The sequence below is a fragment of the Hemitrygon akajei genome, unplaced genomic scaffold, assembly GCF_048418815.1.
Source record: "Hemitrygon akajei unplaced genomic scaffold, sHemAka1.3 Scf000067, whole genome shotgun sequence".
Classification (NCBI taxonomy): domain Eukaryota; kingdom Metazoa; phylum Chordata; class Chondrichthyes; order Myliobatiformes; family Dasyatidae; genus Hemitrygon; species Hemitrygon akajei.
The window spans coordinates 1-72,089 of NW_027331953.1; the positions used below are offsets into that span (position 1 = coordinate 1).

Sequence of the window (72,089 nt, forward strand, 5' to 3'; positions counted from 1 at the left end):
GTGAACTCGCTGGTGCACCAGCAGGTCGGACAACCGAGTGAATCCCTTCCCACAGTCTGAGCAGGTGAACGGCCTCTCCCCGGTGTGGACTGACCGGTGCACCCTCAGTTGAAGTGACCGATTGAAGGCCCTCCCACAGTCTGAGCAGGTGAACGGCCTCTCCCCGGTGTGAACAGACCCGGTGCTTCCGTAGACTGGATGAGTGGGTGAAACCCTTCCCGCAGACTGAACAGGTGAACGGCCTCTCCCCGGTGTGCACGCTCTTGTGTATCACAAAATCAGTCTACCGAGTAAGCTGCTTCACACACACACACACACACACACACACACACACACACACACACACACACACACACACACACACACACACACACACACACACACACCAGCTGAAGAGTCTCTCTCCTTGTACACTCATCAGCGTGCCTGCAGCCGGTCTGAATGAGTGACTCTCTGCCCACACACGGAGCGAGTGAACAGACTCTCTGTGCTGTAAGTCTTCTGACGTTCCTTCAGTTCCAATCCCACACACGGAGCAGGTGAACGGCGAACTGACTGGCGTGGCCGAGGGTCGGCTGAGAGAGAAAATCCTTCCCACAGACGAGAGGAGGAGAATCTGTCAATTCGTAAGTCAGTTGTCAAGACGCAGTGAAATCCTCGTACAATCAGTTGTGGTCATGTTTAACCAATCTATTAGAGTTTTTCGAGGAAGTTACCAGGAAAGCAAATGAAGGGAAGACAGTGGATGTTGTATACATGGACTTCAGTAAGGCCTTTGACAAGGTCCCGCATGGGAGGATAGTCGGGAAGATTCAGTTGCTAGGTATACATGGAGAGGTAGTAAATTGGATTAGACATTGGCTCAATGGGAGAAGCCAGACAGTGGTAATGGAGGATTGCTACTCTGAGTGGAGGCCTGTGACTAGTGGTATGCCACAGGGATCAGTGCTGGGTCCATTGTTATTTGCCATCTATATCAATGATCTGCATGATAATGTGGCAAATTGGATCAGCAAATTTGCTGATGAGACAAAGATAGCAGGTGTAGTGGACAGTGAGGAAGGTTTTCAAAGCTTGCAGAGGGATTTGGACCAGTTGGAGAAATGGGCTGAAAAATGGCAGATGGAGTTTAATGCGGACAAGTGTCGGAAGGTCAAACCAAGGTAGAACATACAGAGTAAATGGTAGGACACTGAGGAGTGCAGTAGAACAGAGGGATCTGGGAGTACAGGTACATAATTCCCTAAAAGTGGCGCCACAGGTAGATAGGGTCGTAAAGAGAGCTTTTGGTACATTGGCCTTTATAAATGAAAGTATTGAGTATAAGAGTTGGAATGTAATGGTGAGGTTGGATAAGACATTGGTGAGACCGAATTTGGAGTATTGTGTGCAGTTTTGGTCACCTAATTACAGGAAGGATATTAATAAGGTTGAAAGAGTGCAGAGAAGGTTTACAAGGATGTTGCCGGGACTTGAGAAACTGAGTTACAGAGAAAGGTTGAATAAGTTAGGACTTCATTCCCTGGAGCGTAGGAGAATGAGGGGTGATTTGATAGAAGTGTATAAAATTACGATGGGTATAGATAGAGTGAATTCAAGCAGGGTTTTCCCACTGAGGTGAGGGGAGGAAAAAACCAGAGGACGTGGGTTAAGGGTGAAGGGAGAAAAGTTTAAAGGGAACATTGGGGGGGGGGGCTTCTTCACACAGAGAACGGTGAGAGTGTGAAATGAGCTGCCAGATGAAGTGGTGAATGCAGGCTCACTTTTGACATTTAAGAAAAACTTGGACAGGTACATGGATGAGAGGGGTTTGGAGGGATATGGGCCGGGTGCAGGTCAGTGGGACTAGGCAGAAAAATGGTTCGGCACAGCCAAGAAGGGCTGAAAGGCCTGTTTCTGTGCTGTAATGTTCTACGGTTCTACGGAGTCCTTGAAGTACTGTGGGCTGTTTGTCTGGTGTTTGAACTCAAAGACTCTAGCAACAGCTTTGAGTTCAAACACCAGACAAGCAGCCCACGATACCCACAGGCAAATGGAGAAGCCTCCTACTGAAGGCAAAAGAGCCCTGCAAAGCACCGCTTAGCTTCTCACTCCGCACCTCTTGCGAACGGCTGCAGCCCACCAGAGCCGTCGATGTGACGGAGACAGACGACAAGCCGGCCCGTTCTTCCTTCCCTTCTCCAACCTCACTTACCGGACTTCGACAAAGTGAGAGATTGTGAGGCAATGCAGCGTGAGGAAAACCTTCGTCGCCGCTCAGGAGCGGAGAAGGTGTTCGGGTCGCAGACCAATTCACCAACGGAACAGTAGTCGGGCAGGCGTGCACCACGATCGTTTGCGATTAGGGCATCGCAAGGTGAAATAGGAACCTAATTTTTCCTTTTTTTTCCCTAAGAATGGGAGTTGGACAATCCACACCAGGGGTGCATGAAAAAGAGGTACTTTTTTAAAATCAGGGTGGCTATTGGGACTTCAAAGGCAGAGTTTCACGGCAGTCTCTTTGATTTCAGGAGCAACCAGTCAGCGAGCAGCAATGCGTAAAAAGAGCTACCTTTCGGTCAGCTCTGTGTCTCCAAGATTTAAAAGGCTTAGCAGGGTCTATAGCACAGGGTAATAGGACCAACGGAAGATCCACTCCTGTACAAACTGTGCAAATGCAACTATAAAGGAACAGCAATAAATAACGAGAACGTCACATAACGGGATACAAAGTCCTCAAAGTGAGGTCATTGGTTACGGGAACATCTCAACGGATGGGTAAATGAGTGTAGCCCCTCCTGCTCAAGAGCCTGGTGGCTGTGCGGTAGTAACTTTCCTTGAAACTGGTGGGGCCAGTCCTGAGGCTCTTGAACCCCTCTCCGTTGGCAGTAGTGAGAAGAGAGCACGTCCTGGGTGGTGAGGATCCCTGAAGACGGGTGCTGCTTTCCTGTGACAGTGTTTCATGCAGACGTGCCCGACGGTTGGAAGGACTTTACTGGGCCGAATACACTACAGTTTGTACGATTTTCTGTTCAAATGAATTGGTGTTTCCACGCCACACCATGATGCAGCCAGTCAATATACTCTCCACTACACATCGAAGGAAGTTGGTCGAAGTTTCAAGTGTCACGCTGTATCTCCACAAACTCCAAAGCAGAGGAACTGCCGTGACTTCTTCACAACTGCCCCACACAGCAATACCCGGGAATTTAAAGCTGCTAAACCTCTCCGCATCTCGGCCTGTGATGAGGCCTGGGCAGTCAACATGAGAAAGCCTGCAGATTCTGGAAATCAAGGCAGCAAAAAGCTGGAGGAACTCAGCAGGTCGGGCAGCATCGATAGAAATTAAGAAACAGTGGACCTTTCGGGCCAAGACCCTTCCTTCATCAAGAGGTGTGACTCGACTGAATTTTCGACCTCCCTCCTGTGTGCTGACTTCGATTCGGCCCACAAAAGTGGCGTCATCAGCAAAATTGAATACGCTGCTGGAGCTATGCTTAGCCACACAGCCACAGGTCCAATGCAAGAGGAGTTAGACCAGAAGTGATTCTCTCAAGAAGTAAAGCAGATGGAAGAATTTTGCTTTTCTTTCGTGCAGCACCAATTGCCATTTTCATTGACTGGAGGGTACACTCCTTATCGGAGATTAATTCGGAATTATATTTTCATTCAGAGTTCCTAATCCTTGGGTTTAGATAGCTGGAAGATCCGTCTGCTCCCATTCCCTCACGCTGCCCTTTGGAACATGCCCTGTGAACTGGCGGGGAAAGCGCTGGGGGAGCGTCACTCATGGCTGTTCCCTTACCCAGAAATCCCCACGTGCGAGAGACTCGTCTATCCGCCACGGTCCCGGCGGTACGCATGCGCCTCAGAGAGGGCGCCGCCACCTTCGCGGAAAGCTCCCCCTGGGGCCCGGGTGCGGACCGTGGGGTCGAGAGAGAGGAAAAGGGACCGGGACTGGCCCGGGATGCGGATCCTGGGTGTGTCCGGAGCTCACAGTAATTATCCCGGAGACGCGGTTCGGACGCCGCTGCCGATAACGATCTCGCCCGGAGCCGCGCTCCTACCTGCTGCCGAGTCTCCGGGAGCCTTTTGACCACTGAGCGCATGCGCGACCTCCCGGAACGCGGTGCGCCCCTTGCGCATGCGCGTTTGATCGCTTGGTGATCAAACCAAAATGCGGGAGGAATTCAGCCGTTCGGGCGGAGCCCACAGAAAAAAGATAAACAGTTGCAGTTTCAGGCTGATACCCTTCTTCAGCACTGAGAAGAAAGGGGGAAGATGCCAGAATTAAAAAAAAATATGTACAGTAGATACGGGAAGGGGGAAAAGAGGCTAGCTGGAGGGTGTTAGGTGAAGCCAGGTGGCTGGGGAAAAAGGTCCAGGGCTGGAGAAGAAAGGATCCGATAGGAAAGGAGAGTCTTGTCTTGTCCATACTGCACCAACCGCCGCCACTGGGCTGTAAACGTGCGGGAGCGGTGTGCGGTTAAGTGCCTTGCTCAAGGACACACACGCTGCCTCAGCTGAGTGAGGCTCGAACTAACGACCTTCAGATCCCCAGCCCAAAGCCTTAACCGCTTGGCCACGTGCCAGCACAACCCCAGGAGAGAGATTAAAGAGGAGGGGTCCCAGGGTGAAGCAACAGGCAGGTGAGAAGTAAAGATGAGAAGAGAGGAAGTGTTGGGGGGGTGTTTGCTGGAAGGAGAAGCCAATATTTATGCCATCAGGTTGGAGGGTACCCAGACGGAATATAAAGTGTTGCTCCTCACTTCGGACGGTGGCCTCACCTGGCCACTAGTGGAGGCCTCGGATCAACACACTGGACGGGAATGGGAATCGGATTTTAAAATGACTGGGCACCAGGAACTCCTGCTTGAGGAGGATGGTGTGGAGGTGCATCCGCTGATGAAGCCACCCTCAGGGTGCAGGAGCAACATCTTGTATTCGTCTGGGTTCCTTCCAACCTGACGAACTGAACCGTTGTACACCGCTTTGTCTATTTGAGTGAGAGCTCTCTCTCTTGTGGGACTGAATCATGGTCTTCTTCGAACTCCTGAAGAACTATTTTTCAGTGACATTTGCTTTTATGTTGGCATTGGTGGCATTTCAGTTATTTTGCTCTTTGACGTGGGATGGAGACCTGCCGCATCTGCAGCTGGCCATTTTACCCATTATTTGTTTCCGTGTCTGTTTTGTGTGAGCCGAGCTCTGCTGTCACCTCTTTCTGACTGCGTCCTGTTTGAACCCTTTCTTGTACAGCTTCAGCTTCTTCGTGCCTGGCCTCTGCCTGTTATTGACAAGCATTATCACTCTGCCTGACCATAGTAATCGCTTCCTCTAGTGTGAGATTTCCCTGCAACTGTAGTTCCGCTGACAATTTGGCGTCGAGCAGGCAGACAGCAATCTTGTCTCCAATTAGCTCACCTCTCAGATGTCTGACGGGGCATATAATGCTGTGATGAAGTCATTTACACTTTCATCTGTCCCCTGTTTCCTGGAGTTGGACTTTCCCTCTCATATATCACATTTCGCTTTCCTGTGAAATATTCTTTTAGTTTCTCATTCACTGGTTTGCCCTTCCTGTTCTGAGCACCCGGCAGTCCTAATCCACCCACGACGCGTCATCTGCCTTGTCACCCACGTAGTGTTTCAGTGTGTTAAACTTGTTGATCTTCTTCAACCAGGGGTGGGATTGCTTGCAATCCTAAATCACTCAGTGCCTGAGCCATCTCTCAAAGTTTAGAGAAATCAAATGACTTGGAGGATTTTATTTGTTAGGTGAGTAGATGTAGGCACCACAGGTATTTGCTCCATTTTTCCTGTTTATTATTTTATTCATTTGGATAACAATAGACAATAGGTGCAGGAGTAGGCCATTCGGCCCTTAGCACCGCCATTCACCGTGATCATGGCTGATCATACACAATCAGTAACCCCGTCCCTACCCTCTCCCCATATCCCTTGACCCCGCTATCTACAAGAGCTCTACCTAACTCTCTCTTGAATGCATCCAGAGAATTGGCCTCCACTGCCTTCCGGGGCAGAGCATTCCGCAAATCCACCACTCTCTGGGTGAAAAAGTTTCTCCGCATCACTGTTCTAAACGGCCTACCCCTTATTCTTAAACTGGGGCCTCTAGTTCTGGACTCGCCCATCAGCGGGAACATGCTTCCTGCCTCCAGCGTGTCCAATCCCTTAATAATCTTATATGTCTCAATCAGATCCCCTCTCATCCTTCTAAATTCCAGTGTATACAAGCCCAGTCGCTCCAATCTTTCAACATACGACAGTCCCGCCATCCCGGGAATTAACCTCGTGAACCTACGCTGCACCCCCTCAATAGCAATAACAGAAGTCTTCTTTTCTCTCCCTGAGAGTTTGACTGACTTCTCGGCTCTGTCTGTGTCTCTCTGCACCTCCCCAGGCTAGTGGCTCACAGATTGTTACAATATGTCTACCTGTGGGTGGAGCTTAAACACGTTGCCTAGCAACCCTGGCCCCTTTTTCAGCTCACGCCTCATGGTGCACACAATTAGCGAACTGGCAGAGGCAGTTCGGGAAGACAAGTCTCTGGCTATTTCTCGTAGATAGATGTGAACAAGAGCAGTCTTACTGTAAATTCTGCCTTGTTGAGGATCTCACTGGGCTTGTAGCTTTGGTTCATCGACGATCGACCACTTCTGACACCGCGTTGTGTTCGTCATTCGGGGTCAGTGCAGAGCACACCAGTACAGCAGCATGCGGGATACTAAACTGAACTTCCTTGACAACCCTGACCGCGGTATGCGAACTCCTCCCACGTGGCAGAAGAACACTGTTAACCACCACTACATTTCTCCATCTTTGGGGGGGGGGGGGGGGAAACTAGTTATGCACTACTTGCTTATAGAGACTGAAATTATTTAATCTGAAATGCCGTCTTTCACCCATTGATGTCTCTTGTTTATCTTTTTACAGGTTACAAATGACAAATAATTTGTGAACGGGAATCCCAAACATAACAGCACATCAGTTTTGCTGTCCCTGTCTGGATATCTAAGGATTGACCATATATTTCCTTTGTGAAACCAGTATATCAGTTGTTGATGTTGGGAGATGAAGGAGGTTCTCATCTCAGCTGGAAATGTGTTTTGTGTCTGAAATGAAGTTTTCTGTTGTGACTCAGTGAAATCCACTGGAGCACCGGGGGTGCTGAGAACACACCAGCATTTGTTCACTGGGGATCAGTTCTTCAACTGCACTGATTGTAGGAGGGATTCACTACTTGATGCAGTCCCATTAAAGGTGCTCCCTCCCACACCCAGTGACCAGGCAGCAAAACTGGGTTTGATGAACAGCTGCAATAATTGCAGAACTCAGCACAAATAAAAATCTGACTATGAATTACAAGATTCTTCTTCTCTCATATATGGGAAGGGATTTCTCTTTCTCAGCCGACCCGCAGGCACACCAGTGAGTTCGCAGTGTGGAGAGGCCATTCACCTGCCCTGTATGTGGGAGGGGATTTTCCATCTCAGCTGACCAGCAGAGTCACCAATGATTTCAGAAGTGGGGAGAGGCCATTCACCTGCTCTGTGTACGGGACAGGATCTACTCAGTCGTCCGGCCGGAAGAGGCGTCAGGAAAGTCACAGCCGTGAGAGGCTGTTCACTCGCTCCGTGTGTGGGAAGACACTCACTCACTCAGCCCAGCCGTGGACACAACAATGAAACAGTCAGTTCACACGAGCAGAGGACCATTCTCCTGCTCTGACCGTGGCAAGGGATTCACTCACTCATCTGACCTACTGGCATACCAGTCTGTTCACACTGGGGAGAGACCATTCTCCTGCTCTGACCGTGGCAAGGGATTCACTCACTCATCTGACCTACTGGCATACCAGTCTGTTCACACTGGGGAGAGACCAATCTCCTGCTCGGACTGTGGGAAGGGACTTACTCGATCATCCAACTTGCAGACACACCAGCAAGTTCACACTGGGGAGAGACCATTCTCCTGCTCCGAATGTGGGAAGAGATTCACTCAGTCATCCCACTTTGTGACGCACTGCCGAGTTCACACATGGGGAAACGGTTTAAGTGAGCACTGTGCTTGATATTCAGCCATCACTGTTGCTGAATCCAGAGTTCATTTCAAAAGTGATTTTTTTTTTTGTGCCGAAGTCTACAATTATTGCAGCTGTTCATCAAACCCAGTTTTGCTGCCTGGTCACTGGGTGTGGGAGGGAGCACCTTTAATGGGACTGCAGGTTAATGTTCTGGATTTGTGAAAAATAAACCGGTTATATTTTTTAAACTTCATCTCTGGTACTTAGTGAATTTCTAACACACCCAGTGTACAGTAGGGAGTCAACTCAGCCCAGCTGGCCCCTGCCAGTGTTTCTGTTTCACGACAGTCCTTTTCAATCCATCCCTACTGTTCCCCTCTCACTCTCCCTGTGGGTGATGGGTTCCAAACAGTCACCACTCTGTGGGTGAAGAGTTTTTCCTTGAACCTCCTGCGTGACTTTCCGCAGACTGAAGAAGATGGCTGACTGCAGTTACGTCCGACAAATCGTTGAGCCGAGGAAGAATGACGTTGGTAGCTAACCTGATTATTGTTGTTAGAATGCACTGCTGCCCCCTAAATTCTGAAAGCAGAATGAGGAACCATGTTCAGCGGGGCAGAGTTGCGACCAGAGACAGGTTAGCCTAGGGCACAGCGTGGGGCTCCGGACAGTGGTAGGGGTAAGAAGATAAGATGAGGAGCAGGGAAACAGTTGAGGTATGCAGTGTCAGGGTAGCAGCAGCTGGATGCTGATTGACAGAGTAAAATTAGGTTAATTTTGATTGTTGATACAATGCCTGTTGACGTTGAGAATATTGCTTGCTGAGTTAAACTGGCTACTGAGATTCCATAAAATGTATTGACCGGCTTGCTAGAGGGGAAGCAATGCTTTCAATGGCACTGTTGATTGGGCAGAGTACTGAGCACGCGCAGAAATGATGTAATGATCGAGAAACATGGCTCTGTAAGAAACGTGCTTTTGTTGCTGTTGAATAAAAGGTTTTATTCTTCCAGAATATTGTTTGTAATTAGTAACCCACGGTACATATAAAGAACACAACAACAATGCCTGTTGACGTTGAGAATATTGCTTGCTGAGTTAAACTGGCTACTGAGATTTCATAAAATGTATTGATCAGCTTGGTAGAGGGGAAGCAATGCCTTCAATGGCACTGTTCTTACCCAGAAGTCTCTGAGCTTAGGAATGCAGTATCTCTGCAAATCAAGTGTGAGAATCCAAAGTTGCGCCGAAGGCGTGGGTGTTCTGCGGACGCAAGTTTCTGGGAACGGTGCGCTGGGCCTCCCAGGCACAGCTGTCTAAACCTGAGGATCCGTAACTCTGGTGAAAAGGTTTTCCGCAAGTTTATCTCGCTTGAAAACATATGCTGCATCTTCCGCACTCAAGCAGTTGAAGTGGGACACTGAGATCAGGTCCGGTGGCCAAAAGCAGCTGATGTCCAGACCTTGGGAACCAATGGGAACAGTGGAGACTGAGGCCTGAGAGAAAACGCTGGGTCCAAACTTCCAGTGAATTAGGCTGTAAGTCAGGAGGGGTGATTGATACGTTCGTGGCTTAAGGTAGAAAGAGATGAGTTATTAACTTCAAACTTTCTGCACAATCACTCAAAGAGTTGACCTGCACGTGCACGTAACGAGAGCTGTATAAATCATCCCCTTCCACCTCAGGCTACGAACTTATCAATCACCCATCTGTGGACACTTTCTGGAGGTCCACGACCGCTGGACTAAGTGTGCGAATGTAGGAGGGGACTATGTTGAAAAATAAATGCGCTAGGTTTTCTAAAACTGACTCCTTCTACCTTAGGCCACGGACGTATCAATCACCCCTCGTAGAGCGGTTCGGGGTAAACAAGCTCGTCGCTTTTGGTTCTTTGAGAGACATATTTTTTGAATATCATCTGGTGCTGGATCCCTCAGGCCAGTGAGGCCATTGTTTCTTAAGAGTCACAGAACAGTACAGCACAGAAATAGGCCCTTCAGCCCTTCTAGTCCGTGCCAAACATTTCATCTGCCTGGTCCTATCGATCATTGGCTTCATCCCCCTGCCTGCCTAAACACCCCTTAAATCCTGAAACGGAGCTCGCTTGCCCCACCTGCACTGGCAGCTCACTCCACACTCTCTCGCCACCCTCCGAGTGAAGAAAGCCGCCCCTCATGCTCCTCTCGAACTTTTCGCCCCTCAACCCTTAAGCTCTGGGCTCTTGCTCTCCCTCCCAACCGCAGAGTGGAAAAAAGCCTACTTGCGTCTACGCAATTTATACCCCTGATGATTTTGTATGCCTCTATCAAACATCCCCCCCCCGAGTCTCCTATTTTCCAATGGCTACAGTTCTAATCTTCCCTTGTCATTCAGGTCCTCCAGCCCAAGCAACATCCTCGTGAATTAAACCTCCTTGTAGGTAGGATGTCAGGGTGGGGAACAGCTTACTCCCCAGGCCATAAAACTGATGAACCGCCGGCCACCACCTGGGTCTCACTACGTATGAAGTGCTAGGAGCATCATGCCATTTTACCTTTTAACTTGCGTCGCAAGTGCACCTTATCAGTGAGCCAGTAGGCTGGTCCTGGACTTATTTTACTTGGCATATCTTACTTATTATTTATGGTTTTATATTGCTATATTCTTGGTTGGTGCGGCTGTAACGAAACCCAGTTTCCCTCGGGATCAATAAAGTATGTGTCTGTCTGTCTATATTTGTGAATTTATTGGTAGTAATAGTACTTGTGCGTCAGTCCCGTAAGGTTGTCATATCCAGGGGCGGGTATTTCATTTCCTTCCTGCAGGTAAGGTGGCCAAAACTGCACAACTGTGCTCCAAACGAGGTCTCGCCAATGTGTTACGCAACAAAGTACTCGAGAGTTTAACATCGGTAGCTGAGCGAAGGGCACTGAGTAGGCTACGGTCAATTATGGATAACTCTGAACATCCTCTACATAGCACCATCCAGAGACAGAGAAGCAGTTTCAGCGACAGGTTACTATCGATGCAATGCTCCTCAGACAGGATGAAGAGGTCAATACTCCCCAATGCCATTAGGCTTTACAATTCAACCGCCAGGACTTAAGAACTTTTTAAAAGCTATTATTAATGCTTTTTGAGATAGTGATTTAGATGCATATCATATTTTTTACTGAGTTAAGTATTGTATGTAATTAGTTTTGCTACAACAAGTGTATGGGACATTGGAAAAAAAAGTTGAATTTCCCCATGGGGATGAATAAAGTATCTATCTATCTATCTATCAAAGATAACATCCCATCCCCTCCGCTAAAATTCGTGAAAGCTTTCTTTACAACCCTGCCTCTCTGCGACGCCACTCTCAATGAGCTAAGGACCAGTCAAGCCAGATCGCTTTGTTCCACCACACTCCTTAGTGCCCTACCCTGTCACTGTGTAGGACTCGCCCTGGTTGTCTCTACCAAAGTAGAGCACCTCACACTGGTCCGCATTAAATTCCGTCCCGACACTTTTCTAGCCGGTCCAGATCCCACTGCAAGCATCGGTAGTCTTCCTTCCTGTCCAGCGTGTACCCCCGAATCCTGGTTTCATCCACACACGTTTTTGAAGACCCAGTGAACCACATCATCCAGATCACTGATACAGGCAACAACGGACCCAGCACCGATCCCCCCCGCAGCACACCGATAGTCACAGGCCACCAGTCGGAGAGGCAACACTATACTACCACTCGCTGGCTTCTCCCACAAGGCCATTGTCTAATCTAATTTACTATCTCACCTTGAATGCCAGGCGACTGAAACTTCTCGGCCAGCCACCCATGTGGGATCTTTGCCAGATGTCCTGCTAAAGTCCATGGAGACAGCATCCACTCTGCCTTGCCTTCATCCACTGCCCTGGTAACTTTCTCAAAAAGCTCTGTAAAATTGGTTGGCACGCATGGATCCACGCCGCTGCCCCTCTTCAGTCCACGTCAATCCAAATGCTCATATATCCAGTCTCTCAGAATACCTTCCCACGACTTTCTCAAACAAGTGGGACATCGGCTGTCCTCCGTCCCCTGGTGTCCCACCTGTCGCTAAGGATGTCAGAGCCCCTGCAGTTTCTCCTCCTCCCTCCCACAGGTTCCAAAGGGAACACCTTCTCAGGCCCTGGGCACTTACCCGCCCTAATTTACCAGAGAACAAACATCTCCAACTCTGTAACTTGTATAGGGTCCGTGAAATCCATGCTGCTTTGCCTTGCTTCTCCGGGACTCCGTGCCGGTCTCCGCCAGCGCAGATAGGAATGGGGTGACAGTAGGGATGAATGGAGGGGCTGAGGACATGGTACAGGGGGAGCAGATGCGATTTTCAACTTCTTGGATGGTTGGGACCTTTCCTGGGGAAGGGGCGACCTGCACAAGAGGAACGGGGGAAAGCCAAGATCCCGGCCGTGAGGTCTGCCCATACTGCTCCGGAGAGATTAGACTAGTTTTGCAGGGGGCAGGGGGCAGGATTAGCTGGTCACTAAGGAAAGAATCGGACCAGAAGGTAGATGTCGGGGAAAGCATCGAAAGTCAAAATAATAGGCATGTTGGCTGGATAGTTTGAATTGTGTATATTTTAACGCTGGGACTGTTATCAATAAGGGTGATGAACTTAAGAGCATGGCTCATTATATAGAATATAGAACGTATAGCACATTACAGGCCCTTCGGCCCAAATACTGTACCGACCATGTAACCTACTCTAGAAACTGCCTCTAGAATTTCCCTACTGCATCGCCCTCTATTTTTCTAAGCTCCACGTACCTCTGAAAAGACCCTATGGTATCTGCCCCCACCACAACCATCGGCAGTGAATTCCACACACCCACCACTTTGTGTGTGAAACACGTACCCCTGACATTTCCAAGCACCTTAAAACTATGCCACCTTGTGCTAGCCATTTCAGTCCTGTGAAAAGGCCTCTGGCTTTCCACATGATCGATGCCCCTCACCATTTACCCTAGCTTTACCCCTCGTACTTTTCTAGACCTCTATCATGGAACATAAAACGTAGAAATTGACAGCACATTACAGGTCGACGGTGCGTTCCTCGCACCCACCACTCTGTGTGGAAAAACTCACCCCTGACATCCCCTCTGTACCGACTTCTTTAAAATGATGCCCCCTCGCGTTAGCCAGTTCAGCCCCGGCAAAAAAGCCTCTGGCTATCCACACGATCGATGCCTCTCATCATCTTATACTCCTCTATCAGGTCTCCTCTCATCCTCTGTCGCTCCAAGGAGAAAAGGCCAAGTTCACTCAACCTATTCTCATAAGACACTCTCCCCAATCCAGGCAACATCCTTGTAAATTCCTCTGCACCCTTTCTATAGTATCCACATCCTTCCTGTAGTGAGATCACCAGAAATGAAACCAAATGGGGCCTGACCAAGGTCTTTCATAGCTGTAACATTGCCTCACGGCTCTTGAACTCGATCCCACGGTTGATGAAGGCCATCACACCAGACGCCTTCTTAACAACGCTGTCAACCTGCACAGCAGCTTTGAGCGTCTTGTGGACTCGGACCTCAAGATCCCTCTGATCCTCCACACTGCCGAGTCTTACCATTAATATTGTATTCTGTCATCAAATTTGACCTGCCGAAATGAACCACTTTGCACGTATCTGGGTTGAACTCCATCGATGTTTTGCTGTGACCTCTGACAGCCCTCCGCACTACCCACGACTCCCCCAACCTGAGTGTCGTCAGCAAACTTACTAAACCCACCCTTCTACTTCTTCATCCAGATCATTTATAAGAATCAGAAAGAGGATGGGTCCCACAACAGATCCCCAAGGCACACCACTGGTCACTAACCTCCATGCAAAAATATCTATAACCACCCTTTGCCTTCTGTGGGCAAGCCAATTCCGGATCCACAAAGCAAGGTCCCCTTGGATCCCATGCCTCCTTACTTTCTGAAGGAGCCTTGCATGGGGAACCTTATCAAATGCCTTACTGAAATCCATATACACTACACCCACTGCTCTACCTTCATCACTGTGTTTTGTTACATCTTCAAAGAATTCAATCAGGCTCATAAGGCATGACCTGCCCTTGACAAAGCCATGCTGACTATCCCTAATCAAAATAGTGCTCTCCAAATGCTCATAAATCCTGCCTCTCAGGATCTTCTCCAACATCTTGCCCACCACTGAAGTCAGACGCACTGGTCTGTAATTTCCTGAGTTATCTCCACTCCCTTTCTGCAACAAGGGAACAACATATTCAGCCCTCTGATCCTCTAGTACTTCTACCGTCCTCATTGATGATGCAAAGATCATCGCAGGAGGCTCAGCAATCTCCCCCTCACTTCCCACAGTAGCGTGGGGGTATATCTCATTCGGTTCCGGTGACTTACCTAACTTAACGCTTTTCAAAAGCTTCAGCACACCCTCTTTCTTAATACCTATATGCTCAAGCGTTTTAGTCCACAATTGCCAAGGTCTTTTTCCCAGCTGAGTACATGAAACTACGATATTGTGGCCATTACTGAAACTTGGTGGAGAGAGGGGCAGGAACGGGCGATTAATGTACCAGGCTTTCGATGTTTTAGGAAAGATAGAGGAGGAGGTAAAAATGGCGGTGGGGAGGGGGGGGGGGGTGTGTCACAGAACTAATCAGGGACAATATCACAGTCGCACTCAGGTGAAACACAATGGAGAGGTCAGTTTTTGAGTCCATTTGGGCAGAACTCAAGGAATAGGAAAGGGTGCAATCACACTAGACACACCCCCCATAGCCACCGGGATATTGAAAAACAGACATGCAATCAGATTGAGTAATGTGTTAAAATAATAGGGTTGCTGACCTGGGAGATTTCAACTTCCCCAACATAAACTGGGACCTCCTTAGTGCAATGGGTTTAGGTAGAGCAGAACTTGCAAAGTGAGGTTTCGTAAAACAGTATATGGACAGTCCAACGAGAGGAGGGTCCATGCTGGACCTGGTGTTGGGTAATGAATCTGGACAGGCGACTGACCTTTCAGTGAGCTAAGGAGTGACCACAACTCCTTAACGTTCAGGACAACTCTAGGTGAGGTTAGGTACAGTCCTTGCAGGGGAGTTTTAAACTGGAGCAGGGCAACATAGAAACATAGGAAACCTACAGCACAATACAGGCCCTTCAGCCCACAAAGCTGTGCCGAATATGTCCTTACCTTAGAAATTACCTAGGGCTACCCACAGCCCTCTATGTTTCTAAACTCCATGTACCTGTCCAGGGGTCTCTTTAAAGACCCTATCGTACCCAACATACTAGTTAGTTAGTTAGGAACAACGTATTAGTTAGGAACTAAGAACAGTTAATTGGAAACACCTTTTCCTGGCATGTCCACGACAGATTGTATTGACAAAGTATTTTAAATTAACACAATAGTGCTATATAATACAAAATAAATACCTATTTTCTATATACGGAACAGATATAATTTACTCACGGTACTGAAACGGTTTTGTGCTGGAGAACCCGCCCCAGGGAAACGAATATTCACACAACTTCCACCTAAGAAAAGGTGTCAAACTTTCTTCAATGCCGTGTGTAGTAGTTATCTGCACCTCCTTCTGCGAGGCCATTGAACTGCGCGAGGATTTCCCGACGTCAGTATCTGTCCTTCCAAACCGATTCTGTGAATGTTCCTCACAGATGTTTGTTGTGCGTTTCCATTCTCCTTCTTCGATCAAGCGCTCACTCAAAAAATAATTTAACAAGATACCCTCTATTGGCCAATCCAATAAGCCCAACCCTAATCAACTATTTTTAAAAAAAAATTGAAACTGCAAGAATGAAAAACTCATAGTTTTCATTTTCCATTAAATGGTCATTCCAGGGAACATGTGTTGCATTTCCATAAATTCTGCAAGAAAATAAAATACCAGACAGCCTAACAAAACAAAGCGATGTCTCAAACCAGGGCACCACACAAGGAGACAATACCCCATTAGGGGCAAGATCCTTAACCGTGCTGCTGAGCGGAGAGATCTTGGGATCCGAGTCCATATCTCCTTGAAAGTGGCTCCACAGGTTGATGAAGTAGTTAAGAAGGCTTAGGGAGTGCTTGTTTTTAATAAGTTGACTCATTGATTTCAGATGTCAAGAGGTTATGTTGCAACTTTATAAATCTCTGGTTAGGCAGCATCTGGAGTACTGTGCACAGTTCTGGTCACCCCACTTTAGGAGGGATGCTGAGGCTTTGGAGAGGGTGCAGAAGAGGTACTTTTGAAGAGGGACGCTGACTTTGAAGAGGGATGCTGACTGGTTCAGAGGGCATGCGCTATCACGGGACGCTGGACAAATTTGGGTCGTTTTCTCTGGAGCGGCGGAGGCTGAGGGGAGATCTGATGGAGGTTTACAAGTTTATGAGAGCCATAGATAGAGTGGACAAGGGAGTATCTGCTTTCCAGGGTTGAAACGTCTAATACCAGAGGGCATCCATTGAAGGCGAGAGAGGGCAGGTTCAACGGGGATGTGAGGGGTAAAGTTTTTTGACTCAAAGCCCCGGATGCCTGCCACGCGCTGCCTGGTATGGCCGTCGGCAGCCGTCAATCCCAGGGGGGTTTGCGTCTGCAGTGACTGTGGAGTCCAATGTGGGAGCGACAGACCTCACCACACTGCGTACAGCAGAATGCCGAGGCAGCTGTCCTTGTAGCGTAGTTGGGGGTCTTCCTGTTGACCTCCTTCCAGACCCCAGCTCCCCAGAGAGAAGGTCCTTTGGTAGGCGCCCATCTGCCATGCGCAAGACGTGGCCTAGTTAGCGCATAGGCCTCTGTTTGAGGAAGGTGAACATGCAGTGGTGTCTGTTTTCTCCAGCGCCGTGTTGTCAGTGACCTTGCCTTCCCAGGTGATACCCAGGTGAGGCAGCACATCTGGAAAGCGTTGAGTCGCTTCTCTTGTTTCGTGCACAGGGGTTCAAGTCTCGCTGGCGCGCAGCAAAGTGCTCAACACCTGGACTTTGGTGTTCACGGTGAGTCCGTTGTTGGCCCAGACTCTCTTAGCCAACCCTGAGAAGTCCGCGGCTGCTTTTCCGATACCCTCGTCGATCTTGCTTTCGAGTGACTGGTTATCCCAGATCGTGGAGCCCAGGTATGCAAATTCGTGGATGACTTCCAGCTCACAGTCAACAGTGTTAATGGATGGCTTGTCGTCGAGGTCTTTGGCCCCATCACCCGTGTCTTCTTCAGGCCGAACTCCCTGCAGGCGTCCGCAGAGTGGGCCGTGAGATCCTGCAGTGAGTGAGTTGCGACAACTGCATCATCGGCAAACAGGAAGTCTCGGAGGAGCCTTACAACTATATAACAATTACAGCACGGAAACAGGGCATCTCGGCCCTTCTAGTCCGTGCCGAACGCTTACTCTCACCTTGTCCCACCGACCTGCACTCGGCCCATAACCCTCCATTCCTTTCCTGTCCATATACCTATCCAATTTTACTTTAAATGACAATACCGAACCTGCCTCTACCACTTCTACTGGAAGCTCGTTCCACACAGCTACTAATCTCTGAATAAAGAAGTTCCCCCTCATGTTACCCCTAAACTTTTGCCCCCTAAATCTCAACTCATGTCCTCTTGTTTGAATATCCCCTACTCTCAATGGAAAAAAGCCTATCCACGTCAACTCTATCTATATCCCTCATAATTTTAAATACCTCTATCAAGTCCCCCCTCAACCTTCTACGCTCCAAAGAATAAAGACCTAACTTGTTCAACTTGTTCAACCTAACTTAGGTGCTGAAACCCAGGTAACATTCTAGTAAATCTACTCTGTACTCTCTCTATTTTGTTGACAACTTTCCTATAATTCGGTGACCAGAACTGTACACAATACTCTAAATTTGGTCTCACCAATACCCTGTACAATTTTAACATTACATCCCAACTCCTATACTCAATACTCTGATTTATAAAGGCCAGCATACCAAAAGCTTTCTTCACCACCTTATCCACATGAGATTCCACCTTCAAAGAACTATGCACCATTATGCTAGATCACTCTGCTCTACTGCATTCCTCAATGCCCTACCATTTACCATGTATGTCCTATTTTGATTAGTCCTACCAAAATGTAGCCCTCACACTTATCAGCATTAAACTCCATTTGCCATCTTTCAGCCCACTCTTCTAACTGGCCTAAATCTCTCTGCAAGCTTTGAAAACCTACTTTATTATTCACAACACCACCTATCTTAGTATCACCTGCATACTTACTAATCTAATTTACCACCCCATCATCCAGATCATTAATGTATATGACAAACAACACTGGACCCAGTACAGATCCCTGAGGCACACCAGTAGTCACCGGCCTCCAACCTGACGAACAGTTATCCACCACTACTCTCCGGCATCTCCCATCCAGCCACTGTTGAATTCATTTTACTAAGTTCCCAACTATGATCTTCTTTCAGCCACAACTTAGTGATGCTTGCAATGTCATATCAGCCAATTTCTAACTCCACTGTAAGATCATCTACCTTATTTTGTATACTATGTGAATACAAATATTGCACTTTTAGTCCCATTTTCACCAACCTTTCAACTTTGTCTCCATGTTGCCTAAAATTAAATTCTTAAACCTCCATAAACTTTTTCATCTTATTCTTTATTCTGCAGTTTGGCTTACTCTCCAGAATAAAGAATAAGTTTAGAAAAGTATAAGAATCTAATTTCAGGCTGCTTCCCCAATACTGATGCCAATGTCCTAATAATTCAAACCTACTTCTCCCTCACTAATCTCTGAGCCACATCTTTAGCTGTCTGGTCTTATTAACCCTATACCAATTTGCATGTGGTTGAGCAACTGATCTAGTCTGAAAGACAATCTTCCAACATCATCCTCAATCAACCCAACCAGCTAGTTTGCCCTGGATCCCAAGTGATCCAACTTTTCATCCCAGTTCACCATGCAGTACCCTGTCAGAGACTTTGCTGAAATCCTTATGTTGCATTCCATGTCACTTCTTTGCTCATTTTCCTATCCGCCCAATTCCTTCTATAAACTCCCTTCTTCGTCAACATTACCTCTTCACCCATCTTCGTATCATTCACAAACTTGGCACAAAGCCATCAATTCTGTCATACAAATCGTTACCGTAGGTGAGCGGTACAAGTCCACGACGTGAAATATCAGACAGTGCACAATGTACGATTAGATGATTACACTTTATAACTCTTCTTGGTGGTGTGGTTGGTAGAAACAAATTAAACAAAGGCGCCACTCAGTCAATTGATCAGTTTTGTGCACAAAGTTAATTCATTGGAGCTCACGCATTCCTGATCCATCCACAAACGACCTCCGAACCGTTCGAATTCCGGTATCCGCCGTCCGGGAACCCGCCAGCCGCTCCCGGACTCGCCACTTCCTCTTCACTCGCCTCGCCGACAAGGCCGCGAACTCTCTCTCGGTCCCCACCATACGAGATAGCATAACAGGTCATTCTTTGGGTAGTTCCCTGTTAGCTGTAATTACAACTGTTACGTACCCCGTAACTGGGTTGTCAAACCGGCAGAAATGGAATGTATGTTGGAGTCTGTAATTACTAGTAACTAATAAAGTTTATTAGCGACTAAGTAATACAGCACAAAAATAAAATGCAAATACGTATATATTACGGGTTAGAATTATATGGACAGAAGTGTGGTAAAAGGAATCAAAAACCAAGCTCTTCCAAAGTCTAGGGGCAAATGAATAGTCTTAGGAGATGATGGAAGTTCAGCTTGGGTCGAAGTAGTTGCTGGTGTAACGTTGGAGAGAAAGAGAGAGAGAGAGAGAAAGAGAGAGAGAGAGAGAGAGAGAGAGAGAGAGAGAGAGAGAGAGAGAGAAAGAGTGAGAGAGAGAGAGAGAGAGAGAAAGAGCGAGATGTGAGCAGCTGCAGCAGGCAAACCTTCCGATGTCATCTCGTTCCGTTGTACCGATGCGGTCATTCGGTTATGACCCCTCCGTTCTCGGCCAGACCGTTCTTCCGCGGTGGACTCGTCACTCCGGCGTGAGTGGACACACACACAAGTCCCCACCGGCCCTGCTGTAACAGTGTGAGCTTTGTGACCGATCTCCCGATTCGGTCCTGCAAGCCCCCCCCCCCCACCCCCCCACCTTCCTGTGGGTGCACCACACTCTTGCGGTGTCCCGAGGCGTGTCTCCCGGTGTCTCCGCAGACCCGTCTTTTATCTCCCCTGACGGGGTATCAGCCATCCATCAACTGATGGTGCCCATCAAACTGGCCACTCCCTGCTGTCTCAGTAGGCACCTGGCACCACTTCGCTGTGTCAGCAGGGACTCACACAAGCAGGCAAAGTCCTTGGAGCAAAAGTAAACAATCAGTGAAGACACCAAAATACTGAGTTATGTCTCTCTCTCTCTCCCTCCCCCTCTGTTCTTCATCTCCCTCTCGTTAGCAGCACCAGTTCACAGGGGGGTCAGTGTCCAAAATCCAGCCTCATTCTACTGACATTTTAAAGTGACTGTCCACAGAAAACAAGGACCCTAGGGGTACATAACACAACCCAAACATCACAGCTACAGAGGACCGTTACCTCATCAGTCAATATTACAGAGAAGCCATTTTGTTAGCCTTAACGGTTAACGTTACTGAGAACCCTGCATTAATTTACAGGTTGAAGCGGTGGTGGAGAAGGCAAATGTATGCGTGCATTCAATGTGAGGGGACTATCCAACACCTCATAACAACCAATCCACACCATCTATAATTCTAAACAAGCATTGAATCATACTACTGTTGGAAATCCCCTGATTCCTATCATTTTTTGGCTCCCTTTCTACGAAAGAGGCTTAGCCACTGGAAGCTTCGGTGAATCTTCGATTCCAGGTCGGAAGGCTGTCATTGGGTAGCATTTGACGTCTCTTGCTAGCCTCTCGACTCTGGAATTCAGAAGAAAAGTCTCGATACAGTCGATGTGGAGAGGATGTTTCCTACGGTGGGAGAGTCTCAGACCAGAGGGCACCGCCTCGAAATAGAAGGGTGTCATTTCAAGACGGAGATGAAGAGGAATGTCCTCAGGCAGGGAGCGGGGACTCTGTCTAATTCACTGCCACAGGCGGCTGTGGAGGCCGAGTCACTGGGTGTATTTAAGACAGAGGTGAGTGGATTCTTATCAGTCAGGGCATGAGGGGATATGGGGAAGTGGGTGAAGGCAAGTCAGTGGATGTTGTCTCTCACATGGTGGATTGGATAGTGGACTACTTGACAGATAGACCTCAGTATGTGCGGTTGGGAGACTGTAGGTCTGACACGGTGGTCAGCAGCACAGGAGCGCCGCAGGGAACCGTACTCTCTCCGGTCCTGTTCACCCTGTACACATCAGACTTCCAATATAACTCGGAGTCCTGCCATGTGCAGAAGTTCGCTGATGACACGGCCATAGTGGGGTGTGTCAGGAATGGACAGGAGGAGGAGTATAGGAAACTGATACAGGACTTTGTGATATGGTGCAACTCAAACTACCTGCGTCTCAGTATCACCAAGACCAAGGAGATGGTGGTGGACTTTAGGAGATCTAGGCCTCATATGGAGCCAGTGATCATTAATGGAGAATGTGTGGAGCAGGTTAAGACCTACAAGTATCTGGGAGTACAGTTAGACGAGAAGCTAGACTGGACTGCCAACACAGATGCCTTGTGCAGGAAGGCACAGAGTCGACTGTACTTCCTTAGAAGGTTGGCGTCATTCAATGTCTGTAGTGAGATGCTGAAGATGTTCTATAGGTCAGTTGTGGAGAGCGCCCTCTTCTTTGTGGTGGCGTGTTGGGGAGGAAGCATTAAGAAGAGGGACGCCTCACGTCTTAATAAGCTGGTAAGGAAGGCGGGCTCTGTCGTGGGCAAAGTAGTGGAGAGTTTAACATCGGTAGCTGAGCGAAGGGTGCTTAGTAGGCTACGGTCAATTATGGAAAACTCTGAACATCCTCTACATAGCACCATCCAGAGACAGAGAAGCAGTTTCAGCGACAGGTTACTATCGATGCAATGCTCCTCAGACAGGATGAAGAGGTCAATACTCCCCAATGCCATTAGGCTTTACAATTCAACCGCCAGGACTTAAGAACTTTTTAAAAGCTATTATTAATGCTTTTTGAGATAGTGATTTAGATGCATATCATATTTTTTACTGAGTTAAGTATTGTATGTAATTAGTTTTGCTACAACAAGTGTATGGGACATTGGAAAAAAAAGTTGAATTTCCCCATGGGGATGAATAAAGTATCTATCTATCTATCTATCTATCTACATGGACTTTCATAAGGCATTTGACAAGGTCCCACATGGCAGGCTGGTCAAGACTGTTGAGACGCTCCGCATTCAGGAGGAAGTAGTAAATAGAAGACGCTTTGGCTTTGAGAGAGAAGCCAGAGAGTGATTGTGGATGGCTGCCTCTCTGACTGGAACCCTCTCACCAGTGGTGTGCCGCAGGGATTGGTGCTGGGTCCTTTGTTGTTTGTTTTTTTTCCCTTCTATATATAAGATCTGGATGACAATGTGGTTAACCAGATCAGCGTATTTGCAGACAAGAGAAAATCTGCAGACGCTGGAAATACAAGCAACACACACAAAATGCTGGAGGAACTCAGCAGGCCAGGCAGCGTCTATGGGAAAACATACAATCGACGTTTCGGTCCGAGACCCTTCGGTAGGAATGGTGGGGTGGGGGGGGGGGGGGGGAGGAGATGAGGAGTAGATTTTAAGTGTGGGGGGAGAGCAGCGAGAGACACAAGGTGATGGGTGAAACCTGGGGAGGGAAGGATAAAGTGAAGAGCCGGGAAGTCGATCGGTGGAAGAGATACAGAGCCGGAGAAGGAGGAGTCCGACAGGAGAGAACTGGAAGTCACGGAAGAAAGAAAAGGGCGGGGAGCACCAGGGGGAGGCTATGGGCAGGCAAGGAGATAAGGCGAGAGAGTGAAAAGGGCATTAGGGAATGGTGAAGGGGGTGTCATTACCGGAAGTTCGAGAAATCGACGTTCATTCGATCAGATCGGAGGCCACCCAGACGGAATACAAGGCCTTGTTCCTCCAACCTGAGGGTGGCCTCATCACGACAGTAGAGGAGCCCATGGATTGACATGTCGGAATGGGAACACGGGAGTCGAACTGGATCGCCACTGGGAGATCCCGCTGGTTCTAACGGACGGAAATCTGCGGATGTCACCGAGGTTGGGGGCTACAGCGGGCGGTGAAGAAGACTATCGTGGCTTGCAGAGGGACCTGGATCAGCCGGAAAAAATTCGGCTGAAAGTGGCAATGGAACTTAATGCAGACAAGCGCGAGGTCTTGCCTTCTCGGTTGGACCAGACAGGGTGGGTCTTACACAGTGAATACGGGTCTATCGTTCATTGACAGTGGCGTCACGGGTAGATCGGGTCATAAAGAAAGCTTTTGCCATTCATACGTCAATGTATGGAATGCAGCGGGCGGGACGTCCTGTTGAAGTTGTATGAGACATCGGTGAAGCCTAATTTGGTGCATCGCGCGCAGTTGTGGTCACCGACCTGCAGAAGAATATGTAAACAAGGTTAAACGATTACAGAGAAAAAAAAAAGTTACAAGGAAGTTGCTGGCTCGGGAGAACCTGAGTTGTTAGGAAAGATGAAATAGTTTAGGGCTGTATTCTTTGGGATCTGGAAGATTAAAAGGCGTTTTGATGAAGGTAGAGCAGTGCACGTAGCGTATATTGATCTCAGTAAGGCATTTGAGGTTCCCCATGCGGGGCTCATTCAGAAAGCACGGAGGCGTGGGATCCAAGGAGACCTCGTTGTGTGGATCCGGAACTGGCTTGCCCACAGAAGGCAAAGGTCAGCTGTAGATGGTTCGCATTCTGCATGGTGGTCGGTGACCACTGGTGTCCCGCAGGGCTCCGTTCTGGCACCCGTCCCCCTCCTGATTTTCCTAAGTGATCTGGACGAAGAAGTAGAAGGGTGGGTTTAGTAAGATTGCTGACGACACTCAGGTTGGGGGTGTCGTGGCTAGTGCGGAGGGCTGTCAGAGGTCACAGCAAAACATCGACGAGCTGCAGAGCCGGGCTGAGAAGCGGCAGGTGGAGTTCGACCCGGATTAAGCGCGAAGTGGTTCATTTTGCCAGATCAAATCTGAAGACACATCATAGTGCCTCTTGGCAGTGTGAAGGATCAGAGAGATCTTGGGGGTCCATGTCCACGGGACGCTCAAATCACTTTCCACATTGACAGTGTTAAGGAGGCGTATGGTGTGTCGTCAACCGTGGGGATGAGTTCAAGAGCCATGGGGCAATGTTACAGCTATAGGAGACGTTGGTCAGACTCCATTTGGGTTCATTTCTGGTGATCTCACTGCAGGATGGATGTGGATAACATAGAGAGAGTGCAGAGTAATTCACTGGGATGTTGAAGAGCGTGCCTTCTGAGAATAGGGTTGAGTGAACTCGGCCTTTGCTCCTCGGAGCGACGGAGGATGAGAGGTGACCCGATAGAGGTGTACAAGATGATGAGAGGCAACAACCATGTGGATAGCCAGAGGCTTTTTTTTTGGCCGAGACTGAAATGGCAAACACGAGGGGGCATAGTTTTAAGGTGCTTGGAAGTCGGTACAGAGGGGATGTCAGGGGTGAGTTTCTCACACAGAGTGGTGGGCGCGAGGAATGCACCGCTGGCCATGTGCTGTCGATTTCTATGTTTTATGTTAGAGGTATAGAAAATCATGAGGGGCAAAGGTAGGGTAAATACAAACAGGCCTTTTTCACTGATGTTTGGTCGTGCTATATCCGTGGAAGGTGAGAAGTTTAAGATGAACGTGACGGGAAACATCTTCACTCTGAGTGTTGTTAAGAGTGTGGAATCTGCTGCTAATGCAAGTGGTGCATGCGAGTTTGATTTCAACGTTTAAAGAGATACTTGGACAGATAAACCGATTTCAGGGGTATGGAGGGCTATACAGTGCAGGTCGATGTGAGTAGGCAGTGCAAGTGGTTTCGTCATGGACTCCTCCATTTCCCGCACCGGCCCTCACCCCATCCTTCCGTCACCACAACAGGGACCGTGTTCCCCTTGTCCTCAACTACCACCCCACCAGCCTCCGGATCCAGCATATTATCCTCCACAACTTCCACCACTTTCAACAGGACCCCACAACTAAGCACACCTTTCCCTCTCTACCCCTCTCTGCTTTTTGCAGGGATCGTTCCCTCCGCGACTGCCTGGTCCACACGTCCCTCCCCATAGATCTCACACCTGGTACTTATCCCTGCAAGCGTAAGTGCTACACCTGTCCCGATACCTCCTCTCTTACCACCATTCAGGGCCCCAGACAGTCCTTCCACGTGAGGCAACACTTCACTTGTGAGTCTGTTGGGGTCATCTATTGCATCTGGTGCTCCCGGTGCGGCCTCCTCTACATCGGCGAGACCCGACGCAGATTGGGGGACCACTTCGTCGAGCACCTCCGCTCCGTCCGCCACAACAGACAGGATTTCCCAGTTGCCACCCACTTCAACTCTATGCTTCACATTCCCATTCGGATATGTCCATACATGGCCTCCTCTACTGCCATGATGAGGCCAAACTCAGGTTGGAGGAGCAACACCTCATATACCGTCTGGGTAGCCTCCAGTCCCTTGGTATGAACATCGAATTCTCCAACTTCCGGTAATTCCCTCCCTCTCCCTTCCACCATCCCACTTTCACTCTGCCTCCTCTTCCAGCTGCCTATCACCTCTCTCACGATTCTGCCTTCTACTACCCATAGTGCTTTCCCATTTCATTCCTTCTTCACCTCTCCGGCCTATCCCCTCCCCCACCCCTTGATCTTTCCTCTGATCGGTTTTTCACCTGGCACCTTCCACCCTCCCCCCCCACCTTCTTTATAGGGCCCCGCCCCTCCTTCTTCAGTCCTGACGAAGGGTCTCGGCCCGAAACGTTGACTGCTCCTTTCAACGGATGCTGCCCGACCTGCTGAGTTCATCCAGCTTGTTTGTACGTCTTGATTTGACCACAGCATCTGCAGTGTACTTTGTGTTTACTATTCGTCATGGACTAGATCAGCCGCAGGTCCCGTTTGTCTGCTGTCAGCCTCTATGGAGCTGGGAGCTCTGATGAAATGGCGGAGCAGACTCGATGGGCCAATAGCCTGATTCTGCTCCTCTGTCTTATGAGACATTTTGCTCATCCGAAATCTTAATGAGATAAATTTTAGTCTCTGTGCTGAGTTCTTACACTGTTACAGCGAGGTTCAACCCAAGTTGGGGGGGGTGGGGTGGGGAGAAGTGATCTTTTAACTGGACACTGTTCAGACATCTTTACTGACCATCCAATTCCTTGACAGACTTCTTGCCTGTGTAAAATGGGACATTTTGCCCGTCCTCAGACTGTAACTAGGCTCAGTTTGATTCCTTCCACTAGTATTATGTTCCCTCTCAAGTTAATTTAATGTGCTGTGAAGTTTTCAGGCTGTACAATATTTCCTTCTCCGGCCAAGAGAGGGAACATTGGTATTACTTCAAGTTCTGATACTCTCCCACAGCGCTCCAAAGAACACGTGATATCACACGGGTAATCCTGGAGACTCTCCAAAGGCTGAGCCTCCACCCCCAGCTGATCGACACAGTGAACTGACTCATCGATAGCAATGCCAAGGAATACGAAGGGGAGGGCAGTAGTCTTTTTCATTCGAACGTGGCATGTTTATGATGTGAAATCTGCAGGTCACCGGGTACCCAGGAAATCATTATGTACCCTGACAGAATGGTACAAGACATGTTCTCACGGGGAGAAAGATCAAGAACAAGGAGAGGTAGAGCAAAGCTGATGGAAGGATTTTGTTCTTTTCTCTCCCCCCCCCCCCACCCCACCCCCAATGTAGCACTATCGGCATTTTAATTGACTGCAGGGAAGTTTCTTCATGCAAGATTAACTCAGAACTATATTTTTGTTCCCTGATCGTAATCCTTAGATTTAGATAGTTGGAGCTCAGCAGCTGTATCTGTTCTGATTCCCTCTGCCTGCGCTTCCAAACACACCCTTAAGGACTGGCAGAAAATTGGTGGTGATATCATCAATGGCTATCTCTTTACCCAGAAAGCCGCACAAACGGGAAACGACCCTATCCGCCATCGTCCCAGCGTTGCGCATACATCACAGGATTGACGCCAGCACATTCCCTCATTGGCAGAAAGCTCCCCGGGGTCGGGTTACGGATTGTGGGTCTGAGAGAGAGAGGGAAAGGGACTGTGACTGTCCCGGGGTGCGGAGCGACGGAGCACAGTCAGTTTCCTTCAGTCGCGGTTCGGACGCATGCACACACAAGCACTATAAACATACTGACAGAGACGGATCCTAACACACTCACCCAGACACAAAGACACTCCTACACACACACACAGACAAAATACATGGACAGCCAACCCACACAAACAGAAACAAAACACATACACAGACAAGATCGCCCACACACATACGGAGACACGAACAGGCACACCCATTCAGATCTGGACACACACTCACAGGGTTATACACACAGACACACCTGTGCACACACAACCAGTCACAAACACACACGCAGACGCGCACACACACACGTCCACCCACACAGGAACACGCGAACACCAGCAGACATGGACAGACAAAATTGACACACATATTGATACACACAAAACACACACACACTCACACATATAATTGACACACACTAACAGTGTGTCTCCCTCTCTCTCACACACACACACCACACACGGAGACGTACAAATCCCAAATACACATATAAACACAAAACACACACACACACTCACACATATAATTGACACACACTAACAGTGTGTTTCCCTCCCCCCCTCGCTCTCTCTCACACACGTGGAGAGGTACAAATCCCAAATACACATATAAACACAAAACACACACACACATGTAATTGACACACACTAAGTGTGTCTCCCTCTCTCTCTCTCTCTCTCTCACACACACACACGGCATTCTTATCCACCTCTCCAAATCTCCGCCATATTCTTTGACACATACGGGGTGACACGGGGTGACGATTAATACATACACCCCCCCCCCCCAAAACGAGACTGCTGAGTCTGATGGCTACATTAGGGTAAGGGCGGGGTCCTGGACGAGCAACCAATTGTTCGGACCGTCTCTGGAGGGTCTCGAAGATTCTGAGAGTGCTTTTTCATCATCACAGACAGACAATTCTCTCGGAGACTCTCTCGGTATGGTTCCCACCCCCACACCCCCAAAACAAATGAGATCAAAAGCTCATACACTGGAGGAGAAAAGCTAACAGCAGGTGATTCCATACAATTCCACCTGCTGCAGTGACATAATTAATTTCAATGTTGCGTCTGACAAATGGTTCCGTTAAGGTACTTAATTCCTATATTTATCGGAAGTCTGGGAGACCGACAGACTATTTGATAAACACAGCTACAGCGAGCTACAGCTCCTGGGAGAACATACCGAGGACCTGGAGCTTCAGCTGATGACCTCTGAGCACACGGGGGAATGAGGAGGTGGTAGACGGGGGGCTACAGGGATGTAGTCACCTTTCGATTGCGGACGACAGCTAAGTGGGTGACTTGTCAGGTGTACGCAAAGCCAGCGCAGAGAACACCTGTGGCCGTTCCCCTCAATAACAAGAGTACAATTTTTGATACTACTGAGGGGACGGCCTACCGGGAGGAGCCTCGGTGGCTGGATCGGAGGACTGCGGTGTTGATCAGAGGTTCCTGCAGCAGAGGAACAGAAACGAGGTTCTGTGAGCGAGATGGAGACGCCTGGTTGGTACGTTGCCTCCCTGTGACAGGGTCAGGGATGTCTCGGATCGGGCTCCACGGCGTTCTCGAGGGGCGAGGGTGAGCGGCCAGAAGTCTTGGTACAATATTGGCACCAGTGACAGAGGTAGTCAAGGCCAAGGGATCCTTTAGAGATATTTTAGAGAGCTGGGTACAAAGCTGAAAAACAGGACCTCTCTGGTACAAAGCTGAAAAACAGGACCTCGCGGGTACAAAGCTGAAAAACAGGACCTCGCGGGTACAAAGCTGAAAAAACAGGACCTCTCTGGTACAAAGCTGAAAAACAGGACCTCTCGGGTACTATTCTCTGAGTTGCTGCCTTGTCCACCTGTGCCATTGAGGGTAAGAATAGGATGACTTGAATACTCGGCTGAGCAACTGGAGCGGGGGGGCGGGGGGGGGCTAAGATTTATGGATCATTGGGATCTCTTCTGGGGAAGGTAGGACCTGTACAAAAGGGATGGGTTACACCTGAACCCGGAAAGGGGTCCAATATCTTTGCCAGCAAGTAGTCTGGAGTTGTTCCGGTGGCTTCAGACTAATTTGGCGGGGGTGGGAACTGGAGTGAAAGTGTTGAGAACGAGGTAGTTGGTCTACATACAGCGGCAATCTGCAGTGAGACTCCTAGCAAGGAGAAGCTGATGATGAGGCAAAAGAGCGGCCCATTCTCCAGCCCACTCGGGGACTGGCTAGTCTGGGTTCGTTGTTGTGCGGTTAACCAGAATTGGTTTGAGAGCTTAAGGTACAAGAGACCTTCGGGACAGCTGATCATAATATGATCGGATTCAGGCTGAAAGTTGAAGAGAAGCTAAAGTCTGATGTATCACTATTACAGTGGAGTAAAGGGAATTACAGGGGCAAGAGAGAGAGTTGGCCAGGATTGACTGGAAAATAACACTGGCAGGGATGACGGCAGAGCAGCAATGGCTGGAATTTCTGGAAGCAACTTGGAAGGTGCAGGATACATAGAGTCATAGAAAGGTGCAGCAGGGAAACAGGCCCTTCAGCCCATCTAGTCTGTGCTGATACCATTTAAACTGCTCAATCCCATCAGCATGCACCATCCCAAAGAGGAACAACATTCTAAGTGCAAGATGACACAACTGTGGCTAACAAGAGAGGTCAACGTCAAGGTAAAAGCCAAAGAGAGGGCGTGCAATAACTCACGGGAATTTATAGGATCGGGAAGATTTCACAATGAACAGAATGCAACTGCAGTGTCATGATGGAATATGAAAGCGAGTTAGCCAAAAGGATACCAGAAGTTTCTTTAGATACATAAAACAGAGGTGAGAGTGAATATCAGACCACTGGAGAAATAGCAATGGGGGGGACAAGGAAATAAGGAAGTATGAGAAGTTACCAAAACTAGAGAGAAGGTTCTTTGAAAGTTGAAAGGTCTGAACACAACCAGAGTTCTGAATGTGTTGACTGAGTAATGATCTTTCAAGAATTCACTAGACTCTGGAATGGTTCTGGAAGACTGGAAAATGGCAAGTGTCACTCCACTCCTCAGGAAAGCAGAGGGATGGATCAAAGGAGACTCTAGGCCAGCTGGTCTGAGCTAAGCGGTTGGGAAGATGTTGGAGTCGATCATTAAGGACGAGGTCTCGGGGTTCCTGGAGGCACACGATAACATAGACTGCAGTTAGCGTGGCTTCCTAGAGAGAAAATCTTGCCTGACATTACCAGTTGGAATTCTTTGAAGAAATAACAAGCAGGTTAGACAAAGGAGAATTGGTTGATTCTCCTTTCAACATTCAACATAGGTTGACGCTGTGTACTTGGATTTTCAGAAGGCATCTCACAAGGTGCCGCACACGAGGCTGCTTAGCAAGCCGATGGTATTACAATAAAGATTCTACTGTAAAAAAAGCAGTGGCCGATTGGCAGGAGGCAAAGAGTGGGAATGAAGGGGGCCTTTTTCCGAACAGCTGCCGGTAACTAGTGGTTTTCCACAGGAGTTTGTGTTCAGACCGAGTCTGCTTACGCCGCATCTGGATGCCGGAAACCTGGTTGCTTTGTTGAAAAGTTTGCAGACGATATGAAGATAGGTGGAGGACGAAGATAGTTCTGAGGAATCAGAGAGGCTACAGAAGGACTTCGCCAGATTAGGAGAATGGAGAGAAGAATGGCAAATGAAACACAGCGATGGGACGTGTACGGCCATGCACTGTGGTAGAACAAATGAAAGGGTCAACTATTTTCTAACTGGAGAGAAAATACGAACAAAAAAAAACTGAGATCCAAAGGGGACTTGGGAGTTCTTGAGCGGGATTCCATAAAGGTTAATTTGCAGGTGGGGCCTGTGGAAGGGAAAAGGCAAATGCAGTGTTAGCATTCATTACAACAGGACGAGAATGTCAAAACAAGGATGTAATGTTGTGACTTAGCAAGATGTGCGCAGCTTTGAGACACCTGCAGTATTTTAGAAAGGATGTGCTGAAACTGGAAATGGTTCAAAGGACGTTGATACCGAAAATAACTCTAGTATTAGATGGCTTGTCATACAAAGAGCACTGGATGTCTCTGGGCTTTAATTTACTGGAATTCAGAAGAATGATGGGCGACTTAATTGAAACCTATCGAATATTGATAACCCTTGACGTTATTCCTACCACGGGAGTGTTTCAGACCAGAGGATACAGCCTCAAAATTGCGGGCATCCTTCTAGAATGGAGATGAGGAGGGACTTGTTTACGGAATGGAGATGAGGAGGGATTTCTTCAGCCAGAGAGTGGTGAACCTCTGGGATTTGTTTCCACAGGCAACTGTGGAGGCCGTCTTTACGTATATTTAAGTTGGTTGGGGAAAGGAGACAGGAGATTGGGGCTGAGAGGGAAAAATGGATCAGCCGTGATGAAATGGTGGAGCAGACTCGATGGGCCCAATGGTCTAAATTTTATGGTCTTACAAGGGGCCCAATGTTGCTCGCAATTCTTCAAGTAAGGACTTAATAGTGTTCAACATTACATCCCTGCTTTTATATTCTAGTCCACTTGAAACGAATGCTAACATTGCATTCTCCTTCCTCACCAGTGACTCAAACTGCAGTGAACCTTTCGGAAAATCCTGCGCAAGGACTCCCAAGTCCCTCCCTGCCTCCGTTTTACTGTACTCTCTCTCTCTCTCTCCATTTAGAAAACAGTCAACCCTTCCCACGTTTACGGACAACACATTTCAAAGTTCAAGTTCAAACTAAATTTACTATCAAACACTATCATACGCTGTCTAACGATCCATTTTCCCGTCGGCACGGCAACAATGCTCAGCCCCCCCCCCCCCCCCCCACAGCTTGCGGTCGGAAATGGGGTCAATTCCAGACACAGGGAGGCAGGGGTCTTGGACATCATGATGGAGCCCTACCTCCATCTTCTCCCCAACTTGCCCAACCCCGACCCCTCAATCCTCTTCTTGCTTCCTCCCTCCTTCTTCCCCTCCCTCGCAGCCTCCTCACCTTTTCCTCTGCCGCCCTCCATTTCCCCCTACCCCCCCCCCAAAAGCCGTATGCATTTGTATATGCCCATCACTGGTGCCCGCTCTCCCTCAATGCACACACACTCCTGCACACCACAACCCTCACAGGCTCTAATGATCCAAACGTCTTACGCTCTCCCTCCCACACCAACTCCCTAGCCGCCCAGTCAGCTGCGCGATCTTGCCATCTCTGGCGTGTGGCACGGGTGGCAAAATCCTGAGACGACAACCCTGGACGTGCTGCCGTTTTTAACTTCGTGCCTCACTCCCAGAACTCCCTTTGCAGAACCTCACGACGACTACGGATGCTGAGGAGTCAATCCGAGATGTCCCAGACCCTGGCACTGGGAAGCTCATTCTCACCCACAGAACAGTTCCTCCAATTAATGAATCACCCATCGCCGCAGTCTGCCTCTCCTCCCCCTTTCCCTTCTAAGCCACACTCGGTGCCAGAGACCCAGCTGCTGCGAGTCATCCAGACCGATATATCAGTTGTTGAGGGGGATGGCCACAGGGCTGTTCGGCACTGGTTTCTTACCCCCTTTCCCCTACCTGTCTGTCCCCCAGTTTCCTGTGTCCTGCGCCCTGGGTGCCGACTAACTCTCTATACGTCCTCTCCGTCACCCCCTTAGCCTCCCGAATGATCCGGAACTCATCGGGTTCCAGCTTCAACACCTTACCCCGCGTAACGCTCAGCTACATCAGCTCGTATGCATCCATAAGACAAAGGAGCAGAAGCCGGCCATTCGGCCCATCGAGTCTGTCCCGTCATTTCACCATGAGCTGATCCAATCTCCCCTTTAGTCCCATGCCCCCACCTTCTCACCATAAACTTTGATGCCCTGACTGCTCAGATACCCGTCAACCTCTGCCTTAAACACACCCAATGACCCGGCCTCCACTGCCGCCCGCGGCAACAAACTCCACAGATTCACCGCCCTCTGGCTGAGAAAATTTCTTCGCATCTCCGTTCTGAATGGGCGCCCCGCAATCCTCAAGCCATGCTCTCTCGTACCAGACACCCCCACCATGGGAAACAACTTTGCCACGTCCACTCTGTCCGTGCCTTTTAACATTCGAAATGTTTCTATGAGGTTCCCCCCCTCATCCTTCTAATCCAGGGCATCTAGGGGAGACCCCGCCCCCCCCCCCCCATGCAACCTTGTCTCACGGTCGCATCGGTCGCTGCGCGATGCCACCCGATACGGCCTCAAACATCATTCATCAGCCAGCACACAATGTACATTTTACAAATTACACTTTATAAATCTTACTTGGACTATGAGATTAATAAAGATACAATACAGAAAGGAATGAATGGAAACAAAAAAAGGCGCCCGACTTATCACAGTTCAGTTTCTCCGTGCACACACAGTTAGAGCTCGGGATCTCCCTTCTTCCCCTGCGATCTGCTCCAACCCCACAACTCATAGCTCGGGACCACCCGCACTGATCGACCAGGCCACTCCCAGCACGTCTGTCTTCCTCTCGATCTCCCCTCCGACTCCCCAAAAGCCTGCGCAACACCGGCTTACAGCCCCACAAGAAAGAATAACGTCAAATCCCAACTGGTTGACAAATGAATACAATTCTCGTGATCAGTGATTATAACCCGAACGAGCTGCGAGAGAGAAGCACTCTCTCACCAGTTACCATAACAAAGAAGCATTTGTACTTTTAACATAACAAAGAAGCCTTTTTGATTAACATAAAGAAGATACCCCTTACACGCGACTGTTAGAAGCTGCAGCTGAATGCATTTCTCAAAAGAGATCTCTCCCTGCCCTCCCACATCTGCAAGAGGGACATTCCATTATCCTGCCTGGCATCTCCACTGTTCTAAATGTAAAGAAAGGAGAAGACATACTCTACCCACAGCTTACTTTTGCCTTCTCTGGTTGAAGCCGCTCGTCCCTGAAGCCCCAAAATCCCCACTCCGACTCTGTCCGCTCTGACGGCGGGCCGCTCCACTCGCCCTGCCTCACTTTCCTTCGCTCCTGCTAATCAATCCCGAATATGGTGATTGGCGGCTGCTGAAAACTCCCAATGAAATGCCCAGCGTCGTCGCCCTTAATACTCGATCAGAAAACTTGAGCTTCGGATCTCTCCAATAGGCCTCTGGTCAGAGCTCCGTAGAGCGCCACGAGATTGGGTGATTGAGTGAATATCTTCCCACGTTCAGAGTGGGAGAACGGCCTTCTCCAATATGGTCATAGTGCATCACAGGATTGGATGACTGAGTGTATCTCTTCCCACACTGAGAGCAAGGGCACGGCCTTCTCCAGTGTGCACCCGCCGGTGTCTCTGTAATGTGGCTGACCGAGTAAATCCCTTCCCACAGTCTGAGCAGATGAAGGGTTTCTCCCCGGTGTGCACTCGCTGATGTTTCAGTAATTCAGATGAATGAGTGAACCCTTTCCCACATTCAGAGCAGGTGAATGGCCTCTCCCCAGTGTGAACCCACCGGTGTCTTTGTAATGAGGATGAGTGAGTGAATTCCTTCCCACAGTCTGAGCAGGAGAATGGCCTCTCCCCAGTGTGAAGTCGACGATGTACCGTCAGTTGAGAGGACTGAGTGAATCGCTTCCCACAGTCTGAGCAGGTGAACGGCCTCTCCCCAGAGTGAACTCGCTGATGTGTGTATAGATGAGCTAACCGAATGAATCCCTTCCCACAGTCTGAGCAGGTGAACGGCCTCTCTCCAGTGTGAACCCGCTGATGTGCCTTCAGTTGAGATAACCAGATGAATCCCTTCCCGCAGTCTGAGCAGATGAACGGTTTCTCCCCGGTGTGAACTCGCCGATGTACCTTCAGTTGAGATGACCGAGGGAATCCCTTCCCGCAGTCTGGGCAGCTGAACGGTTTCTCCCCGGTGTGAACTCGCCGATGTACCTTCAGTTGAGATGACCGAGCGAACTCCTTCCCACAGTCTGAGCAGGTGAATGGTTTCTCTCCATTGTGAATTCGCTGATGGTCCTTCAGCTGAACAGCCTGAATGAATCCCTTCCCACATTCAGAACAGGTGAACAGTTTCTCCCCAGTGTGAACTAACTGGTGTCTCTGTAGCTTGGATGACTGAGAGAATCCCTTCCCACATTCAGAACAGGTGAACAGTTTCTCCCCGGTGTGAACTAGCTTGTGTTTCAGTAACCTGGATGACCGAGTGAATCCCTTCCCACATTCAGAACAGGTGAACGGCCTCTCCCCTGTGTGAACTCGCTGATGTGAGTGTAGTTGAGTTGACCGAATGAATCGCTTCCCACAGTCCGAGCAGGTGAACGGCCTCTCCCCAGTGTGAACTCGCTGATGTGCCTTCAGTTGAGATGACCAGATGAATCCCTTCCCGCAGTCTGAGCAGATGAATGGTTTCTCCCCGGTGTGAATTCTCAGATGTACCTTCAGTTGAGATGATCGCGTGAATCCCTTCCCACAGTCTGAGCAGGTGAAGGGTTTCTCTTCATTGTGAATTCGCTGATGGTCCTTCAGCAGAACAGCCTGAATGAATCCCTTCCCACATTCAGAGCATGTGAATGGCCTCTCCCCGGTGTGAGTTTGGTAATGTTTTACAAGGGTGGACGACTGTGCGAATCCTTTCCCACATTCAGAACAGTTGAACGGTTTTTCCCCAGTGTGAACTAAGTGGTGCTTCAGTAACGAGGATGAGTCAGTGAATCCCTTCCCACATTCACGGCAGGTGAACGGCCTCTCCCCAGTGTGAACTCGCTGATGGGCATATAGATGATATGACCGAGTGAATCCCTTCCCACAGTCCGAGCAGGTGAACGGCCTCTCCCCAGTGTGAACTCGCTGATGTGCGTTCAGTTCAGCAGACCAAATGAATCCCTTCCCACAGTCAGAGCAGATGAATGGCCTCTCTCCAGTGTGAACTAACTGGTGTCTCAGTAGGTGAGATGACCGAGTGAATCCTTTCCCACAGTCTGAGCAAATGAACGGTTTCTCCCCAGAGTGAACTCGCTGATGTACTTTCAAGTAAGATGACGATGTGAATTCCTTCCCACAGTCTGAGCAGGTAGATGGCATCTTCTCTGTGAACTCACTGATGTTCGTTCAGTTGAGATGACGCAGTGAATCCCCTCCTACATTCAGGGCAGGTGAGCATCCGCTCTCCAGTGTGAACCCGCTGATATTCCTACAGTTGAAATGACCAAATAAATCTCTTCCCAGTCTGAGCAGGTCAATGTCCTCTCACTGGTGAATTTTCAGAGATGTCTTTAGCATCGATGACAGAATTAATTGCTTCCCACTGTCAGAACAGGTGGAGCATCTCACTGTGATGTGAACTTGCTGATGTATCTTCAGGCTGGATGACTGAGTAGTTCCCCTCCCTCACACAGAGCAGGTGAATGGTATCTCCCCACGGTGAACTCACTGGCGTGTCTGTGGGTAGGCTGTGAGTGAATCCCTTCCCACATTGAGAGGAGAATGATATCTCACTGCGATCAATTCTCTGGCAATTCAGAAAGTCAGACGTCTGAATCCCTTGCAAAATCAATGCAGTTGAAGAACTGATCTCCATTGAACAAATGCTGGTGTGTTCTCAGCACCCCGGTTCCAGTGGATTTCACTGAGTTACAACAGAAAACTTCATTTCAGACACAAAACACATTTCCAGCTGGGTTGAGATAATTCTTCATCTTCAAGGATTGATAACAGATGTGTTGGTGTTGCAAAGAAAATATTTGGTCACTCCTTAAATATCCGGACAGAGACAGTAAAACTGATGTGTTGTTGTGCTAGAGATTCCCGTGCACAGTGTTCTGCCATTTCAAATCTGTAAAAATGTTTGGAAAAGACATCAATGGGTGAAGGACAGTATTTCAGGTGCAATTTTAGTCTGTCATGGGCTCTGACACTGTTACGAAGTTCGTCTCAAGCTGAAGGGCCTGTAAATGTACTGTAGATTTCTAGGATTCTATATTTATGTATAAAATCCTCATCATCTAACTGGGCTTTAGATACAACCCACTTGGAGTACTGTGTTCAGTTCTGGTCCCCTCAATACAGGATGGACGTGGATACTATAGACAGAAGGCAGAGGAGATTTACAGATATAAGGCCTTAGTTAGACCTCACTTTTGGTACTGTGTTTAGTTCTGGTCCCCTCAATACAGGAAGGACGTGGATACTATAGACAGAGGGCAGAGGAGATTTACAGATATAAGGCCTTAGTTAGACCTCACTTTTGGTACTGTGTTCAGTTCTGGCCCCCTCAATACAGGATGGACGTGGATACTATATACAGAGGGCAGAGGAGATTTACAGATATAAGGACTTAGTTAGACCTCACTTTTGGTACTGTGTTCAATTCTGGTCCCCTCAATACAGGATGGACGTGGATACTATAGACAGAGGGCAGAGGAGATTTACAGATATAAGGACTTAGTTAGACCTCACTTTTGGTACTGTGTTCTGTTCTGGTCCCTCAATACAGGAAGGACGTGGATACTATAGACAGAGGGCAGAGGAGATTTACAGATATAAGGACTTAGTTAGACCTCACTTTTGCTACTGTGTTCAGTTCTGGTCCCCTCAATACAGGAAGGACGTGGATGCTATAGACAGAGGGCAGAGGAGATTTACAGATATAAGGACTTAGTTAGATCTCACTTTTGGTCCTGTGTTCAATTCTGGTCCCCTCAATACAGGAAGGACGTGGATACTATAGACAGAGGGCAGAGGAGATTTACAGATATAAGGACTCAGTTAGACCTTACTTTTGGTACTGTGTTCAGTTCTGGTCCCCTCAATACAGGATGGACGTGGACACTATAGACAGAGGGCAGAGGAGATTTACAGATATAAGGCCTTAGTTAGACCTCACTTTTGGTACTGTGTTCAGTTCTGGTCCCCTCAATACAGGAAGGACGTGGATACTATAGACAGAGGGTAGAGGAGATTTACAGAAATAAGGACTTAGTTAGACCTCACATTTGGTACTGTTTTCAATTCTGGTCCCTCAATACAGGAAGGACGTGGATACTATAGACAGAGGGCAGAGGAGATTTACAGATATAAGGACGTAGTTGGACCTCACTTTTGGTACTGCATTCAGTTCTGGTCCCTCAATACAGGAAGGACGTGGATACTATAGACAGAAGGCAGAGGAGATTTACAGATATAAGGCCTTAGTTAGACCTCACTTTTGGTACTGTGTTTAGTTCTGGTCCCCTCAATACAGGATGGACGTGGATACTATAGACAGAGGGCAGAGGAGATTTACAGATATAAGGACTTAGTTAGACCTCACTTTTGGTACTGTGTTCAGTTCTGGTCCCCTCAATACAGGATGGACGTGGATACTATATACAGAGGGCAGAGGAGATTTACAGATATAAGGACTTAGTTAGACCTCACTTTTGGTACTGTGTTCAATTCTGGTCCCCTCAATACAGGATGGACGTGGATACTATAGACAGAGGGCAGAGGAGATTTACAGATATAAGGACTTAGTTAGACCTCACTTTTGGTACTGTGTTCTGTTCTGGTCCCTCAATACAGGAAGGACGTGGATACTATAGACAGAGGGCAGAGGAGATTTACAGATATAAGGACTTAGTTAGACCTCACTTTTGCTACTGTGTTCAGTTCTGGTCCCCTCAATACAGGAAGGACGTGGATACTATAGACAGAGGGCAGAGGAGATTTACAGATATAAGGAATTAGTTAGATCTCACTTTTGGTCCTGTGTTCAATTCTGGTCCCCTCAATACAGGAAGGACGTGGATACTATAGACAGAGGGCAGAGGAGATTTACAGATATAAGGACTTAGTTAGACCTTACTTTTGGTACTGTGTTCAGTTCTGGTCCCCTCAATACAGGATGGACGTGGACACTATAGACAGAGGGCAGAGGAGATTTACAGATATAAGGCCTTAGTTAGACCTCACTTTTGGTACTGTGTTCAGTTCTGGTCCCCTCAATACAGGAAGGACGTGGATACTATAGACAGAGGGTAGAGGAGATTTACAGAAATAAGGACTTAGTTAGACCTCACATTTGGTACTGTTTTCAATTCTGGTCCCTCAATACAGGAAGGACGTGGATACTATAGACAGAGGGCAGAGGAGATTTACAGATATAAGGACGTAGTTGGACCTCACTTTTGGTACTGCATTCAGTTCTGGTCCCTCAATACAGGAAGGACGTGGATACTATAGACAGAGGGCAGAGGAGATTTACAAATATAAGGACTTAGTTAGACCTCACTTTTGGTACTGTGTTCAGTTCTGGTCCCCTCAATACAGGAAGGACGCGGATACTATAGACAGAGGGCAGAGGAGATTTACAGATATAAGGCCTTACTCAGAACTCACTTTTGGTACTGTGTTCAGTTCTGGTCCCTCAATACAGGAAGGACGTGGATACTACAGACAGAGGGCAGAGGAGATTTACAGATATAAGGACTTAGTTAGACCTCACTTTTGGTACTGTGTTCAGTTCTGGTCCCCTCAATACAGGAAGGACGTGGATACTATAGACAGAGGACAGAGAAGATTTACAGATATAAGGACTTAGTTAGACCTCACTTTTGGTACTGTGTTCAGTTCTGGTCCCCTCAATACAGGAAGGATGTGGATACTATAGACAGAGGGCAGAGGAGATTTACAGATACAAGGCCTTAGTTAGACCTCACTTTTGGTACTGTGTTCAGTTCTGGTCGCCTCAATAGAGGATGGACGTGGACACTATAGACAGATGGCAGAGGAGATTTACAGATATAAGGACTTAGTTGGACCTCACTTTTGCTACTGTGTTCAGTTCTGGTCCCCTCAATACAGGAAGGACGTGGATACTATAGACAGAGGGCAGAGGAGATTTACAGATATGAGAACTTAGTTAGACCTTACTTTTGGTACTGTGTTCAATTCTGGTCCCCTCAATACAGGATGGACGTGGACACTATAGACAGAGGGCAGAGGAGATTTACAGATATAAGGACTTAGTTAGACCTCAATTTTGGTACTGGGTTCAGTTCTCGTCACCTCAATACAGGAAGGACGTGGATACTATAGACAGAGGGCAGAGGAGATTTACAGATATAACGACTTTGTGAGACCTTACTTTTGGTACTGTGTTCAGTTCTGGTCCCCTCAATACAGGAAGGACGTGGACACTATAGACAGAGGGCAGAGGAGATTTACAGATATAAGGCCTTAGTTAGACCTCACTTTTGGCACTGTGTTCAGTTCTGGTCCCCTCAATACAGGAAGGACGTGGACTCTATAGACAGAGGGCAGAGGAGATTTACAGATATAAGGACTTAGTTAGACCTTACTTTTGGTACTGTGTTCAGTTCTGGTCCCCTCAATACAGGATCGACATGGATACTATAGACAGAGGGGAGAGGAGATTTACAGATTCAAGGAATTAGTTCGACCTCACTTTTGGTACTGTGTTTAGTTCTGGTACCCTCAATACAGGATGGACGTGGATAATATAGACAGAGGATAGAGGAGATTTACAGATATAAGGACTTAGTCAGACCTCACTTTTGGTACTGAATTCAATTCTGGACCCCTCAATACAGGAAGGACGTGGATACTGCAGACAGAGGGCAGAGGAGATTTACAGATATAAGGCCTTAGTTAGACCTCACTTTTGGCACTGTGTTCAGTTCTGGTCCCCTCAATACAGGAAGGACGTAGATACCATAGATAGAGGGCAGAGGAGATTTACAGATATACGACCTTAGTAAGACCTCACTTTTGCTACTGTGTTCAGTTCTGGTCCCCTCAATACAGGAAGGACGTGGACTCTATAGACAGAGGGCAGAGGAGATTTACAGATATAAGGACTTAGTTAGACCTCCCTTTTGGTACTGTGTTCAGTACTGGTCCCCTCAATACAGGATGGACGTGGATACTATAGACAGAGGGCAGAGGAGATTTACAGATTCAAGGACTTAGTTAGACCTCAGTTCTGGTACTGTGTTTAGTTTTGGTCCCCTCAATACAGATAGGATGTGGATACTATAGACAGAGGGCAGAGGAGATTTACAGATATAAGGCCTTAGTTAGACCTCACTTTTGGCACTGTGTTCAGTTCTGGTCCCCTCAATACAGGAAGGACGTGGATACCATAGACAGAGGGCAGAAAAGATTTACAGATATAGGAAGTTAGTTAGACCTCACTTTTGGTACTGTGTTCAGTTCTGGTCGCCTCACTACAGGAAGGACGTGGATACTATAGACAGAGGGCAGAGGAGATTTACAGATATAAGGCCTTAGACCTCACTTTTGGTACTGTGTTCAATTCTGGTCTCCTCAATACAGGAACGACGAGGAATCTATAGACAGAGGGCAGAGGAGATTTACAGATATAGGAAGTTAGTTAGACCTCACTTTTGGTACTGTGTTCAGTTCTGGTCGCCTCACTACAGGAAGGACGTGGATACTATAGACAGAGGGCAGAGGAGATTTACAGATATAAGGCCTTAGTTAGACCTCACTTTTGGTACTGTGTTCAATTCTGGACCCCTCAATACAGGAAGGACGTGCATACTGCAGACAGAGGGCAGAGGAGATTTACAGACATAAGGACTTAGTTGGACCTCACTTTTGCTACTGTGTTCAGTTCTGGTCCCCGCAATACAGGAAGGACGCGGATAGTATAGACAGAGGGCAGAGGAGATTTACAGATATAGGAACTTAGTTAGACCTCACTTTTGGTACTGTGTTCAGTTCAGGTCGCCTCACTACAGGAAGGACGTGGATACCATAGACAGAGGGCAGAGGAGATTTACAGATATACGACCTTAGTAAGACCTCACTTTTGCTACTGTGTTCAGTTCTGGTCCCCTCAATACAGGAAGGACGTGGATTCTATAGACAGAGGGCAGAGGAGATTTAAAGATATAAGGACTTAGTTAGACCTCACTTTTGGTACTGTGTTCAGTTCTGGTCCCCTCAATACAGGATGGACGTGGATACTATAGACAGAGGGCAGAGGAGATTTACAGATACAAGGACGTAGTTAGACCTCACTTTTGGTACTGTGTATAGTTCTGGTCCCCTCAATACAGGAAGGACGTGGATACTATAGACAGAGGGCAGAGGAGATTTACAGATATAACGACTTTGTGAGACCTTACTTTTGGTACTGTGTTCAGTTCTGGTCCCCTCAATACAGGAAGGACGTGGACACTATAGACAGAGGGCAGAGGAGATTTACAGATATAAGGCCTTAGTTAGACCTCACTTTTGGCACTGTGTTCAGTTCTGGTCCCCTCAATACAGGAAGGACGTGGACTCTATAGACAGAGGGCAGAGGAGATTTACAGATATAAGGACTTAGTTAGACCTTACTTTTGGTACTGTGTTCAGTTCTGGTCCCCTCAATACAGGATCGACATGGATACTATAGACAGAGGGCAGAGGAGATTTACAGATTCAAGGAATTAGTTAGACCTCACTTTTGGTACTGTGTTTAGTTCTGGTCCCCTCAATACAGGATGGACGTGGATAATATAGACAGAGGATAGAGGAGATTTACAGATATAAGGACTTAGTCAGACCTCACTTTTGGTACTGTGTTCAGTTCTGGTTCCCTCAATACAGGATGGACGTGGATATTATATACAGAGGATAGAGGAGATTTACAGATATAAAGACTTAGTTAGACCTCACTTTTGGTACTGAATTCAATTCTGGACCCCTCAATACAGGAAGGACGTGGATACTGCAGACAGAGGGCAGAGGAGATTTACAGATATAAGGCCTTAGTTAGACCTCACTTTTGGCACTGTGTTCAGTTCTGGTCCCCTCAATACAGGAAGGACGTAGATACCATAGATAGAGGGCAGAGGAGATTTACAGATATACGACCTTAGTAAGACCTCACTTTTGCTACTGTGTTCAGTTCTGGTCCCCTCAATACAGGAAGGACGTGGACTCTATAGACAGAGGGCAGAGGAGATTTACAGATATAAGGACTTAGTTAGACCTCCCTTTTGGTACTGTGTTCAGTACTGGTCCCCTCAATACAGGATGGACGTGGATACTATAGACAGAGGGCAGAGGAGATTTACAGATTCAAGGACTTAGTTAGACCTCAGTTTTGGTACTGTGTTTAGTTTTGGTCCCCTCAATACAGATAGGATGTGGATACTATAGACAGAGGGCAGAGGAGATTTACAGATATAAGGCCTTAGTTAGACCTCACTTTTGGCACTGTGTTCAGTTCTGGTCCCCTCAATACAGGAAGGACGTGGATACCATAGACAGAGGGCAGAGGAGATTTACAGATATAGGAAGTTAGTTAGACCTCACTTTTGGTACTGTGTTCAGTTCTGGTCGCCTCACTACAGGAAGGACGTGGATACTATAGACAGAGGGCAGAGGAGATTTACAGATATAAGGCCTTAGACCTCACTTTTGGTACTGTGTTCAATTCTGGTCTCCTCAATACAGGAACGACGAGGATACTATAGACAGAGGGCAGAGGAGATTTACAGATATAAGGACTTAGTTAGACCTCACTTTTGGTACTGTGTTCAGTTCTGGTCCCCTCAATACAGGAAGGACGTGGATACTATAGACAGAGGACAGAGAAGATTTACAGATATAAGGACTTAGTTAGACCTCACTTTTGGTACTGTGTTCAGTTCTGGTCCCCTCAATACAGGAAGGATGTGGATACTATAGACAGAGGGCAGAGGAGATTTACAGATACAAGGCCTTAGTTAGACCTCACTTTTGGTACTGTGTTCAGTTCTGGTCGCCTCAATAGAGGACGGACGTGGACACTATAGACAGATGGCAGAGGAGATTTACAGATATAAGGACTTAGTTAGACCTCAATTTTGGTACTGGGTTCAGTTCTCGTCACCTCAATACAGGAAGGACGTGGATACTATAGACAGAGGGCAGAGGAGATTTACAGATATAACGACTTTGTGAGACCTTACTTTTGGTACTGTGTTCAGTTCTGGTCCCCTCAATACAGGAAGGACGTGGACACTATAGACAGAGGGCAGAGGAGATTTACAGATATAAGGCCTTAGTTAGACCTCACTTTTGGCACTGTGTTCAGTTCTGGTCCCCTCAATACAGGAAGGACGTGGACTCTATAGACAGAGGGCAGAGGAGATTTACAGATATAAGGACTTAGTTAGACCTTACTTTTGGTACTGTGTTCAGTTCTGGTCCCCTCAATACAGGATCGACATGGATACTATAGACAGAGGGCAGAGGAGATTTACAGATTCAAGGAATTAGTTCGACCTCACTTTTGGTACTGTGTTTAGTTCTGGTACCCTCAATACAGGATGGACGTGGATAATATAGACAGAGGATAGAGGAGATTTACAGATATAAGGACTTAGTCAGACCTCACTTTTGGTACTGAATTCAATTCTGGACCCCTCAATACAGGAAGGACGTGGATACTGCAGACAGAGGGCAGAGGAGATTTACAGATATAAGGCCTTAGTTAGACCTCACTTTTGGCACTGTGTTCAGTTCTGGTCCCCTCAATACAGGAAGGACGTAGATACCATAGATAGAGGGCAGAGGAGATTTACAGATATACGACCTTAGTAAGACCTCACTTTTGCTACTGTGTTCAGTTCTGGTCCCCTCAATACAGGAAGGACGTGGACTCTATAGACAGAGGGCAGAGGAGATTTACAGATATAAGGACTTAGTTAGACCTCCCTTTTGGTACTGTGTTCAGTACTGGTCCCCTCAATACAGGATGGACGTGGATACTATAGACAGAGGGCAGAGGAGATTTACAGATTCAAGGACTTAGTTAGACCTCAGTTCTGGTACTGTGTTTAGTTTTGGTCCCCTCAATACAGATAGGATGTGGATACTATAGACAGAGGGCAGAGGAGATTTACAGATATAAGGCCTTAGTTAGACCTCACTTTTGGCACTGTGTTCAGTTCTGGTCCCCTCAATACAGGAAGGACGTGGATACCATAGACAGAGGGCAGAGGAGATTTACAGATATAGGAAGTTAGTTAGACCTCACTTTTGGTACTGTGTTCAGTTCTGGTCGCCTCACTACAGGAAGGACGTGGATACTATAGACAGAGGGCAGAGGAGATTTACAGATATAAGGCCTTAGACCTCACTTTTGGTACTGTGTTCAATTCTGGTCTCCTCAATACAGGAACGACGAGGATACTATAGACAGAGGGCAGAGGAGATTTACAGATATAGGAAGTTAGTTAGACCTCACTTTTGGTACTGTGTTCAGTTCTGGTCGCCTCACTACAGGAAGGACGTGGATACTATAGACAGAGGGCAGAGGAGATTTACAGATATAAGGCCTTAGTTAGACCTCACTTTTGGTACTGTGTTCAATTCTGGACCCCTCAATACAGGAAGGACGTGCATACTGCAGACAGAGGGCAGAGGAGATTTACAGACATAAGGACTTAGTTGGACCTCACTTTTGCTACTGTGTTCAGTTCTGGTCCCCTCAATACAGGAAGGACGCGGATAGTATAGACAGAGGGCAGAGGAGATTTACAGATATAGGAACTTAGTTAGACCTCACTTTTGGTACTGTGTTCAGTTCAGGTCGCCTCACTACAGGAAGGACGTGGATACCATAGACAGAGGGCAGAGGAGATTTACAGATATACGACCTTAGTAAGACCTCACTTTTGCTACTGTGTTCAGTTCTGGTCCCCTCAATACAGGAAGGACGTGGATTCTATAGACAGAGGGCAGAGGAGATTTAAAGATATAAGGACTTAGTTAGACCTCACTTTTGGTACTGTGTTCAGTTCTGGTCCCCACAATACAGGATGGACGTGGATACTATAGACAGAGGGCAGAGGAGATTTACAGATACAAGGAATTAGTTAGACCTCACTTTTGGTACTGTGTTTAGTTCTGGTCCCCTCAATACAGGATGGACGTGGATAATATAGACAGAGGATAGAGGAGATTTACAGATATAAGGACTTAGTCAGACCTCACTTTTGGTACTGTGTTCAGTTCTGGTTCCCTCAATACAGGATGGACGTGGATATTATATACAGAGGATAGAGGAGATTTACAGATATAAAGACTTAGTTAGACCTCACTTTTGGCACTGTGTTCAGTTCTGGTCCCCTCAATACAGGAAGGACGTAGATACCATAGATAGAGGGCAGAGGAGATTTACAGATATACGACCTTAGTAAGACCTCACTTTTGCTACTGTGTTCAGTTCTGGTCCCCTCAATACAGGAAGGACGTGGACTCTATAGACAGAGGGCAGAGGAGATTTACAGATATAAGGACTTAGTTAGACCTCCCTTTTGGTACTGTGTTCAGTACTGGTCCCCTCAATACAGGATGGACGTGGATACTATAGACAGAGGGCAGAGGAGATTTACAGATTCAAGGACTTAGTTAGACCTCAGTTTTGGTACTGTGTTTAGTTTTGGTCCCCTCAATACAGATAGGATGTGGATACTATAGACAGAGGGCAGAGGAGATTTACAGATATAAGGCCTTAGTTAGACCTCACTTTTGGCACTGTGTTCAGTTCTGGTCCCCTCAATACAGGAAGGACGTGGATACCATAGACAGAGGGCAGAGGAGATTTACAGATATAGGAAGTTAGTTAGACCTCACTTTTGGTACTGTGTTCAGTTCTGGTCGCCTCACTACAGGAAGGACGTGGATACTATAGACAGAGGGCAGAGGAGATTTACAGATATAAGGCCTTAGACCTCACTTTTGGTACTGTGTTCAATTCTGGTCTCCTCAATACAGGAACGACGAGGATACTATAGACAGAGGGCAGAGGAGATTTACAGATATAGGAAGTTAGTTAGACCTCACTTTTGGTACTGTGTTCAGTTCTGGTCCCCTCAATACAGGAAGGACGTGGATAGTATAGACAGAGGGCAGAGGAGATTTACAGATATAGGAACTTAGTTAGACCTCACTTTTGGTACTGTGTTCAGTTCAGGTCGCCTCACTACAGGAAGGACGTGGATACCATAGACAGAGGGCAGAGGAGATTTACAGATATAAGGCCTTAGTTAGACCTCACTTTTGGTACTGTGTTCAATTCTGGACCCCTCAATACAGGAAGGACGTGCATACTGCAGACAGAGGGCAGAGGAGATTTACAGACATAAGGACTTAGTTGGACCTCACTTTTGCTACTGTGTTCAGTTCTGGTCCCCTCAATACAGGAAGGACGCGGATAGTATAGACAGAGGGCAGAGGAGATTTACAGATATAGGAACTTAGTTAGACCTCACTTTTGGTACTGTGTTCAGTTCAGGTCGCCTCACTACAGGAAGGACGTGGATACCATAGACAGAGGGCAGAGGAGATTTACAGATATACGACCTTAGTAAGACCTCACTTTTGCTACTGTGTTCAGTTCTGGTCCCCTCAATACAGGAAGGACGTGGATTCTATAGACAGAGGGCAGAGGAGATTTAAAGATATAAGGACTTAGTTAGACCTCACTTTTGGTACTGTGTTCAGTTCTGGTCCCCTCAATACAGGATGGACGTGGATACTATAGACAGAGGGCAGAGGAGATTTACAGATACAAGGACGTAGTTAGACCTCACTTTTGGTACTGTATATAGTTCTGGTCCCCTCAATACAGGAAGGACGTGGATACTATAGACAGAGGGCAGAGGAGATTTACAGATATAAGGCCTTAGTTAGACCTCTCTTTTGGTACTGTGTTCAGTTCTGGTCCCCTCAATACAGGAAGGACATGGATACGAGAGACAGAGGGCAGAGGAGATTTACAGGTATAAATACTTAGTTGGACCTCACTTTTGCTACTGTGTTCAATTCTGGTCCCCTAAATACAGGAAGGACGTGGATACTATAGACAGAGGGCAGAGGAGATTTACAGATAGAAGGACGTAGTTAGACCTCACTTTTGGTACTGTGTTCAGTTCTGGTCCCCTCAATACAGGATGGACGTGGATACTATATACAGAGGATAGAGGAGATTTACAGATATAAATACTTAGTTGGACCTCACTTTTGCTACTGTGTTCAATTCTGGTCCCCTCAATACAGGAAGGACAAGGATACTATAGACAGAGGGCAGAGGAGATTTACAGATATAGGAACTTAGTTAGACCTCACTTTTGGTACTGTGTTCAGTTCTGGTCACCTCACTACAGGAAGGACGTGGATACTATAGACAGAGGGCAGAGGAGATTTACAGATATAAGGCCCTAGTTAGACCTCACGTTTGGTACTGTGTTCAGTTCTGGTCCCCTCAATACAGGATGGATGTGGATACTATAGACAGAGGGCAGAGGAGATTTACAGATATAAGGCCTTAGTTAGACCTCACTTTTGGTACTGTGTTCAGTTCTGGTCCCCTCAATACAGGATGGACGTGGATACTATATACAGAGGATAGAGGAGATTTACAGATATAAGGCCTTAGTTAGACCTCACTTTTGGTACTGTGTTCAGTTCAGGTCGCCTCACTACAGGAAGGACGTGGATACCATAGACAGAGGGCAGAGGAGATTTACAGATATACGACCTTAGTAAGACCTCACTTTTGCTACTGTGTTCAGTTCTGGTCCCCTCAATACAGGAAGGACGTGGATTCTATAGACAGAGGGCAGAGGAGATTTAAAGATATAAGGACTTAGTTAGACCTCACTTTTGGCACTGTGTTCAGTTCTGGTCCCCTCAATACAGATAGGATGTGGATACTATAGACAGAGGGCAGAGGAGATTTACAGATACAAGGACGTAGTTAGACCTCACTTTTGGTACTGTGTTCAGTTCTGGTCCTCTCAATACAGATAGGATGTGGATACGATAGACAGAGGGCAGAGGAGATTTATAGATATAAGGCCTTAGTTAGACCTCACTTTTGGCACTGTGTTCAGTTCTGGTCCCCTCAATACAGATAGGAAATGGATACTATAGACAGAGGGCAGAGGAGATTTACAGATATAAGGACTTAGTCAGACCTCACTTTTGGTACTGTGTTCAGTTCTGGTCCCCTCAATACAGGATGGACGTGGATACTATATACAGAGGATAGAGGAGATTTACAGATATAAATACTTAGTTGGACCTCACTTTTGCTACTGTGTTCAAATCTGGTCCCGTAAATACAGGAAGGACGAGGATACTATAGACAGAGGGCAGAGGAGATTTACAGATATAGGAACTTAGTTAGAGCTCACTTTTGGTACTGTGTTCAGTTCTGCTCGCCTCACTACAGGAAGGACGTGGATACTATAGACAGAGGGCAGAGGAGATTTACAGATATAAATACTTAGTTGGACCTCACTTTTGCTACTGTGTTCAATTCTGGTCCCCTCAATACAGGAAGGACAAGGATACTATAGACAGAGGGCAGAGGAGATTTACAGATATAGGAACTTAGTTAGACCTCACTTTTGGTACTGTGTTCAGTTCAGGTCGCCTCACTACAGGAAGGACGTGGATTCTATTGACAGAGGGCAGAGGAGATTTAAAGATATAAGGACTTAGTTGGACCTCACTTTTGGTACTGTGTTCAGTTCTGGTCCCCTCAATACAGGATGGACGTGGATACTATAGACAGAGGGCAGAGGAGATTTACAGATACGAGGACGTAGTTAGACCTCACTTTTGGTACTGTGTTTAGTTCTGGTCCCCTCAATACAGGAAGGACGTGGATACTATAGACAGAGGGCCGAGGAGATTTACAGATATAAATACTTAGTTGGACCTCACTTTTGCTACTGTGTTCAATTCTAGTCCCCTCAATACAGGAACAACGAGGATACTATAGACAGAGGGCAGAGGAGATTTACAGATATAAGGCCTTAGTTAGACCTCACTTTTGGTACTGTGTTCAGTTCTCGTCACCTCAATACAGGATGGACGTGGATACTATAGACAGAAGACAGAGGAGATTTACAGATATAAGGCCTTAGTTAGACCTCACTTTTGGTACTGTGTTCAGTTCTGGTCCCCTCAATACAGGAAGGACGTGGATATTATAGACAGAGGATAGAGGAGATTTACAGATATAAGGCCTTAGTTAGACCTCACTTTTGGTACTGTGTTCAGTTCTGGTCCGCTCAATACAGGAAGGACGTGGATACTATAGACAGAGGGCAGAGGAGATTTACAGATATAAGGACTTAGTTAGACCTCACTTTTGGCACTGTGTTCAGTTCTGGTCCCCTCAATACAGGAAGGACGTGGATACCATAGACAGAGGGCAGAGGAGATTTACAGATATAAGGACTTAGTTAGACCTCACTTTTGGCACTGTGTTCAGTTCTGGTCCCCTCAATACAGGAAGGACGTGGATACCATAGACAGAGGGCAGAGGAGATTTACAGATATAAGGCCTTAGTTAGACCTCACTATTGGTACTGTGTTCAGTTCTGGTCCCCTCAATACAGGATGGACGTGGATACTATATACAGAGGATAGAGGAGATTTACAGATATAAACACTTAGTTAGACTTCACTTTTGGTACTGAATTCAATTCTGGACCCCTCAATACAGGAAGGACGTGCATACTGCAGACAGAGGGCAGAGGAGATTTACAGACATAAGGACTTAGTTGGACCTCACTTTTGCTACTGTGTTCAGTTCTGGTCCCCTCAATACAGGAAGGACGTGGATAGTATAGACAGAGGGCAGAGGAGATTTACAGATATAGGAACTTAGTTAGACCTCACTTTTGGTACTGTGTTCAGTTCAGGTCGCCTCACTACAGGAAGGACGTGGATACCATAGACAGAGGGCAGAGGAGATTTACAGATATAAGGCCTTAGTTAGACCTCACTTTTGGTACTGTGTTCAGTTCTGGTCCCCTCAATACAGATAGGATGTGGATACTATAGACAGAAGGCAGAGGAGATTTACAGATATAAGGCCTTAGTTAGACCTCACTTTTGGTACTGTGTTCAGTTCTGGTCCCTCAATACAGGAAGGACGTGGATACTATAGACAGAGGGCAGAGGAGATTTACAGATATAAGGACTTAGTTAGACCTCACTTTTGGCACTGTGTTCAGTTCTGGTCCCTCAATACAGGAAGGATGTGGATACTATAGACAGAGGGCAGAGGAGGTTTACAGATATAAGGACTTAATTAGACCTCACTTTTGGTACTGTGTTCAGTTCTGGTCCCCTCAATACAGATAGGATGTGGATACTATAGACAGAGGGCAGAGGAGATTTACAGATATAAGGCCCTAGTTAGACCTCACGTTTGGTACTGTGTTCAGTTCTGGTCCCCTCAATACAGGATGGATGTGGATACTATAGACAGAGGGCAGAGGAGATTTACAGATATAAGGCCTTAGTTAGACCTCACTTTTGGTACTGTGTTCAGTTCTGGTCCCCTCAATACAGGATGGACGTGGATACTATATACAGAGGATAGAGGAGATTTACAGATATAAGGCCTTAGTTAGACCTCACTTTTGGTACTGTGTTCAGTTCAGGTCGCCTCACTACAGGAAGGACGTGGATACCATAGACAGAGGGCAGAGGAGATTTACAGATATACGACCTTAGTAAGACCTCACTTTTGCTACTGTGTTCAGTTCTGGTCCCCTCAATACAGGAAGGACGTGGATTCTATAGACAGAGGGCAGAGGAGATTTAAAGATATAAGGACTTAGTTAGACCTCACTTTTGGCACTGTGTTCAGTTCTGGTCCCCTCAATACAGATAGGATGTGGATACTATAGACAGAGGGCAGAGGAGATTTACAGATACAAGGACGTAGTTAGACCTCACTTTTGGTACTGTGTTCAGTTCTGGTCCTCTCAATACAGATAGGATGTGGATACGATAGACAGAGGGCAGAGGAGATTTATAGATATAAGGCCTTAGTTAGACCTCACTTTTGGCACTGTGTTCAGTTCTGGTCCCCTCAATACAGATAGGAAATGGATACTATAGACAGAGGGCAGAGGAGATTTACAGATATAAGGACTTAGTCAGACCTCACTTTTGGTACTGTGTTCAGTTCTGGTCCCCTCAATACAGGATGGACGTGGATACTATATACAGAGGATAGAGGAGATTTACAGATATAAATACTTAGTTGGACCTCACTTTTGCTACTGTGTTCAAATCTGGTCCCGTAAATACAGGAAGGACGAGGATACTATAGACAGAGGGCAGAGGAGATTTACAGATATAGGAACTTAGTTAGAGCTCACTTTTGGTACTGTGTTCAGTTCTGCTCGCCTCACTACAGGAAGGACGTGGATACTATAGACAGAGGGCAGAGGAGATTTACAGATATAAATACTTAGTTGGACCTCACTTTTGCTACTGTGTTCAATTCTGGTCCCCTCAATACAGGAAGGACAAGGATACTATAGACAGAGGGCAGAGGAGATTTACAGATATAGGAACTTAGTTAGACCTCACTTTTGGTACTGTGTTCAGTTCAGGTCGCCTCACTACAGGAAGGACGTGGATTCTATTGACAGAGGGCAGAGGAGATTTAAAGATATAAGGACTTAGTTGGACCTCACTTTTGGTACTGTGTTCAGTTCTGGTCCCCTCAATACAGGATGGACGTGGATACTATAGACAGAGGGCAGAGGAGATTTACAGATACGAGGACGTAGTTAGACCTCACTTTTGGTACTGTGTTTAGTTCTGGTCCCCTCAATACAGGAAGGACGTGGATACTATAGACAGAGGGCCGAGGAGATTTACAGATATAAATACTTAGTTGGACCTCACTTTTGCTACTGTGTTCAATTCTAGTCCCCTCAATACAGGAACAACGAGGATACTATAGACAGAGGGCAGAGGAGATTTACAGATATAAGGCCTTAGTTAGACCTCACTTTTGGTACTGTGTTCAGTTCTCGTCACCTCAATACAGGATGGACGTGGATACTATAGACAGAAGACAGAGGAGATTTACAGATATAAGGCCTTAGTTAGACCTCACTTTTGGTACTGTGTTCAGTTCTGGTCCCCTCAATACAGGAAGGACGTGGATATTATAGACAGAGGATAGAGGAGATTTACAGATATAAGGCCTTAGTTAGACCTCACTTTTGGTACTGTGTTCAGTTCTGGTCCGCTCAATACAGGAAGGACGTGGATACTATAGACAGAGGGCAGAGGAGATTTACAGATATAAGGACTTAGTTAGACCTCACTTTTGGCACTGTGTTCAGTTCTGGTCCCCTCAATACAGGAAGGACGTGGATACCATAGACAGAGGGCAGAGGAGATTTACAGATATAAGGACTTAGTTAGACCTCACTTTTGGCACTGTGTTCAGTTCTGGTCCCCTCAATACAGGAAGGACGTGGATACCATAGACAGAGGGCAGAGGAGATTTACAGATATAAGGCCTTAGTTAGACCTCACTATTGGTACTGTGTTCAGTTCTGGTCCCCTCAATACAGGATGGACGTGGATACTATATACAGAGGATAGAGGAGATTTACAGATATAAACACTTAGTTAGACTTCACTTTTGGTACTGAATTCAATTCTGGACCCCTCAATACAGGAAGGACGTGCATACTGCAGACAGAGGGCAGAGGAGATTTACAGACATAAGGACTTAGTTGGACCTCACTTTTGCTACTGTGTTCAGTTCTGGTCCCCTCAATACAGGAAGGACGTGGATAGTATAGACAGAGGGCAGAGGAGATTTACAGATATAGGAACTTAGTTAGACCTCACTTTTGGTACTGTGTTCAGTTCAGGTCGCCTCACTACAGGAAGGACGTGGATACCATAGACAGAGGGCAGAGGAGATTTACAGATATAAGGCCTTAGTTAGACCTCACTTTTGGTACTGTGTTCAGTTCTGGTCCCCTCAATACAGATAGGATGTGGATACTATAGACAGAAGGCAGAGGAGATTTACAGATATAAGGCCTTAGTTAGACCTCACTTTTGGTACTGTGTTCAGTTCTGGTCCCTCAATACAGGAAGGACGTGGATACTATAGACAGAGGGCAGAGGAGATTTACAGATATAAGGACTTAGTTAGACCTCACTTTTGGCACTGTGTTCAGTTCTGGTCCCTCAATACAGGAAGGATGTGGATACTATAGACAGAGGGCAGAGGAGGTTTACAGATATAAGGACTTAATTAGACCTCACTTTTGGTACTGTGTTCAGTTCTGGTCCCCTCAATACAGATAGGATGTGGATACTATAGACAGAGGGCAGAGGAGATTTACAGATATAAGGACTTAGTCAGACCTCACTTTTGGCACTGTGTTCAGTTCTGGTCCCCTCAATACAGGAAGGACGTAGATACCATAGACAGAGGGCAGAGGAGATTTACAGATATACGACCTTAGTAAGACCTCACTTTTGGTACTGTGTTCAGTTCTGGTCCCCTCAATACAGGAAGGACGTGGACTCTATAGACAGAGGGCAGAGGAGATTTACAGATATACGACCTTAGTAAGACCTCACTTTTGCTACTGTGTTCAGTACTGGTCCCCTCAATACAGGATGGACGTGGATACTATAGACAGAGGGCAGAGGAGATTTACAGGTTCAAGGACTTAGTTAGACCTCAGTTTTGGTACTGTGTTTAGTTTTGGTCCCCTCAATACAGATAGGATGTGGATACTATAGACAGAGGGCAGAGGAGATTTACACATATAAGGCCTTAGTTAGACCTCACTTTTGGTACTGTGTTCAGTTCTGGTCCCCTCAATACAGGAAGGACGTGGATACCATAGACAGAGGGCAGAGGAGATTTACAGATATACGACCTTAGTAAGACCTCACTTATGCTACTGTGTTCAGTTCTGGTCGCCTCACTACAGGAAGGACGTGGATACTATAGACAGAGGGCAGAGGAGATTTACAGATATAAGGCCTTAGACCTCACTTTTGGTACTGTGTTCAGTTCTGGTCCCCTCAATACAGGAAGGACGTGGACACTATAGACAGAGGGCAGAGGAGATTTACAGATATAAGGCCTTAGTTAGACCTCACTTTTGGCACTGTGTTCAGTTCTGGTCCCCTCAATACAGGAAGGACGTGGACTCTATAGACAGAGGGCAGAGGAGATTTACAGATATAAGGACTTAGTTAGACCTTACTTTTGGTACTGTGTTCAGTTCTGGTCCCCTCAATACAGGATCGACATGGATACTATAGACAGAGGGCAGAGGAGATTTACAGATTCAAGGAATTAGTTAGACCTCACTTTTGGTACTGTGTTTAGTTCTGGTCCCCTCAATACAGGATGGACGTGGATAATATAGACAGAGGATAGAGGAGATTTACAGATATAAGGACTTAGTCAGACCTCACTTTTGGTACTGTGTTCAGTTCTGGTTCCCTCAATACAGGATGGACGTGGATATTATATACAGAGGATAGAGGAGATTTACAGATATAAAGACTTAGTTAGACCTCACTTTTGGTACTGAATTCAATTCTGGACCCCTCAATACAGGAAGGACGTGGATACTGCAGACAGAGGGCAGAGGAGATTTACAGATATAAGGCCTTAGTTAGACCTCACTTTTGGCACTGTGTTCAGTTCTGGTCCCCTCAATACAGGAAGGACGTAGATACCATAGATAGAGGGCAGAGGAGATTTACAGATATACGACCTTAGTTAGACCTCCCTTTTGGTACTGTGTTCAGTACTGGTCCCCTCAATACAGGATGGACGTGGATACTATAGACAGAGGGCAGAGGAGATTTACAGATTCAAGGACTTAGTTAGACCTCAGTTTTGGTACTGTGTTTAGTTTTGGTCCCCTCAATACAGATAGGATGTGGATACTATAGACAGAGGGCAGAGGAGATTTACAGATATAAGGCCTTAGTTAGACCTCACTTTTGGCACTGTGTTCAGTTCTGGTCCCCTCAATACAGGAAGGACGTGGATACCATAGACAGAGGGCAGAGGAGATTTACAGATATAGGAAGTTAGTTAGACCTCACTTTTGGTACTGTGTTCAGTTCTGGTCGCCTCACTACAGGAAGGACGTGGATACTATAGACAGAGGGCAGAGGAGATTTACAGATATAAGGCCTTAGACCTCACTTTTGGTACTGTGTTAAATTCTGGTCTCCTCAATACAGGAACGACGAGGATACTATAGACAGAGGGCAGAGGAGATTTACAGATATAAGGACTTAGTTAGACCTCACTTTTGGTACTGTGTTCAGTTCTGGTCCCCTCAATACAGGAAGGACGTGGATACTATAGACAGAGGACAGAGAAGATTTACAGATATAAGGACTTAGTTAGACCTCACTTTTGGTACTGTGTTCAGTTCTGGTCCCCTCAATACAGGAAGGATGTGGATACTATAGACAGAGGGCAGAGGAGATTTACAGATACAAGGCCTTAGTTAGACCTCACTTTTGGTACTGTGTTCAGTTCTGGTCGCCTCAATAGAGGATGGACGTGGACACTATAGACAGATGGCAGAGGAGATTTACAGATATAAGGACTTAGTTGGACCTCACTTTTGCTACTGTGTTCAGTTCTGGTCCCCTCAATACAGGAAGGACGTGGATACTATAGACAGAGGGCAGAGGAGATTTACAGATATGAGAACTTAGTTAGACCTCACTTTTGGTACTGTGTTCAATTCTGGTCCCCTCAATACAGGATGGACGTGGACACAATAGACAGAGGGCAGAGGAGATTTACAGATATAAGGACTTAGTTAGACCTCAATTTTGGTACTGGGTTCAGTTCTCGTCACCTCAATACAGGAAGGACGTGGATACTATAGACAGAGGGCAGAGGAGATTTACAGATATAACGACTTTGTGAGACCTTACTTTTGGTACTGTGTTCAGTTCTGGTCCCCTCAATACAGGAAGGACGTGGACACTATAGACAGAGGGCAGAGGAGATTTACAGATATAAGGCCTTAGTTAGACCTCACTTTTGGCACTGTGTTCAGTTCTGGTCCCCTCAATACAGATAGGATGTGGATACTATAGACAGAGGGCAGAGGAGATTTACAGATATAAGGACTTAGTTAGACCTTACTTTTGGTACTGTGTTCAGTTCTGGTCCCCTCAATACAGGATCGACATGGATACTATAGACAGAGGGCAGAGGAGATTTACAGATTCAAGGAATTAGTTCAACCTCACTTTTGGTACTGTGTTTAGTTCTGGTACCCTCAATACAGGATGGACGTGGATAATATAGACAGAGGATAGAGGAGATTTACAGATATAAGGACTTAGTCAGACCTCACTTTTGGTACTGAATTCAATTCTGGACCCCTCAATACAGGAAGGACGTGGATACTGCAGACAGAGGGCAGAGGAGATTTACAGATATAAGGCCTTAGTTAGACCTCACTTTTGGCACTGTGTTCAGTTCTGGTCCCCTCAATACAGGAAGGACGTAGATACCATAGATAGAGGGCAGAGGAGATTTACAGATATACGACCTTAGTAAGACCTCACTTTTGCTACTGTGTTCAGTTCTGGTCCCCTCAATACAGGAAGGACGTGGACTCTATAGACAGAGGGCAGAGGAGATTTACAGATATAAGGACTTAGTTAGACCTCCCTTTTGGTACTGTGTTCAGTACTGGTCCCCTCAATACAGGATGGACGTGGATACTATAGACAGAGGGCAGAGGAGATTTACAGATTCAAGGACTTAGTTAGACCTCAGTTCTGGTACTGTGTTTAGTTTTGGTCCCCTCAATACAGATAGGATGTGGATACTATAGACAGAGGGCAGAGGAGATTTACAGATATAAGGCCTTAGTTAGACCTCACTTTTGGCACTGTGTTCAGTTCTGGTCCCCTCAATACAGGAAGGACGTGGATACCATAGACAGAGGGCAGAGGAGATTTACAGATATAGGAAGTTAGTTAGACCTCACTTTTGGTACTGTGTTCAGTTCTGGTCGCCTCACTACAGGAAGGACGTGGATACTATAGACAGAGGGCAGAGGAGATTTACAGATATAAGGCCTTAGACCTCACTTTTGGTACTGTGTTCAATTCTGGTCTCCTCAATACAGGAACGACGAGGATACTATAGACAGAGGGCAGAGGAGATTTACAGATATAGGAAGTTAGTTAGACCTCACTTTTGGTACTGTGTTCAGTTCTGGTCGCCTCACTACAGGAAGGACGTGGATACTATAGACAGAGGGCAGAGGAGATTTACAGATATAAGGCCTTAGTTAGACCTCACTTTTGGTACTGTGTTCAATTCTGGACCCCTCAATACAGGAAGGACGTGCATACTGCAGACAGAGGGCAGAGGAGATTTACAGACATAAGGACTTAGTTGGACCTCACTTTTGCTACTGTGTTCAGTTCTGGTCCCCTCAATACAGGAAGGACGCGGATTCTATAGACAGAGGGCAGAGGAGATTTAAAGATATAAGGACTTAGTTAGACCTCACTTTTGGTACTGTGGTCAGTTCTGGTCCCCTCAATACAGGATGGACGTGGATACTATAGACAGAGGGCAGAGGAGATTTACAGATACAAGGACGTAGTTAGACCTCACTTTTGGTACTGAATTCAATTCTGGACCCCTCAATACAGGAAGGACGTGGATACTGCAGACAGAGGGCAGAGGAGATTTACAGATATAACGACTTTGTGAGACCTTACTTTTGGTACTGTGTTCAGTTCTGGTCCCCTCAATACAGGAAGGACGTGGACACTATAGACAGAGGGCAGAGGAGATTTACAGATATAAGGCCTTAGTTAGACCTCACTTTTGGCACTGTGTTCAGTTCTGGTCCCCTCAATACAGGAAGGACGTGGACTCTATAGACAGAGGGCAGAGGAGATTTACAGATATAAGGACTTAGTTAGACCTTACTTTTGGTACTGTGTTCAGTTCTGGTCCCCTCAATACAGGATCGACATGGATACTATAGACAGAGGGCAGAGGAGATTTACAGATTCAAGGAATTAGTTAGACCTCACTTTTGGTACTGTGTTTAGTTCTGGTCCCCTCAATACAGATAGGATGTGGATACTATAGACAGAAGGCAGAGGAGATTTACAGATATAAGGCCTTAGTTAGACCTCACTTTTGGTACTGTGTTCAGTTCTGGTCCCTCAATACAGGAAGGACGTGGATACTATAGACAGAGGGCAGAGGAGATTTACAGATATAAGGACTTAGTTAGACCTCACTTTTGGCACTGTGTTCAGTTCTGGTCCCTCAATACAGGAAGGATGTGGATACTATAGACAGAGGGCAGAGGAGGTTTACAGATATAAGGACTTAATTAGACCTCACTTTTGGTACTGTGTTCAGTTCTGGTCCCCTCAATACAGATAGGATGTGGATACTATAGACAGAGGGCAGAGGAGATTTACAGATATACGACCTTAGTAAGACCTCACTTTTGGTACTGTGTTCAGTTCTGGTCCCCTCAATACAGGAAGGACGTGGACTCTATAGACAGAGGGCAGAGGAGATTTACAGATATACGACCTTAGTAAGACCTCACTTTTGCTACTGTGTTCAGTACTGGTCCCCTCAATACAGGATGGACGTGGATACTATAGACAGAGGGCAGAGGAGATTTACAGGTTCAAGGACTTAGTTAGACCTCAGTTTTGGTACTGTGTTTAGTTTTGGTCCCCTCAATACAGATAGGATGTGGATACTATAGACAGAGGGCAGAGGAGATTTACACATATAAGGCCTTAGTTAGACCTCACTTTTGGTACTGTGTTCAGTTCTGGTCCCCTCAATACAGGAAGGAAGTGGATACCATAGACAGAGGGCAGAGGAGATTTACAGATATACGACCTTAGTAAGACCTCACTTATGCTACTGTGTTCAGTTCTGGTCGCCTCACTACAGGAAGGACGTGGATACTATAGACAGAGGGTAGAGGAGATTTACAGATATAAGGCCTTAGACCTCACTTTTGGTACTGTGTTCAGTTCTGGTCCCCTCAATACAGGAAGGACGTGGACACTATAGACAGAGGGCAGAGGAGATTTACAGATATAAGGCCTTAGTTAGACCTCACTTTTGGCACTGTGTTCAGTTCTGGTCCCCTCAATACAGGAAGGACGTGGACTCTATAGACAGAGGGCAGAGGAGATTTACAGATATAAGGACTTAGTTAGACCTTACTTTTGGTACTGTGTTCAGTTCTGGTCCCCTCAATACAGGATCGACATGGATACTATAGACAGAGGGCAGAGGAGATTTACAGATTCAAGGAATTAGTTAGACCTCACTTTTGGTACTGTGTTTAGTTCTGGTCCCCTCAATACAGGATGGACGTGGATAATATAGACAGAGGATAGAGGAGATTTACAGATATAAGGACTTAGTCAGACCTCACTTTTGGTACTCTGTTCAGTTCTGGTTCCCTCAATACAGGATGGACGTGGATATTATATACAGAGGATAGAGGAGATTTACAGATATAAAGACTTAGTTAGACCTCACTTTTGGTACTGAATTCAATTCTGGACCCCTCAATACAGGAAGGACGTGGATACTGCAGACAGAGGGCAGAGGAGATTTACAGATATAAGGCCTTAGTTAGACCTCACTTTTGGCACTGTGTTCAGTTCTGGTCCCCTCAATACAGGAAGGACGTAGATACCATAGATAGAGGGCAGAGGAGATTTACAGATATACGACCTTAGTAAGACCTCACTTTTGCTACTGTGTTCAGTTCTGGTCCCCTCAATACAGGAAGGACGTGGACTCTATAGACAGAGGGCAGAGGAGATTTACAGATATAAGGACTTAGTTAGACCTCCCTTTTGGTACTGTGTTCAGTACTGGTCCCCTCAATACAGGATGGACGTGGATACTATAGACAGAGGGCAGAGGAGATTTACAGATTCAAGGACTTAGTTAGACCTCAGTTTTGGTACTGTGTTTAGTTTTGGTCCCCTCAATACAGATAGGATGTGGATACTATAGACAGAGGGCAGAGGAGATTTACAGATATAAGGCCTTAGTTAGACCTCACTTTTGGCACTGTGTTCAGTTCTGGTCCCCTCAATACAGGAAGGACGTGGATACCATAGACAGAGGGCAGAGGAGATTTACAGATATAGGAAGTTAGTTAGACCTCACTTTTGGTACTGTGTTCAGTTCTGGTCGCCTCACTACAGGAAGGACGTGGATACTATAGACAGAGGGCAGAGGAGATTTACAGATATAAGGCCTTAGACCTCACTTTTGGTACTGTGTTCAATTCTGGTCTCCTCAATACAGGAACGACGAGGATACTATAGACAGAGGGCAGAGGAGATTTACAGATATAAGGACTTAGTTAGACCTCACTTTTGGTACTGTGTTCAGTTCTGGTCCCCTCAATACAGGAAGGACGTGGATACTATAGACAGAGGACAGAGAAGATTTACAGATATAAGGACTTAGTTAGACCTCACTTTTGGTACTGTGTTCAGTTCTGGTCCCCTCAATACAGGAAGGATGTGGATACTATAGACAGAGGGCAGAGGAGATTTACAGATACAAGGCCTTAGTTAGACCTCACTTTTGGTACTGTGTTCAGTTCTGGTCGCCTCAATAGAGGATGGACGTGGACACTATAGACAGATGGCAGAGGAGATTTACAGATATAAGGACTTAGTTGGACCTCACTTTTGCTACTGTGTTCAGTTCTGGTCCCCTCAATACAGGAAGGACGTGGATACTATAGACAGAGGGCAGAGGAGATTTACAGATATGAGAACTTAGTTAGACCTCACTTTTGGTACTGTGTTCAATTCTGGTCCCCTCAATACAGGATGGACGTGGACACTATAGACAGAGGGCAGAGGAGATTTACAGATATAAGGACTTAGTTAGACCTCAATTTTGGTACTGGGTTCAGTTCTCGTCACCTCAATACAGGAAGGACGTGGATACTATAGACAGAGGGCAGAGGAGATTTACAGATATAACGACTTTGTGAGACCTTACTTTTGGTACTGTGTTCAGTTCTGGTCCCCTCAATACAGGAAGGACGTGGACACTATAGACAGAGGGCAGAGGAGATTTACAGATATAAGGCCTTAGTTAGACCTCACTTTTGGCACTGTGTTCAGTTCTGGTCCCCTCAATACAGATAGGATGTGGATACTATAGACAGAGGGCAGAGGAGATTTACAGATATAAGGACTTAGTTAGACCTTACTTTTGGTACTGTGTTCAGTTCTGGTCCCCTCAATACAGGATCGACATGGATACTATAGACAGAGGGCAGAGGAGATTTACAGATTCAAGGAATTAGTTCAACCTCACTTTTGGTACTGTGTTTAGTTCTGGTACCCTCAATACAGGATGGACGTGGATAATATAGACAGAGGATAGAGGAGATTTACAGATATAAGGACTTAGTCAGACCTCACTTTTGGTACTGAATTCAATTCTGGACCCCTCAATACAGGAAGGACGTGGATACTGCAGACAGAGGGCAGAGGAGATTTACAGATATAAGGCCTTAGTTAGACCTCACTTTTGGCACTGTGTTCAGTTCTGGTCCCCTCAATACAGGAAGGACGTAGATACCATAGATAGAGGGCAGAGGAGATTTACAGATATACGACCTTAGTAAGACCTCACTTTTGCTACTGTGTTCAGTTCTGGTCCCCTCAATACAGGAAGGACGTGGACTCTATAGACAGAGGGCAGAGGAGATTTACAGATATAAGGACTTAGTTAGACCTCCCTTTTGGTACTGTGTTCAGTACTGGTCCCCTCAATACAGGATGGACGTGGATACTATAGACAGAGGGCAGAGGAGATTTACAGATTCAAGGACTTAGTTAGACCTCAGTTCTGGTACTGTGTTTAGTTTTGGTCCCCTCAATACAGATAGGATGTGGATACTATAGACAGAGGGCAGAGGAGATTTACAGATATAAGGCCTTAGTTAGACCTCACTTTTGGCACTGTGTTCAGTTCTGGTCCCCTCAATACAGGAAGGACGTGGATACCATAGACAGAGGGCAGAGGAGATTTACAGATATAGGAAGTTAGTTAGACCTCACTTTTGGTACTGTGTTCAGTTCTGGTCGCCTCACTACAGGAAGGACGTGGATACTATAGACAGAGGGCAGAGGAGATTTACAGATATAAGGCCTTAGACCTCACTTTTGGTACTGTGTTCAATTCTGGTCTCCTCAATACAGGAACGACGAGGATACTATAGACAGAGGGCAGAGGAGATTTACAGATATAGGAAGTTAGTTAGACCTCACTTTTGGTACTGTGTTCAGTTCTGGTCGCCTCACTACAGGAAGGACGTGGATACTATAGACAGAGGGCAGAGGAGATTTACAGATATAAGGCCTTAGTTAGACCTCACTTTTGGTACTGTGTTCAATTCTGGACCCCTCAATACAGGAAGGACGTGCATACTGCAGACAGAGGGCAGAGGAGATTTACAGACATAAGGACTTAGTTGGACCTCACTTTTGCTACTGTGTTCAGTTCTGGTCCCCTCAATACAGGAAGGACGCGGATAGTATAGACAGAGGGCAGAGGAGATTTACAGATATAGGAACTTAGTTAGACCTCACTTTTGGTACTGTGTTCAGTTCAGGTCGCCTCACTACAGGAAGGACGTGGATACCATAGACAGAGGGCAGAGGAGATTTACAGATATACGACCTTAGTAAGACCTCACTTTTGCTACTGTGTTCAGTTCTGGTCCCCTCAATACAGGAAGGACGTGGATTCTATAGACAGAGGGCAGAGGAGATTTAAAGATATAAGGACTTAGTTAGACCTCACTTTTGGTACTGTGTTCAGTTCTGGTCCCCTCAATACAGGATGGACGTGGATACTATAGACAGAGGGCAGAGGAGATTTACAGATACAAGGACGTAGTTAGACCTCACTTTTGGTACTGTGTATAGTTCTGGTCCCCTCAATACAGGAAGGACGTGGATACTATAGACAGAGGGCAGAGGAGATTTACAGATATAACGACTTTGTGAGACCTTACTTTTGGTACTGTGTTCAGTTCTGGTCCCCTCAATACAGGAAGGACGTGGACACTATAGACAGAGGGCAGAGGAGATTTACAGATATAAGGCCTTAGTTAGACCTCACTTTTGGCACTGTGTTCAGTTCTGGTCCCCTCAATACAGGAAGGACGTGGACTCTATAGACAGAGGGCAGAGGAGATTTACAGATATAAGGACTTAGTTAGACCTTACTTTTGGTACTGTGTTCAGTTCTGGTCCCCTCAATACAGGATCGACATGGATACTATAGACAGAGGGCAGAGGAGATTTACAGATTCAAGGAATTAGTTAGACCTCACTTTTGGTACTGTGTTTAGTTCTGGTCCCCTCAATACAGGATGGACGTGGATAATATAGACAGAGGATAGAGGAGATTTACAGATATAAGGACTTAGTCAGACCTCACTTTTGGTACTGTGTTCAGTTCTGGTTCCCTCAATACAGGATGGACGTGGATATTATATACAGAGGATAGAGGAGATTTACAGATATAAAGACTTAGTTAGACCTCACTTTTGGTACTGAATTCAATTCTGGACCCCTCAATACAGGAAGGACGTGGATACTGCAGACAGAGGGCAGAGGAGATTTACAGATATAAGGCCTTAGTTAGACCTCACTTTTGGCACTGCGTTCAGTTCTGGTCCCCTCAATACAGGAAGGACGTAGATATCATAGATAGAGGGCAGAGGAGATTTACAGATATACGACCTTAGTAAGACCTCACTTTTGCTACTGTGTTCAGTTCTGGTCCCCTCAATACAGGAAGGACGTGGACTCTATAGACAGAGGGCAGAGGAGATTTACAGATATAAGGACTTAGTTAGACCTCCCTTTTGGTACTGTGTTCAGTACTGGTCCCCTCAATACAGGATGGACGTGGATACTATAGACAGAGGGCAGAGGAGATTTACAGATTCAAGGACTTAGTTAGACCTCAGTTTTGGTACTGTGTTTAGTTTTGGTCCCCTCAATACAGATAGGATGTGGATACTATAGACAGAGGGCAGAGGAGATTTACAGATATAAGGCCTTAGTTAGACCTCACTTTTGGCACTGTGTTCAGTTCTGGTCCCCTCAATACAGGAAGGACGTGGATACCATAGACAGAGGGCAGAGGAGATTTACAGATATAGGAAGTTAGTTAGACCTCACTTTTGGTACTGTGTTCAGTTCTGGTCGCCTCACTACAGGAAGGACGTGGATACTATAGACAGAGGGCAGAGGAGATTTACAGATATAAGGCCTTAGACCTCACTTTTGGTACTGTGTTCAAATCTGGTCTCCTCAATACAGGAACGACGAGGATACTATAGACAGAGGGCAGAGGAGATTTACAGATATAGGAAGTTAGTTAGACCTCACTTTTGGTACTGTGTTCAGTTCTGGTCCCCTCAATACAGGAAGGACGTGGATAGTATAGACAGAGGGCAGAGGAGATTTACAGATATAGGAACTTAGTTAGACCTCACTTTTGGTACTGTGTTCAGTTCAGGTCGCCTCACTACAGGAAGGACGTGGATACCATAGACAGAGGGCAGAGGAGATTTACAGATATAAGGCCTTAGTTAGACCTCACTTTTGGTACTGTGTTCAATTCTGGACCCCTCAATACAGGAAGGACGTGCATACTGCAGACAGAGGGCAGAGGAGATTTACAGACATAAGGACTTAGTTGGACCTCACTTTTGCTACTGTGTTCAGTTCTGGTCCCCTCAATACAGGAAGGACGCGGATAGTATAGACAGAGGGCAGAGGAGATTTACAGATATAGGAACTTAGTTAGACCTCACTTTTGGTACTGTGTTCAGTTCAGGTCGCCTCACTACAGGAAGGACGTGGATACCATAGACAGAGGGCAGAGGAGATTTACAGATATACGACCTTAGTAAGACCTCACTTTTGCTACTGTGTTCAGTTCTGGTCCCCTCAATACAGGAAGGACGTGGATTCTATAGACAGAGGGCAGAGGAGATTTAAAGATATAAGGACTTAGTTAGACCTCACTTTTGGTACTGTGTTCAGTTCTGGTCCCCTCAATACAGGATGGACGTGGATACTATAGACAGAGGGCAGAGGAGATTTACAGATACAAGGACGTAGTTAGACCTCACTTTTGGTACTGTATATAGTTCTGGTCCCCTCAATACAGGAAGGACGTGGATACTATAGACAGAGGGCAGAGGAGATTTACAGATATAAGGCCTTAGTTAGACCTCTCTTTTGGTACTGTGTTCAGTTCTGGTCCCCTCAATACAGGAAGGACATGGATACGAGAGACAGAGGGCAGAGGAGATTTACAGGTATAAATACTTAGTTGGACCTCACTTTTGCTACTGTGTTCAATTCTGGTCCCCTAAATACAGGAAGGACGTGGATACTATAGACAGAGGGCAGAGGAGATTTACAGATAGAAGGACGTAGTTAGACCTCACTTTTGGTACTGTGTTCAGTTCTGGTCCCCTCAATACAGGATGGACGTGGATACTATATACAGAGGATAGAGGAGATTTACAGATATAAATACTTAGTTGGACCTCACTTTTGCTACTGTGTTCAATTCTGGTCCCCTCAATACAGGAAGGACAAGGATACTATAGACAGAGGGCAGAGGAGATTTACAGATATAGGAACTTAGTTAGACCTCACTTTTGGTACTGTGTTCAGTTCTGGTCACCTCACTACAGGAAGGACGTGGATACTATAGACAGAGGGCAGAGGAGATTTACAGATATAAGGCCCTAGTTAGACCTCACGTTTGGTACTGTGTTCAGTTCTGGTCCCCTCAATACAGGATGGATGTGGATACTATAGACAGAGGGCAGAGGAGATTTACAGATATAAGGCCTTAGTTAGACCTCACTTTTGGTACTGTGTTCAGTTCTGGTCCCCTCAATACAGGATGGACGTGGATACTATATACAGAGGATAGAGGAGATTTACAGATATAAGGCCTTAGTTAGACCTCACTTTTGGTACTGTGTTCAGTTCAGGTCGCCTCACTACAGGAAGGACGTGGATACCATAGACAGAGGGCAGAGGAGATTTACAGATATACGACCTTAGTAAGACCTCACTTTTGCTACTGTGTTCAGTTCTGGTCCCCTCAATACAGGAAGGACGTGGATTCTATAGACAGAGGGCAGAGGAGATTTAAAGATATAAGGACTTAGTTAGACCTCCCTTTTGGTACTGTGTTCAGTACTGGTCCCCTCAATACAGGATGGACGTGGATACTATAGACAGAGGGCAGAGGAGATTTACAGATTCAAGGACTTAGTTAGACCTCAGTTTTGGTACTGTGTTTAGTTTTGGTCCCCTCAATACAGATAGGATGTGGATACTATAGACAGAGGGCAGAGGAGATTTACAGATATAAGGCCTTAGTTAGACCTCACTTTTGGCACTGTGTTCAGTTCTGGTCCCCTCAATACAGGAAGGACGTGGATACCATAGACAGAGGGCAGAGGAGATTTACAGATATAGGAAGTTAGTTAGACCTCACTTTTGGTACTGTGTTCAGTTCTGGTCGCCTCACTACAGGAAGGACGTGGATACTATAGACAGAGGGCAGAGGAGATTTACAGATATAAGGCCTTAGACCTCACTTTTGGTACTGTGTTCAAATCTGGTCTCCTCAATACAGGAACGACGAGGATACTATAGACAGAGGGCAGAGGAGATTTACAGATATAGGAAGTTAGTTAGACCTCACTTTTGGTACTGTGTTCAGTTCTGGTCCCCTCAATACAGGAAGGACGTGGATAGTATAGACAGAGGGCAGAGGAGATTTACAGATATAGGAACTTAGTTAGACCTCACTTTTGGTACTGTGTTCAGTTCAGGTCGCCTCACTACAGGAAGGACGTGGATACCATAGACAGAGGGCAGAGGAGATTTACAGATATAAGGCCTTAGTTAGACCTCACTTTTGGTACTGTGTTCAATTCTGGACCCCTCAATACAGGAAGGACGTGCATACTGCAGACAGAGGGCAGAGGAGATTTACAGACATAAGGACTTAGTTGGACCTCACTTTTGCTACTGTGTTCAGTTCTGGTCCCCTCAATACAGGAAGGACGCGGATAGTATAGACAGAGGGCAGAGGAGATTTACAGATATAGGAACTTAGTTAGACCTCACTTTTGGTACTGTGTTCAGTTCAGGTCGCCTCACTACAGGAAGGACGTGGATACCATAGACAGAGGGCAGAGGAGATTTACAGATATACGACCTTAGTAAGACCTCACTTTTGCTACTGTGTTCAGTTCTGGTCCCCTCAATACAGGAAGGACGTGGATTCTATAGACAGAGGGCAGAGGAGATTTAAAGATATAAGGACTTAGTTAGACCTCACTTTTGGTACTGTGTTCAGTTCTGGTCCCCTCAATACAGGATGGACGTGGATACTATAGACAGAGGGCAGAGGAGATTTACAGATACAAGGACGTAGTTAGACCTCACTTTTGGTACTGTATATAGTTCTGGTCCCCTCAATACAGGAAGGACGTGGATACTATAGACAGAGGGCAGAGGAGATTTACAGATATAAGGCCTTAGTTAGACCTCTCTTTTGGTACTGTGTTCAGTTCTGGTCCCCTCAATACAGGAAGGACATGGATACGAGAGACAGAGGGCAGAGGAGATTTACAGGTATAAATACTTAGTTGGACCTCACTTTTGCTACTGTGTTCAATTCTGGTCCCCTAAATACAGGAAGGACGTGGATACTATAGACAGAGGGCAGAGGAGATTTACAGATAGAAGGACGTAGTTAGACCTCACTTTTGGTACTGTGTTCAGTTCTGGTCCCCTCAATACAGGATGGACGTGGATACTATATACAGAGGATAGAGGAGATTTACAGATATAAATACTTAGTTGGACCTCACTTTTGCTACTGTGTTCAATTCTGGTCCCCTCAATACAGGAAGGACAAGGATACTATAGACAGAGGGCAGAGGAGATTTACAGATATAGGAACTTAGTTAGACCTCACTTTTGGTACTGTGTTCAGTTCTGGTCACCTCACTACAGGAAGGACGTGGATACTATAGACAGAGGGCAGAGGAGATTTACAGATATAAGGCCCTAGTTAGACCTCACGTTTGGTACTGTGTTCAGTTCTGGTCCCCTCAATACAGGATGGATGTGGATACTATAGACAGAGGGCAGAGGAGATTTACAGATATAAGGCCTTAGTTAGACCTCACTTTTGGTACTGTGTTCAGTTCTGGTCCCCTCAATACAGGATGGACGTGGATACTATATACAGAGGATAGAGGAGATTTACAGATATAAGGCCTTAGTTAGACCTCACTTTTGGTACTGTGTTCAGTTCAGGTCGCCTCACTACAGGAAGGACGTGGATACCATAGACAGAGGGCAGAGGAGATTTACAGATATACGACCTTAGTAAGACCTCACTTTTGCTACTGTGTTCAGTTCTGGTCCCCTCAATACAGGAAGGACGTGGATTCTATAGACAGAGGGCAGAGGAGATTTAAAGATATAAGGACTTAGTTAGACCTCACTTTTGGCACTGTGTTCAGTTCTGGTCCCCTCAATACAGATAGGATGTGGATACTATAGACAGAGGGCAGAGGAGATTTACAGATACAAGGACGTAGTTAGGCCTCACTTTTGGTACTGTGTTCAGTTCTGGTCCTCTCAATACAGATAGGATGTGGATACGATAGACAGAGGGCAGAGGAGATTTATAGATATAAGGCCTTAGTTAGACCTCACTTTTGGCACTGTGTTCAGTTCTGGTCCCCTCAATACAGATAGGAAATGGATACTATAGACAGAGGGCAGAGGAGATTTACAGATATAAGGACTTAGTCAGACCTCACTTTTGGTACTGTGTTCAGTTCTGGTCCCCTCAATACAGGATGGACGTGGATACTATATACAGAGAATAGAGGAGATTTACAGATATAAATACTTAGTTGGACCTCACTTTTGCTACTGTGTTCAAATCTGGTCCCGTAAATACAGGAAGGACGAGGATACTATAGACAGAGGGCAGAGGAGATTTACAGATATAGGAACTTAGTTAGAGCTCACTTTTGGTACTGTGTTCAGTTCTGCTCGCCTCACTACAGGAAGGACGTGGATACTATAGACAGAGGGCAGAGGAGATTTACAGATAGAAGGACGTAGTTAGACCTCACTTTTGGTACTGTGTTTAGTTCTGGTCCCCTCAATACAGGAAGGACCTGGATACTATAGACAGAGGGTAGAGGAGATTTACAGATATAAGGCCTTAGTTAGACCTCACTTTTGGTACTGTGTTCAGTTCTGGTCCCCTCAATACAGGATGGACGTGGATACTATAGACAGAGGGCAGAGGAGATTTACAGATATAAATACTTAGTTGGACCTCACTTTTGCTACTGTGTTCAATTCTGGTCCCCTCAATACAGGAAGGACAAGGATACTATAGACAGAGGGCAGAGGAGATTTACAGATATAGGAACTTAGTTAGACCTCACTTTTGGTACTGTGTTCAGTTCAGGTCGCCTCACTACAGTAAGGACGTGGATTCTATTGACAGAGGGCAGAGGAGATTTAAAGATATAAGGACTTAGTTGGACCTCACTTTTGGTACTGTGTTCAGTTCTGGTCCCCTCAATACAGGATGGACGTGGATACTATAGACAGAGGGCAGAGGAGATTTACAGATACGAGGACGTAGTTAGACCTCACTTTTGGTACTGTGTTTAGTTCTGGTCCCCTCAATACAGGAAGGACGTGGATACTATAGACAGAGGGCCGAGGAGATTTACAGATATAAATACTTAGTTGGACCTCACTTTTGCTACTGTGTTCAATTCTAGTCCCCTCAATACAGGAACAACGAGGATACTATAGACAGAGGGCAGAGGAGATTTACAGATATAAGGCCTTAGTTAGACCTCACTTTTGGTACTGTGTTCAGTTCTCGTCACCTCAATACAGGATGGACGTGGATACTATAGACAGAAGACAGAGGAGATTTACAGATATAAGGCCTTAGTTAGACCTCACTTTTGGTACTGTGTTCAGTTCTGGTCCCCTCAATACAGGAAGGACGTGGATATTATAGACAGAGGATAGAGGAGATTTACAGATATAAGGCCTTAGTTAGACCTCACTTTTGGTACTGTGTTCAGTTCTGGTCCGCTCAATACAGGAAGGACGTGGATACTATAGACAGAGGGCAGAGGAGATTTACAGATATAAGGACTTAGTTAGACCTCACTTTTGGCACTGTGTTCAGTTCTGGTCCCCTCAATACAGGAAGGACGTGGATACCATAGACAGAGGGCAGAGGAGATTTACAGATATAAGGACTTAGTTAGACCTCACTTTTGGCACTGTGTTCAGTTCTGGTCCCCTCAATACAGGAAGGACGTGGATACCATAGACAGAGGGCAGAGGAGATTTACAGATATAAGGCCTTAGTTAGACCTCACTATTGGTACTGTGTTCAGTTCTGGTCCCCTCAATACAGGATGGACGTGGATACTATATACAGAGGATAGAGGAGATTTACAGATATAAACACTTAGTTAGACTTCACTTTTGGTACTGAATTCAATTCTGGACCCCTCAATACAGGAAGGACGTGCATACTGCAGACAGAGGGCAGAGGAGATTTACAGACATAAGGACTTAGTTGGACCTCACTTTTGCTACTGTGTTCAGTTCTGGTCCCCTCAATACAGGAAGGACGTGGATAGTATAGACAGAGGGCAGAGGAGATTTACAGATATAGGAACTTAGTTAGACCTCACTTTTGGTACTGTGTTCAGTTCAGGTCGCCTCACTACAGGAAGGACGTGGATACCATAGACAGAGGGCAGAGGAGATTTACAGATATAAGGCCTTAGTTAGACCTCACTTTT

The 72,089-nt window shown here is 46.5% G+C and overlaps 1 protein-coding gene across 1 annotated transcript; it reads right to left on the reverse strand.

Annotated features, from left to right (window-relative positions):
• Positions 1–6: 6 nt before the first annotated feature.
• On the reverse strand, positions 7–36,318 carry LOC140722002 (uncharacterized; the record flags this gene model as incomplete). Its single annotated transcript, XM_073036817.1, is given in 11 exon segments — positions 7–177; positions 179–262; positions 413–590; positions 3,839–3,955; positions 4,047–4,241; positions 16,642–16,760; positions 16,980–17,257; positions 19,301–19,431; positions 28,682–28,734; positions 34,454–34,557; positions 34,560–36,318. Coding segments are annotated over 11 exon segments (3,189 nt in total), but the record flags the coding sequence as incomplete, so codon positions are not given.
• Between the last annotated feature and the right edge of the window lie 35,771 nt (positions 36,319–72,089).